This window comes from Lycium barbarum, chromosome 6, assembly GCF_019175385.1.
Source record: "Lycium barbarum isolate Lr01 chromosome 6, ASM1917538v2, whole genome shotgun sequence".
Taxonomy (NCBI): Eukaryota; Viridiplantae; Streptophyta; class Magnoliopsida; order Solanales; family Solanaceae; genus Lycium; species Lycium barbarum.
In genome coordinates, this window is record NC_083342.1 from 6,695,255 (window position 1) to 6,767,343 (window position 72,089).

The following is a 72,089-nucleotide window of genomic DNA, read 5'->3' on the forward strand; positions in this document are numbered from 1 at the left end:
GCCGAACAAAAAGGACTAGTATTATAACGACGGAGTAGCATTGCCTACTAGCTAACTAGCTTTCAATATATTCTACCGATAAGGGTCAAATATACCCTTTGTTATACATTGGATTCAAATATACCCCTACTGTTATAATATTGGTTAAAATATACCCCTCCTCCGTTAAATTTGTCCAAGGTGGACATCCAATCATACGTGACACTATCATATGATAAGGTGGATGCCACGTGGCATGCCAACTTAGCGCCCCTAACCCATTTTACCCCTTTCCTCTATTTCTTCTTCCACCACTAAAATTTTCTTCCCTTCCACCACCATTGCCACTGTAACCATTCAATTCACGTACAGACACCTAAATTCATTCTAAATCTGCTTTTCAACGTGTTAATTAACCTGCTATGATACAAAAAATAAAAAATAAAAAATTGTTCGTAGCGAGTAATATGCGTCCATACCCATTTTTCTGTCTTTAACTTTCTTTGTTTTACCGTTTCCCTTCGAGATAAAAAAAGAAATTAAATTGATCATTGCTGGATTCAACAGCCAAGTTTCTTCAAAAATTATCCGCCATGGCTGGCTTCAATAAGCTCGCAATATTTCAATCAAACACATTGTTAGAGTAACTAATCAATCTTGAAATTGAAAATCAATTCATTATTGAAAGAATTAGCTAATACTGACTAACTTTAATTTTACATTTTTGATATATGCAGACAGGAGAACCCAATTCATTATTGGTAGCGAAAACGGTGACAATGGTGGTGGATAGGAAGGAAATTTTAGTGGTGGAAGAATAAATAGAGGGGGAGGGGTAAAATGGGTTAGGGGCGCTAAAGCGACAGGCCACGTGGCATCTACCTCATCATATGGCAGTGTCACGTATGATTGGATGTCTACCTTAGACAAACTTATCAGAGGAGTGATATATTTGAACTAATAGTATAATGATACGGGTATATTTAGGTCAAAGTATAATAAAGGATATATTTGACCCTTTTCAGATAGTACGGGGTATATTCCGTATATTCTATGTCATTGGTTTGATTAAAGGAAATGCAAAGAGACAAATAGGAATAGCTTAACCATATCTACCACTAACGAGTGAATGAATGAAAATTGATCTGACAACATTAGGACAAAATCCATCAATTTTTGGTCTTTTGACATTATTATTACTGTTACTATTAAAAGGAGGAGAGAAGCCTCTAATCCAACAAATTGTCTATTTCTTTTAATTATCTGATGCCTAAAATTTCTTGACCAAATAAATTCGGGATTTTATTGGATATGTCAACTAAAGAGGTAAAATGGTCCGTACCAGATTTCTTACATAATTTTTATTTTTACGGCTTAATTTTTATTTTTACGGCTTGAATCCGAGATCTCTAAATAAGAGTCAGGGATCTCAATTATTCCCTTTCAACTTGATGGTAATAAATTGTCTACCAAATCTTGAAACTGATTGATTGTTGCCGGTCTATTTATTTCCAAGATGAGATAAAAGCCTAAAAACCTGGTTTTTGGCCCACAAAGGTTTTCCATCAATACAAAGGGACAAACTAATATGGCAAAAGCACAATCTTTCATATGATCAATTGAGTAGACAAATTTGAAACCAACTCCAAGCAAGTCAATACTGTTGTTGCAAATTGGATATGCACTAAAAATTAAGCATGTGGCAAAAAACAAAAAAAAACTTATATGGGGCCCTTAGAATAGGATTCTTATAGTGTTATATGAAATTAAAGTGAATCAAAATATAAAGAAGTAAAGATATGAATAAATTATAAGGACTCAACATATAATATATAAAGACACGAAGAAACTAAAAGGGCCCGACATATAGTATATATACATTAAAACAAATTTACCAAATTACATAGTGTAATTTTTCAGCAAAAGGGTGTCAATTGATATTGCTTAGACAAGGATAGCTCCATGTGTTAGTGAAGGTGTATATATAAACTCAAGTACACCACATATATGAAAACCAAGTTGCAAATCCTTGTCAAAAATACAAATGAGATCAACGCAAATAGTTACTAAATCATGTTCCTTTTCGTGCCATCCGTAGTGTTCCTTATCCTAACATATTTATTGGTCTCGTCTCAATCTCTTAAGTTATTGGGGCTACATGTAATTGAGTACACCCACAAATAAGAGCATATCGTTTTTGATTTTTTGTTTTCCACAAGTCTTTTCTTGTACATTTCTTTGCTGACATGTTGAAATTTGAATTCTTCATTTTAGTTTTATCCTCTTTTTGGCTACTTTAATTTTTGGACATTCTTTTCTCTTTCTTATCAACTAGTTTTGTTAAAGCTCTCTAAACCTCTCCATAATGGACCCTCATCTTAGCAGAACATGTATGATACGGTCATGGATAGTTCATGTTATTACCTGGAGTTGATCATAATAACAAATAGATATATATTAAACATTGTAAGACATGTAAATAAAGGCATAAATATATACTCCCTCCGTTTCAATTTATATGAACCCATTTGACTGGGCACGACATTTAAGAAAAAAGGAAGACTTTTGAAACTTGTGGTTCAAAATAAGCCTTGAAAATTTGTATGGCTGTAAATCATTCATAAAGTGAATTTGTTTTCAAATTAGGAAAAAGGTCATTTATTTTGGCACGGACTAAAAAGGAAATAGGTTCAAATAAATTGAACAGAGGGAGTATATACTTATGTAGTTTCTACTTTAATAAAATATCAAACTTTACCTTATCAAAATTCAAAGGAATTAAGTTCAAGAAGATGAAAGAAAAATGAAAACTCAGAGCAGATTCGAGAAGATAAACGAAATATCATCTATTTTCATTTAGAATTCAAGTTATATATAAAGGTAATGTAAATATTTTATACTCCTACTCTCTTTCTATTTAACTGACTATAACATGTTACTGTTATTCTATTTTTTTTTTAATTATCGTTTTGAAGAGGATCTAATTGTTTAAAGAAATGAAGACTAGGTGGAATTACCCCTTGAAAAAAGAATTAAGGCTCCTAGAAAGAGTCAACCAGTCCTTGTAGAAGATCAATGTTTTTCCCAATCAAGAAAGCAATCTTGGAATCTCTAAATTAGACTTGTTACACAAAGTTATCTATTATTGTAAGTTAATTTACCTCCTGATAATAATAATTAAAAAAAAAACACCATCAGTATTCAAAATTTAAACTCCTTTTTTAACATGGAATCTATTGCAATAATTTTTTCCGGTCTGACATGTACAAATTAAGAGACCGGTACTTATTTATGCCATCACAAAGTAAAAGGCAGAAATATATAGTATATGATTGTGCTCCATCAGTCCATCTTCCTTCCTGTAGGCATTGATGTAAAAAGGAAATGGGCTGTTACACAGGACATGATTTGGTCTTATGGCATGCAATGGATCATGGCCTACCAATATTTATAGTGACAAACATCCATCATTCTTCATATATTTTTTGGACTTTTGGAGTTTTTTGAATTTTCTGGACTATACCCCTTTCATAAACATCAAGCATATATAGAGGAGCATTTATAGATTTTACAAGTATATGTAACAGATTGAGAGAGTGGTGGTCTCATGTGGTTTTCATATGACGTGTGTAAGAGGTTAAACCTACTCACTTAGTCTCATTTTACGTGACATGCTTTTCTTTTAGTCAATTTCGAAAAGAATAACAGATTTTTATATTAAAAAATATTTTGATTTTAAATTTTTCAATCTATCTTCACTAATATGATTTTATGACCACATGTCATGAGAGTGACAAAGGAGCCGTTTGGACATGGTTTGAAACCATGGTTTGAAAATCATGAGATGAAACTATGATTTGAAACCTTGTTTGGACATTCAATTTGAATTTCTTAAGTTGTATTTTTTCTTATAGACATAAAAACCCCACAAGTTGTGAAAACTATCAAAACATTATCAATTCTTATACAATCTTACCAAATGAGCAAGTCATAGTTCATTCATAACAAAATTAATACGCTGCTAGAAGGCCTTTCTAAAAAATACAACATCAATTGATCAAACTTTAGTTCAATAAAAAAGAAAATTTAACATGAATAGTAATGTAACTACTCGTTAATATAATGCTCGCACATGGTAGACATAAATAAGGGCCTTTTTGGAAAGCCACCTGGTAATTGGAATTAGTGTAATTACTAGGGTAGCAATTACACAACCTAGTAATTACACAGTAGTGTAATTATAACGACCTCTTTGTTTGTCATAACATAATTACAGTGTAATTACAAACGTGTTGTTTGGTTGCACAAGTGTAATTACACAGTTAGTTTAATTAAAAAAAAAAATTTAATTATAAAAAAAATAAAATTAATATTTAAAAAATATTTGCCTTTATAAATGATATTAAATTAGTTATTTAACAACACATTGTTTCTTAAAAATATATTAATAAATAATCATATATTTGTAACTAATATTGTAAAAAATAATTCATATATATTTTTCAATTTAATAATATTTAATTTTAATTAATTATAAAACTTAAAAGAAGACTTTTTTTTGTGAGAATGTCATGGATTGGATGTTTGATAAAAAAAATATTTATAAATATAATGCCATAACATTATTCAAAAGTTGACCCAAAAAATCCATCAAATGTAAGTGAAAAATAAATAATATGCAATGTGAAAGCAAATAACTTAAAATTGAAAATATAACCTAAATTCAAAATCCAAAAGAAAAAGTTTAACATAATACTCTTATGTCAAATTCCAACATTATATAAGCAAGTTCCAATGTAACTTAAGTAAATAATTCAAAAGAAAGCGAAAATATAAGTCTATAACCTCATTCACAATAAAATTCTACTTTAATAACGTCACTTGTTATATGTCAAGTTTGTTAATGATTCATACTTTCCAATATTAAGAGGCGTAGTTTCAAAAATTAGAATAATAACACGATTATGCTAAATGAATAAAATAAAAAAATAAAAAATACGAGCAATTACATGTAACCACAAGAAGTAAAGATTGTGAATGAGAAGAAAGGAAATGAAAAACAAATAATATAAAAAGAAAAATACACTTTAAAAAATAAACATAGTTAAAAGGTAAAAATAAAAAAGAAATTAAAATTATAGAAATTAAAAATAAATTAAAAATCAAAAGAAATTAAAATAATAGAAATAAAACATAAATAAAAAGAAATTAAAATAAACAAAAAAGTAACCCTGTAATTACACCCCATTATCAACCCTCTCTTGAAATTGGAGAGTGTAATTACACCCTCTCAATTACACACAATTATTACCTAACAGTGTAATTACTTGGTCAAACAAACAGATCAAACTGTGTAATTACACCCAATTCCAATTACATGGGTGGCTTTCTAAACAGGCCCTAAAGGTTGGTAAATGATTGGTGGGAGTAATTGTTAAAAATATCTACCAACTTATGGGTCATTTTTTTTACAAAATTTAAACTTATGAGTCAAGTTTTATAGTTAAATTTTTTGAAACCATGGTTTGAAACCCCAAATCATGCTTTTTTGGATGATTTCGGATTTAATCATGTGATGAAATGCATGTCCAAACGTTGATTCCATCACATGGTTTCAAATCGGCATGTAGACTACAAAGATTCATCATTCTTCCTTTTTTTTTGGGGGGGGGGGGGGGGGCCAATGAGATTGGTTTAGAAATTTTGGAATACCCTTTAATACACATCAAACATATATATAGAGTGGAGGCTAAATTTACAGATTTTCCAAAGTATATAACAGATTGAGAGAGTGATGGTTTCACGTGATTTTCATATGGCATGTAAGAAACCTACTTCCACATTCTCATTTATGCATTTATGCGATATGTTTTCCTTTTTAATATTTTTTTTTCTTTTTAATCAGTTAAAAAAAGGAATGTTATTTTTTAAAATTTTGAAACACAGAGGATTTTAGATTTTCCAAGTATGATAACAAATTGAGAGAGTGATGGTTTCATGTGGTTTTCATATGACATGTAAGAAATCAAACTTAGTCCTTCACTGGCGTTTTATGTGACTGCATTTTTTAGCCCTTTTCAAAGGAATGACAGTTTCCTAAATTAAGAAATATTTTACTTGTAAACTTTTCAATTTATCCTTTATAACATATGATATAACAATCACATAATATCATGGCAGTTTGACTACCATAAAAACATGAATTTTCATTATACATTTGAAGGAAATTAGTTAGTCAGAAACGTTTCCGCAGAAATCCCACATCTCCGGCGGATTTCCAGCGGAAATGTCCGTTCGAAATTCTCTTTTTTTTTTTTTTTTTTATTTTATAAATATTTTAAGATAACAAGTTTCAAAATTCTTTCTTTGTTTCTTAATGTTTTTTTCTTTGTCTAGTTAAACATCTTCACATAGACTGAAGCGACGAGAGTAATATTTTTCTTCAAATAATGTTATTATGCAAAGATTTGTCTCTGTCCATATAGGAAGATCTTCTTTTTAGCTACTAATGAACTTGTGTAACCCTATCTACCAGCATCCGGTGGAAAAAGGTGAGATGATCATAGAAAAACTCTTTTTGTGTTCTAAAAAGACTATGCCCAATGTCGATGCTCTAGATCTCAATGTCTAGTAATGAAGGGGGGGAAATTATCTTTTTCCACACACACAAAAAAAGACCCATATTTGGACATGAACATCAAAGAAAATACTTAGTGCTACCCATGCTTAATTATGTTCATAGAATTAACAAGTAATAATAATTAGCCGATTAGTCATTTAACAGAATATGACACTCATAGTATGACAAAAACTAGAATAATTAAAAAAGATGTTACGATTCAGTAATTTTCTTATAGGACAGTGAAATAGAGAGGTAATATTGCTCGAATATAAACTAGTAATAGTTCATTTCCCGGACAAAAGTTTTAATTTTTTTTTTTTCATTCTTACACTACACATCAGCCCAACAAAGATACAACAGAAAGTAATCCTAATATTTACATATCTTTACAAATTTAAGCCAGTATAATCATTATATGCATTGAGTATACATCGACAATGGCTACAACCTATTATGGCTAGGAGGTGAAATATTTTTAGACGACTGACTAAAAATGTTAAGATTCTTTTTTTTTTTTGTTTAACCATCTACTATCGGTCAGAATTGCTAGCAGCTCACTTAATCCATGTTTACACCGCATGGGGCGTAGGTTTGGAAGCAGCAATCCATAAAGGCTTTCAGATGGTATTTCTTTTGAACTGAAATGGGAAGCTTTTCATATTAGAAATTTCTTTATTCTCAGAATTCATACTCAAAATCAGAGGCGGGTCTAGGATTTAAATTCTACGGATTCAACTTCTTAAATTTTTAGCACTAAACCATAATATTTTTAAAGTTATGGATTCATATCTACTATTTATTATAATTTTAGTAAATTTTTATACATAAATTTATACCCCGCATCGAAAGTTTGGAGTTCAATTAAACTCCAAATTATAGTGCTGCATCCGCCTCCGAGTCAAAATCACTAATTAAAACGAAAAAATTCTATCCAATCTCATTTTGTCCCGCGGTGATATTGGGAAGAAGTTAAAAGCATTGAGTGAATAAGAAAAGATTGCTTGCACTTAGATGTGAAAGGCTTATGATATAGTCTTTGTGGTGTGAAATCAGTTATAAGTTGATATTATCCGAAATTTGGAGAACACAAAATTAAATAGAATTAAGATTGCAAAATCTGAAGAGGATTTAGAAGATAATAAATTGGAATATTTGATATCACAATAGTCAAGATTGTCAAGCTTTTTGTCTACTGAAAATATACCGTGGATCTTTAAGCCTTTAGCCGTTGTTCTGACTTTCCGTCATATCTTTTAACTTCTATGAAACACATAGAAATCCAAATGGTGCGCTCTTCCCCACTCTCTGAACATTTCCACTAATATTTACATTTTTATAACGATAGTATTCGGGCTAATTTGCACACACATTGACTAGTTATTATATCAAATACTTTGTATCTATCTATTACTAACGCAGACAATAGATAACTCTGCCCATCTAAATTTAGCTTACAGAAAAAATTATCTAATATTTTTTGTCTCAAGTTTGAACCCTAGGCTCTAATATCAACCATTTAATAATTGGTTGATCTTTTTGTTTTATAACGGTGTTATCCGTAATAGCTTGCGCGCATTTCGCTATTTTATCTGGTACCTGCTATTTAGACAAATGAAAATAAATCACCTAATTTTTTTATCGCAACTGAATTTAAACCCTGATCTCCAATATCAATCAAATAATAATTTTTTATTTGACCCTTTTTTTTTTTGGCTATGTGTTATCCTTATCAGTTTGCACGCACACGGTCTCTATCGGGTACTTGCTGTGTACCTCCCATAACACGTCCAGGTAACGGGTAGCTTGTCATCAAGGTTTAGATAGATGAGAAGAAATCATATGATATTTCTTTCTCACGATTGACATTTGAATCATAATCTCAAAACTTTTCATCTATTTTATTAATCACTAGATCACAATCATTGTTGCATTCGTTGATAGTTGAAGTACATATGGATCCACACTTTTTTATGCTAAACTGCGTTTTATACCGCGAAGTTGTAAGGTTTTAACCTTTTTTTGTTACGTAAGGTCAAAAACTTTTAAACATGGTACGGAATCTTTTATCTTAGGTTGTAACAAAATCCATACATCCCCTCTTAATGTTTTTCCTCTCTTAATTTGTACATTCAAATTATTAAAACAAAAAAGATAGCTTTATAACTTTATGGAGTAGTTGAGATCGATGCCTTTCCACAAAGGTCAATATTAACCAATGGTTTCGTTATTATTTGGGAATAATCATTAGTTCCTTTGAGATTTAGATCTGGCAATTACTCCCAATCAAAAAAGAATGTATATCTGTCAATTACTGAGATAAAGTTTAATTTGAAGCCTGATCACTTCGCACTTGTCACCATAGAGTTCTAGAAGTTGAGCCTTTGGGTATCTAAATCGATGAGAACTTTTTTATTAATTCTTCAATTATTTTTCATAGAGAATATAGTTTTATAAGTTTTTCTATATATAACAGTAATGAGTGTATGACCATCAAAAGTTAACAACGGGTGGTAAGTATTTCTTCATCCTAAATAGGACGCCTCGAGTTCAAATCCTGAGAATTGAATCGCCTTTGATAAAGAGTGCATTACCCCCAACGTGAAATTTTATGGCACGGATCCAAATTAATCGGATCCAAAGCTGGTACCATATTAAAAAGGTAATTTAGAGTTTACGACTTAGCTACACCAAATATTTTGGTTTGTTGTCCCTTTATGGGATATATGTTTAGTAAATACCATCTTTTTGTTTCTCTTGCCCTTTCTCTTACAACTTATTGACCTTTTAGACCATGATATACAGATTTCTTTTGAGGAAATTGAAGCTTTTATGAAAAAATGTTAGACCACGATTTAAAATTTTATAAGTTATTGCATGCGAGCAATATATGAGCAAACATTAAACTCAAGTCTGACATTGTCCGAAAGAGTAGCTTCTCACTGATTATATTTGCACAATTTTAAATAATAAGAAAAATAGTCACCTAAAAAGCTACATTTGCATAAATCGGCCGTTTTACAAGTTATTGGGTCATACTTGGATCATGACAATAACAGGAACAAAATGTGAATTTACAAAAGTTACCTTCATTAACTCATATAAAGACCAAATTAAAACGTAGACCTCGGGATTTTGTAAAACTTGTATACTTGTGGAAGTTATTCAATGATAGTATTGCATAATTGAAGAAGATTATGAATGTTGCCAAGTTTGGAACATCTTATGATGCCAACTCTAAGGTTATAATCAAACAAATACCACAAAATGATTAAATGTCCTAATAGGAAAAACCAACATAATGGCAAGATTGCACTAAAAATTCTTTAATTATGTTTCTACTCATAATACTGTATATCCTCAATTATTTTGTTTCTTTCCTTCAAATCAATCTGGCATTTTGCATTGCCCATTAGACCTTCATGTAAAAGAAAGCCAGCAAATTGACTTTCATAACTCATGTCTAATTATTACAAGTAAAAAAGAGACTTTATAATTCTGTGGGCCACTTGTGTCTAATTTCAGGATTTGTACACCAATGCTGATACCTTTCTATGTTTATACAACTCCCTTTTCCCTTCTTCTTTTCCCCCCTTTTGTTTCCACTTTTTAAATTATAATCAGCTTACTTCAGCCTATTGCAACACGTTGTTTTTATTTGAATTTGAGATCGATAATGTGAGCAACCTCACAGAAATGAAAACAAGACAATGTGAGAGGAGTTTTCATGAGGTATTCTATTTGTTGATATATTGTGCTTATTGACGAAACCAACGGAGATGTCAACCAAAGCTTGAGCTATGAGAAGCAAATTAGAGAGTAAGAGTTTTAGGATAAGTAGAAAATAGAAAAGTTCTATCAATTATTATATGATAAAAGGATGCTTACTAAAATTAAGTTCTATAGAATGGTTATAAAATCATACGTTACATGAGAGTACATGTTGAACCACTAAAGTCAAGTTGATCTACAAGATGAGTGTCATAGATATTCAGATAATAAAATTGATGTGCAAAATAGAAGATTAGAAAAAATCACATTTATGAGAAGGTTCAAGTAGCACGCTCAGGGATAAAATGAGAGAATGCCACTTGAGATGGTTTGGTCGTGTCTTGTGTCGATTGTTGACCTCCAAATACACTTATTTGTAGGTGTGAAACTATGATGAGTGAAGGTATTAGAAGGGGACAAGATAACTTGAGAATCATATGGAATGAAGTTATTTTGAAAATCCTACGATCTCTTTGGATTCAAGCAAAAAATAATTATCCCGCCATTCTTTTAATTGACCAGTAAAATCAGCGATAATCATATCTGCGATATTTCGCTCATTATTCTTATTAGCCTTACATATCGTACTATACATCAACATTCTATGTATGGTACAATAAATCTATCTTTCATTATAATCATCTATGTTCCATTCATAGATTTCTTTACCACTATAACTATTGGTAATAACATGCTCATGTTCTTCTAATAAGATATCTTGAGGAGTAGGTCTAGGATAGTAGTACATCCTTTGCATAGGTTTGTTAGCATTATATTCATCAATTTTATTAATATCTGCTGCAACTTTGACCTTGTAATCAGTATTAGGAAAATTTTCATCATCCTCTGCTATTAAAGGACGAATATGTAAACCTTTGAATTTCTCATCAAGCATTTGAGCTAATTCTGAAAAAGGTTTTAATTTAAAATCTTTGATTTTAGGCGGAGGCTGTATACTTGGAGTAGCAACAACTTCCACTTTTTCCCTTATTAAGGGTAGAATCATGTAATTTCTCTATCTGAGAAAATAGTTTGTCAATTTTATCATGAAGTGAAAGAATTTGTTCACCCAAAATATTCATGTAAATACTGGCATAATTTTGTTGTTTCAGCATATTAATATGCTTGGCAGTAACTTGTAAAGTATCATTTTCAAATAATTTTGAAAAAGCTGCAAAATAAAGAACTTTATCATGCTTTCCAATTTGAAAAGATTGTTGTGGAGGAAATATAGTATTAATAATCTCTCCATTAGTCAATCTATATTCAGGTTCTAAAACAGAAATATAATTTCCTACGTATTTAGTCATAAACCAAGGGATAAAAAATATAATCTTGTTGACTTTTGAAAGATCTTTATAAAAGTATTCTTGAAAAAATGTTTTCTCGTCATCATTAAAATTTTCAAAAAACCACTTTCTAAATGGTTCCCATCTAGGTTTCAAAAATTCTTCACTAATCTTTTTTCTTGCGGGTGATCCCCGACTAAAATCAATTGTGTGGTCCTCATCCATTAAATGGTATCAGAGCCATGATACAGGAGTAGTAATAGGTGATATAAGTTCAACACACATTTCTTAATGAATATCACTAGGAGTAAAAATACTATTAAAAATTGTAAAAAAGAGGAATATGATATGCCTCAGCAATTAGATCTGCTTAGTAAGTGGACTTTCCCTAAAATTCTGTCTCCATCTAGAGCTTCCACTTCTCAAATTAGAGAAACTGAAAATAATAGAATCAGTAGTCTTAAAATTGATCAAGATAATATTGTCAGTGGTATTCAAGACGGAATTGACCGAGTCAGACATGGATTTTCCAACCATGTAATGGATCAGGACCACACAATTGATTTTAGTTGGGGATCATCCGCAAGAAAAAAGATCAGTGAAGAATTTTTCAAACCCAGGTAGGAACCATTTAGAAAGTGATTTTTTTGAAAATTTTAATGATGCTGAGAAAATATTTTTTCAAGAAGACTTTTATAAAGATCTTTCCAAAGTCAATAAGATTATATCTTTTGTCCCTTGGTTTATGGCTAAATACGTAGGAAATTACATTTCTGTTTTAGAACGTGAATATAGATTGACTAATGGAGAGATTATTAATACTATATTTCCTTCACAACAATCCTTTCAAATTGGAAAGGATGATAAAGTTCTTTATTTTACAGCTTTTTCAAAATTATTTGAAAATGATAATTTACAAGTTACTGCCAAGCGTATTAATAATATGCTGAAACAACAAAATTATGCCAGTATTTACATGAATATTTTGGGTGAACAAATTCTTTCACTTCATGATAAAATTGACAAACTATTTTCTCAAATAACACAATGAGTTGAAATTTATATAGTGGATCACAATTGGATTTAGACATAATAATTATAGTTGGTATATTATGGTTGCTTGCTAGGAGCATCGGCTAACTCATAAGTCATAATTATACCTATTATGTGGATTAACTAAAACTTCTAATGCAATTAAAGACAATTATTTGCAAATTGCAACTAAATAAAATGATGTGTAAAGGAAAAGGAAGATCTTACAAATTATTTAAAACACAAAAAAACATAACGTGGTCAGCAAATTCAGTCAACAAATCGAAAAGACTATATGATGGATATTATTTTAAGACACAAAAACATTTTGTTGTCAGGAAAAATCAGTCAACAATTCAATAGAATAAACCTGTTAAAATATAAACTGTACATTAGATAACAGAGGTTCAAGAAATCATATAAATAAAAGATAAATTGTACATAAGATAAAAAGAGGTTAAGTGAAGACCTCAAATGGGAACTTGTACCAATTTGGTTTTGATACCAAAGAAGAAAGAAATTAATACATTTTCTGATATGAGGCCAATCAGCTTGAGTAACATCACTAGCAAAGTTATTTCAAGAATCATTCATGAAAGACTGATATATCTGCTGCCTGAGATCATTTCACCTCAGCAATCAGGATTTGTTAAAGGCAGGAGTATTGTAGAAAACATTCTGTTGGCTCAGGAAATTGTACATGATATTAGGATTAGAGGAAAGCCTGCAAATGTTGTCATTAAGCTTGACATGGAAAAGGCTTATGACAGAGTATCATGGTTATTTCTAACTAAAGTCCTGTGGAGAATGGGGTTCGGTGAATTTACTATTGATCTGGTGTTTAGAGTTATCTCAAATAATTGGTATTCCATTCTGATTAATGGGCAACCTCATGGATTCTTCAAATCATCTAGAGGAGTAAAGCAAGGAGATCCATTGTCCCCTACTTTATTCATTTTGGCTGCAGAATGTTTGTCTAGGGCTCTCAATACACTGCATACTGAGGATGAGTACAAGGAATATGGGATGCCAAAATGGAGTCCATATGTCAATCATTTGGCATATGCAGATGATACTATCATTTTCACCTCTGCTAATGAACAGTCTATGAGATTAGTGATGAAGACTTTGAGTAATTATGAGAAGGTGAGTGGTCAGAAGATCAACAAGCAGAAAAGTGCTGTTTATATGCATCATTTGACATCTCATAACATTAAGGAGCTGGTATTTTCTGTCACCCAGATTCCTAAAAAGGATTTTCCATTCACTTATTTGGGTGTACCAATCTACTATGGGAGAAGAAGGAACATTCACTACAAGGAGATAATAGAAAAGATTCAGAATAGACTGAGCTCATGGACTGGTAAGTTGTTATCTATTGGAGGAAGGACAACACTGATTAAACATGTTTTACAGAGCATGCCTATACACCTACTATCCGCTTGTGACCCTCCTAGTGCTATACTTGCTCAGATTCATAGATTGTTTGCTAAGTTCTTTTGGAGCAACTCTGTGGGAAATTCAAGTAAGCACTGGGCAACTTGGACAACCTTATGTCACCCACAAGAAGAAGGTGGCATGGGGTTTAGAAGCCTACAAGATATATCTAAAGCCCTCTTTGCTAAACTGTGGTGGAACATGAGAACCAAACAATCCTTATGGAGAACTTTCATGAGTAATAAGTACTTAAAGAAGTTTCATGCTGTGATAGCCCCTACCGGATCAGGTACTTATGTGTGGAAGAAGATGATTAAATACCGAGATGAGATGGAACATGAGATATGGTGGAAGCTTCAACAAGGTAATTCTTATTTTTGGTTTGATAATTGGACAGGACTGGGAGCCCTATACCATATTACTCCACCAGATTTTGAGTGTGATCCCACAATCATCCTTGTAAAAGAAACTGCAGAAGTGGGGCAATGGGATGAACAGTTGCTAAGAAGAATCCTTCCTGAGGATCTAGCAGACCATATTGTGCAGCACATTAATCCACCAAATGAAAATGGCCAAGCAGATAAGGCTTTCTGGAAATTAGATTCGAGGGGGAAATTCACAGTTGGGTCTGCATTTCAATTGCTCAGACAAAGAAAAGACCCCAGTAATTTGTATAAGCAGATGTGGATCAAAGGACTACCAATAAAGATATCTTTTTTTATGTGGAGATTTTGGAAGTTCAAGCTACCACTGGATGATAAGTTGAAGAAATGGGGACACCAATTCCCTTCCAGATGCTATTGTTGTCAACATCCAAAAGTGGAAGATACCTCCCATGTCTTTTTACACTCACCAACAGCTCAAGCCATCTGGAAGTATTTTTGTGGACCAGTGGGAATAAATACTGAGAATTTGCAAGTTACCCAAATAATTAACAGAGGGTGGGATATGCCTAGTAGACTACATGCCAAATGCATCAACCAAGCTGTCCCTGCTATTATTATTTGGGAACTCTGGAAGAGGAGAAACACTATGAGACATGAAGGGAAGGTGTCAATCACAAAACTCATTTACCAGGTGATGCATACTTTGATTCAATTCATGAAGGTGAGAAGGAGAAATTTTAGGTATGCACCATATAATTGGAGTGTGATTGTTGAGGCATTACAGAGATATTCTCCAAAGATAAGAGTAACACCAGTGACTTGGAGAACTCCAGATATTGGATGGATAAAAGTCAATACTGATGGAGCCTCAGGAGGAAACCCAGGTAGGAGTTCATGGGCCTTTTGTGTAAGGGATGAAAGGGGAGATGTGATACAAGCACAGGCCAGAGAAATAGAGGATCTTCAAAGCACCAACACCGAGGCAGAGGCCCTAGCCATTTTACAGGCTCTCAGGTATTTAAAAGACAGTCAATGGGATCAAATAAGGATAGAGACAGATTCACTTTTGCTGAAGAACTCTATTCAAAGGACATGGGAAATTCCTTGGCAAATCATTACTATGGTGGAAGAAATTTGGAGAATAAGTGAGGAAAAAGTGGTGGTGATAGAGCATATTTATAGGGAAGGAAACAAATTAGCAGATCACTTAGCTAATTTAGCTTTGGACACAGGGGACATACAATTCAATTCCTTTCATGACATGGAGAGCCACTGTAAAAGAATTGTGAACAGTGACAAATTACAGCTGCCCTGTCTAAGAATTAGATCATGTTAAGGAGACTGAATATAGGGGGAAGGTGGGAGAAAATGAGGTCCTCACACTCAAATCCTTTGGGAGGAGAATGTGAAGGATTTGGTTTACACTAACTGTTTGCTAATGGTTGCAGGTACACAAACTAACATAAATGGAGGATTTTAATTCAGCAGGTACCACAGAACAACCACACTGAAGGAATACCAACAAGCAGCGAAACACAGTGTAATCAGGATGTTGAGAAGTTTTACCAGCATAAATTGCAACTGGTTGGAGGCACTTTTGACAAATGACATGAAGTGGAATTACTGCTCCTAATGATTGAGCACATGGAACACAACAGACCTCTTGAGTACACATGGGCATACAGTTTCTATTTAGTGGTTGTTTCTTAGTTGGTGGTATTAGCACCCCGGGATGCTCATCCTACTGAGAACTGGTCATTAGTTAGAAAATGTACTGCCTTGGTGCATATAGAGGGCCAAATATAGAGCATGTGAGATATAGAAACAAAAGTTCTTTATGGAGCAATTATTTCAAATTTCAAAAAAAAAAAAAAAAAAAAAAAATGGGACATAAAGGACACACATTCATATTTGATAGAGTTCATATCTTTGTATATAGGAATCTTTTACCCATTTCCCCACAAAAAAAACTAAAACTACAGTCAGCTTCTTGTATAAACAATAAAGTACAATAGTAACAAATATAAAAAGTTAACACTAACTCATGTGCTTCCAACTATTGATCCATCTTTTCATGCCATCAACCCGCACCCCAACCCCAACCCAACTTGAAGGAATTCTCTCTATTTTTCGCTGGTTGGGCACTCGCTATGGGATTCGATAATTTGAATTCGCACCACGCAAAGCTAATCAAAGGGGAACCACTTCCTACAGATATTTTCCCATTACCAAACACTATTGAAAAGAATAGGAATTTTTTGCCAGGTGTTTCTAATGAAATCGGTCTGAAATTCATCAAAAACATTATCGACGAATCAAATTTCGATAAATTTTCAACTGACATCAATCTGTCAGAAATTTTCATTTTGTAATGATGATGATGAACTTGAGACCTCTAATTAAGTGCGAAGAAATTCTATCGGTTCAAATGCGACAATTGGTGGTCACTTGGAGGTATCGTCATAAACAATCCTTGTCATTGATCAAGTGGGACCATAAAATAAAATGGTATTATTTTTAACCAATGGTTAGAGTGATGTTTTAGGGGAAAATCCAAGATAGACTAGCTAATCCTCAAACCATGTGAAAAAGTGGAGTTACTCAATCAGATGCAATACTTCATAATTATTGAAGGATAGAGGTATGATATGATGGAATAGAAGCATGAATAGCTCACAAAACCCGAAAAAGTTTGTTTTGTTTATTTTTTTTCATGGATATAAATAGTTAAGTACTAGTACCATGTAAGTGACTACTATACCATTAGAGGTTATTTGTTACATGGTATAAGCTGGAATATTTTAGAATTAGTTTTGATATTAATTTTATACCATATTTGGTAGACGATAATTTATTCTGTGATAAATTTATACCTTCTGTCAAACAATATATAAAATGAAGCACAATCTTAAGAATGAAATATACCACCTTATCACATTAACTTTGAGATTATTATTATTATTATTATTATTGTAAAGAATGTTTTCACTATCAGGTGACGTACAAAATATGCATAGCAATTGCATAGCCAGTATTTCAATTGGATGATTTTGGATTTACTTAGACGACTTCAAGGGTTAATAAGTAGGTTTTAAATTTAATATGTGTACATATTAATTGAATACACTAGATCATTTGAACAAAAGCTATTAGGTTCGGCCGAATTCGCATTTGGACTTCTACCTCCGCCATTGTCTATAGGTTACCTGCTAAGTAAAGGTAAGCTGATTATGTAAAAATTTTCTACACTGACATTATATATAACTTAAACCCCTAATTAATATTAAGAAAAAAAGAGATAAAGTTTTAATCTAAATATTCAATAAAATCTAATTGTTTTTTAGCAAAAGAACAAACAAAGAGTCCAAAAGAGATAAAGGGAAAAGATAAAACTATTTTTTATTAATAAAAAAAATTAGGACAATTTTTTTACTAGCAGTTGTACCACCTGTCCAAATCCCCCACTCTATATTCTAGGGTTTTATGGGGTAATGCACATAACATGTAAAAACAAGAATGTTAGCCACAAAGGCAAAATCAAGAGTCTTGAAAGGGGAAAAAATATCATCATACCCTTACTGGGACACAACAAAGAGAAAATTGGACCACAAAAGACCAATGGAATAAAGTGCAAATACATATAAATTATAATCAATTTTTTGGCTACAACACCCCCGCCCCCCCCCCCCCCACACACCCTCACGCCCCACGCACCCACCCCACACACACCCCAAAAAATAAAGTGCCTTAGAACTTAGGGAATTAGGCATTACATTCCAAAGGAGTAGCATATATGTGTGACATTTAGGGGCTCAAAGCAAATATGTGACTCTCCCAAGAAGGAATTATCCCTTAAATACATAGAAAAAACAGTTAAATTTGTGTGCCATTTTTGGGAATTGGTATCAAGAACCAAAAAAAATAATGCGTTGTCGCCAATTCTTTGGGTAAGTGAAACTTTTTGTACCACTAGTGAAAATCACTGTTCATGTTTGTAGAGGATATCATTTGGATTTGAAAATTAAGGTGGAGAAATATATTCACGTAATTATAAGTTAATTATTCAATAAAAAAATTGATATCGCGGTTACAAGCTAAGCAAAGGGATGATCTTAACATTTTTAGTCAATCAGCTAAAAATATTTCACCCGCTTAGCTGTAATTGTATGTAACTATCGGTAGTATATACTCCGTGTATACCAAGATATAATAATACTAATCACACACAAATTATGCAATTAATGATACATCGATTATAAACTGCATATTGGCTAAATTTTAAAAATAAAAATAACTAATAGTGTAATAATTCCATAAACGAACAAACTCAATGGTCAACAGAGTAAAAGACTAGGAGGGATATTGTGGGAAATGTCAATTTAAGTTTATGTTTACATAAATAAGTTAAAATGATTTGTATTTTGGAATAATTAGTTGGTTTTAGTGAGCATCGTTACCTGTCAAAATACCTATTGGTGGAAGGTAATAAATAAATAAATAAATGGTGAAATAGCAAGGTGATTTGGGCACTGTCGTTTTAAGAAAAATTACTAATAGATATTTTAAAATCAAATACAAGTTAAATCATCGTGAAAAGTATTTAAATACAAGAAAACAACAAAAACAAAATTCAATTTCTTCATAAAGTACTAGTGTTTATCATTCGTAGTAAGTTATCATTTAGTTGTCTACTTCAATATAATTTTTTTTTAATTGTAATTAAACTTGGAGAAACCTTAGACCTAATTTTTAATGACGGAGGGGCATTCGATTTCTTTTTAATTGATATAAGAACTTGCCTATTCATTACATCAAAGAGGTAAGATTGAAAAATAAGATCTTCATGGACTAATTAAAAAGTCATATTTATGTGTTCTTCTTGATTTCTTTTGAAGAAAGGAGAGACATTTCAAACATAAGATATATTTAATTAATTCGAAAATATATGAATACTGAGTTCATATATGTATCTTCAAGTAGCCTCTTCTTAGTTTCTTTTGAAGAAAAGAGAGACATTTCGATATTTCAGACAAATATATTTAATTAATTTGAAAATATATGAATACTAAGCTCACCTAAGCTTCTTCGTATCCTCAAATATCATCCTCACCCAAGTGATTTCTCAAAATTTTCTTCATCGAGGCGATTTCTTTAGAACGCAACTTTCTTACTCGTCCATTAGTATAAACATCGAGCTACTAATATCTCCTAGGAAAGGTTCTCATCCATTTTTTGTATGATTTGAGACGAAAATACTTGAGATAGCTCGTTCATATACTTTTATAGCATAGACAAACTGTACGCTAAACGTAAACAAAGTGGGTGGAAACGCCGATCATAATATGATATTGTACTAAGCCGCTAATAAATTTCAGAAAAAAAATATATCATGGGCTCGACTTCTCTAGCTTGTCAAATTTTCATAAAAATCTTCGTAGGCGAAACTCGTAAGAATATATAATCTCCAGTAATCATAATCTCTAAGTCTTGTTGTCTCTAGATGATATATTAATGTCTTCAGCCTACTCAATATTGTCAATAATCGTGTTCTAATCAACGCCTTATCCATAGATACCGCCACTATGTCTATACCCAAAAGTTTAACTCGTTGGTGTCTCAACCGATAGGAGATCGACACTGCCTACTACAAGGCCTCATAAAGCATTATACGTCAGAATTTGTCTCATTGTAACGTTTTCGACTAATTTTTTGTCTGAAGTCCCTTACCGACGAGTCAAATTCCAACATGAAGTCTGTCGAAAGTTAGCGAATACTTTGAACCTATCCCAATTATAAACGACCATTTTTGTTTTTTCCCTCACAAATAAGTAAATGATATTTAAGTGAGATGCATAGACCTACTAATGAATCTCACACTTGCAAAAAAACATAATTATAACTTCAAAGTAGCTAGGCATTTAATTCTATATTTTTCTTCATTGTTAGGTAACCATGATTTGCTTAGTAAACAATTAAAAAACATAATTACTGTTTCTAAGTAAACTGGGAAAATGTCTATACGTATACAAGTACAACTTCCCATATAAACAATTATTTTGTAATACGTAGATAAATACAACTTCCTACCTAAACCTTAGAATAGTGTTATAGTGGCACAAGCATGCTTATGCTATAGTCAATACCATAATTATTCAATTTGATAGATTGCAAATCTACCAAATCAATAGTTTTAAATAAGTATTTATTGAGTTTTATACTATACCCAGTAGCTCATCACTACAAAATAAATTTAATTCAGTTGACTTGAATATTTAAAAACTTATAGAAAAGTGCATATCTAGACAAATATGCTTACATTGGTTCAAATTAGTTAGACCCTTGTTTTCTCTGGTCTCAAGTTTTCAATAAAAATAATGTATTCAATCAAACTATAGGGGAATATTAGTTGCAGCTCAAAAGTTTATTCTTCTTTGAAAAAAAAAAAGTTTATTCTTTTAATTACCCTGGCTGCAAGTAAATAGTATATTTGTATAAGTTGAAGGTGTACAATAGTTAGAGATTTCAAAATTTAATATCCCAAGAATATAGGATTTAATCAAAAGCTATCGTATTTGACACTATGAGGACTGAAATTGAGTTTACATTTGAAACTTATAAATACAAAAGAATTTGAGTCAAAGTTGACCACAATCAACCTTTTCTCAAACAAATATATTATATTTCAATATACTTCGACCATTAATGAAAAATAAGATTTAGATGATATTGATATTGTCACTGAATATCAGAAGAGACTTCAAATAAAACAAATGCAATAACAAATGGAGAAACTCAATAAATACTTCACATGACTTATATCAAGTGTGGGGGTGGCCTGCAAAGAATACGTTTACTACTTTCTAATGATCCAAGATGGGATATATTTTGCATGTATTGATAAACATGACTCACCGAAAAAAGATCTATTATCATGTGACAATCACGTATTGTAAGAAGATTCATACAATGCTTCGATATAGTGATGAATATCAAATGTTCCACCATTTTTAATTATCTGTATCGTGTTATTAGTTCAAGAACGAGAAGACTTTCGATCTATCTTATATTATAATTTCTGCATAACTTGTTTATGAATCAAACGACCTCTAAAACATTTTTAAAAGAGAAAGATATTGAAATATTTGCTTTTAAAGCATATGTAATCTCATGTTCTTACTGTTCAACTTTTGTTTTAACCACTTTTCCGCTCAATTTTTTCTTTTTACCTTTAAATTCAATTTTACCCTTAAATAACTAAATGAAATGATCATTACCAAGAAATTCAAAAACTTAAAAGTGACACATAATTTGCGTCATGACCAGTGGCAATAGGTGAAAAACTAGTCAACTTGAAGGGTAAATATGGAATACGTCATCCTGACAGCAATTCCCACTATGGGCAACACCCTTTGCTGACTACAATTTCTGAATAATCTCTGACTTTACCATTTAAAATTAAAAACAAAATAAAAATAAAGAAATAAATAATTAAAAGTAAAGAGACAAAGTACAAAACTTAGAGGTCCCAAGATATATTGCCCCCACTGAAAAGTAGGTTGCTTTACAAATAATCCACCTCTTTCCACCAAAAATAAAAAAAGAGAGAAGTTTGTACTTTAACAATATTTTTCCAATAAAAAAAGCTAAATAAATAAAAGGTTAAGAGAGTATCAAGATCTTACTTTTCTTGTTTAGCAAAAAGAATGGACTTTATACTACTATGTGGTTATGCAGTAGCATGTAAAAGTTTTAGCCTCTTTCGTCTTCATGTGTAAAATAATATTCTATAGAAATTAGACCAAAATATTTTTTTGGATAAGACATTAGAAAAAGCAACATAATTGCCATTACATTTTATTGCACATGTAAAAGTTAAATACTATGATGATAGTTATTCTTAATATTCTAATTTTGACATTAAATTATGACAATATTACTTGAACAAATTTAGTCAAGTAATCTGAACACAACACAAAGTTAATGTGCGAATAATAATCTTTCAATTTTCTTTGAGATTCTATGAGTACAATTGAATTATACTTATTAATTTACATCCTTTATTTCACTTTAAGAACTGAAAATATTTTGCATAGTCACTTAATAAATATTGTGGATACCTATTTGCTTGTGCTTTTATTACTTAGTTAAACCATATAATGAAAATCTGATCAGAGTTTGTTTTATTATTCTCCTGTCCGATCATTGACGTGTCTTATTTTAATTTTCCATTGAACTCGTGTCCTAGAAAAAGCTAATCTCCCAAAATCTATCCACTCCTTATAAATAGATAAACTTTTCAATTCCATTACTTCTTCCTTCCATTTCATTTTACATGAACCAATTTGATTGAGTACAAAATCTAAACAAAAAAGAAAACTAATTTGTTCATATATTAAAAAGAATATTTGAAACTTATTATAAATAATTATTTATTGGGAAAAGGGTCAAATTTACCCTCCGTCAAAGTTTGAGATCAAATTTGTCCTCTCCGTCAAAGTTTGAGATCAAATTTGCCCTCCCCGTTAGGATACTTGATAAATTTGCCCTTATATGGATGGAAGTCTCGACTCCACAGCACAAAAAAAGTAGCCACGTCGGATCCACATAGGCTCCACGTAGATTCCCAAACCCAATTCTCTTTTTAGCCCGTTTTCCAATCCCAATTCTCTTAACCCGTCTAGACTATTACTAACAGTAAGGCACCATGTAGTAATGTGAAAAGCCAGAGTTTTAATCGCATCAAGGTACGCACGTAATGCATGTGATAAAACAGGAGGCATGTAAGAAAAATTCTGCTACAACAACAACATCAAATGTTTAATACGACCAAGGATTCATTGTTCTCTCCAGAAACATAGAATCATACAAGTAAAGAGATCTATTCATTGATAAAAAAAAAAAAAAAAACAAACGTGAACGGGGATTGTACCCGAAACCGACACAGGTGGGTAGGTAGAGAATACCTAGGGGCGCGAGATAACTAATCTAAGGAACTCGACAAAATAGCCCGATAACTTCGGGTGAAGGGGTGCCTCCTCACAATTTTATCTGACCAGCAAAGCTTTCTTGAACATAATATCTATCTTAGGTGAACTTCAACGGAGCTAACTTAACTCATTATTATCGCCTCCTTGTCAGAACCTCTCAAAAAGTATTCAAGAGAACTGACAATGAATTTTCAAAGCTGAACTGCATAAATTATTTTGTTGTCTTGTTATCACTTTTGCAGGATCATAGCTTTTCTTATCTTACTTTCGGTATACGTTTAGGAATGTATTATGAGAAAAAATGTTTTCCTCTGTTCAGAAATGCTCTGAAGAGTTCATGAAGAAACCTTCACTATGACAAAACAAATGTTGCAGGGGCATTTTTTTCTTTCAAAAGAGAATTGGGATTGGGAGTCGTGGAGCCTATTTGGATCCGACGTGGCTAATTTTTTTGTGCTGTAGAGTCCAAGTCAGACTTCCATCCATATAAGGGCAAATTTATCAAGTATCCTAACTGGGAGGGCAAATTTGATTCCAAACTTTGACGGAGAGGGCAAATTTGATCCCAAACTTTGACGGAGGGCAAATTTAAACTATAAACCATACTTGAAGGGTAAATTTGACCCTTTTCCCATTATTTATTTACCAGATTAGCCTATTATTTCAACTTCAAACTTAAAATGTGAAATTTAAAAATCGAGTTTTAAATGTTTTTTAAGTTTTTAATCTTAAAACTTCAACTGTGCTTTTATGTTCAAACACAACTTCAATTTTGAAGTAATCTTTTTCCAACTTAGCTTCAAAATGATACTGTTCCCACCTGAAAATATGACATTCAAGATTCAAACAATACAAACTTTGACTAATATTTTAAGATGTATTTTTAAAAATACTGATATGAGAAGAATTACAACCTATAGTACTTTTCGTAAAGTTTTTGAATATTTAAATTATAATTTCAAAATGTTAAATTAATATAATCCAATTTAGACTGGTTTTGGAAAGGGTTGAAGAGAATGTAGTTCATTCAAGCTAACCTCAATTGCCGTACCGAGACGCCGATCTCTAGAAACCTATGGAATGTTAATGTCTATGACCTCGGTGATGAGAATATTTTTCAATATATTCTGAACAAAGAAAGTAATTTTTTTTCTTCAAAATATCCATCGATTCGTGTCCAAATGCCTACTTAAGATTTAGGGCTCGTTTGGTATGATGGATAAACAAAAATAGTTCTGAGATAAAAATTTAGTATTATCTTATCTCACGTTTGGTTGTACTAAAATCTCGAGATAACTAATCTCGAAATTAGTTATCCCAGAATAATAGTGTTAGTTTATCTCACATTGAGGATGGAATAACAATCTCGGAATAACTAATCCCTGAATTAGTTACCCTGAAATAACTTGTTTTCTAACCAAACGAGCCCTTACCGTTTAAAATATGTGATAGAATATATGTGGCTACAAAAATTTAATAAATTTAAAATATGAAATGTCAAGTACATTAGAGATTAATGATTGGTCGTAAGGTTTCATTTATGTGTAGTCCCAATGCACAAAACACAAGAGCACCCAGCCTCTCCTTAATTGGAAAGAGACCAGAAAGCCGACAAGAAACTCCAACAATGGCAATTTACCCGTAATTCTCTACTATTTCCAAGCCTATTTCTATCCACCCCACGCACCAAACCCTAGGCCAAAAAAAAAAAGAAAAAGAAAAATTAAACTAAAAATTTTCTTAGTAATTACTCCCCATCTATTTTTACTTATCTTGTGTTAAATTGACACATTTTTTAAAGAGTCATAAATGAAATGATAATTTTATTATATAATTTCTAATTATTATTAAGTTATTTAATAATTGAAATCGATCAAACATGCTTTAAAAGTTGTGCAGTCATTAACAATTCATTAAATTTTTTAATTTTATGATTAATGACTTCATCTGTCCAATTTAAGTGTGTTACTTTTCTTTTTAGTCTGTCTCAAAAAGAGCGTCTCTTTCTATATTTAATAAGTTTTTCAATTCTGATATTCACGTAATAAGTTTATGACCACAAGATTTAAAAGACTATACACATTTTAATTTAAGACCATAAGATTCAAAAATCTCCTTTTCATTCTTAAACTCTGTGCCCAGTCAAACTAAGACACTTAAATTGAGACACAAGGAGTAGTAATTGTAAAACAAATACGAAATGTTAAATTATTTCTCAATTTCTAAATTGGACAATTAAAAATGAACATTTATTTTAAGCATAGAGGATGAATAATCATCAAAGAATGTGGTGTAACCCATGAGACTGTTCCTCCCTTAGTTAGAGACCTCAGGTTCGAATTCTGGGTATGAAAATTTTTTTGGTGGGTAGCGATTTTTCACGAATGGGACCTATACAGCGCAAATCTCGATATAATTCGACTTTAATGCGAATATCTGACACCGGCTGAGATAAAAAAAAAAAGAAGGATTAATCATTAGTGCAATTTAGGAAATCCCAATCGGACATAAGCGCATGTTAGCACACTCACCCCACACTATTTTTACCCCTTCCTCCCTCTGCTTCTTCTTCTGATGAAAAAACCAGAGAGCAAAAAAAAAACACCTACCTACTTCACAAAAACACACAATACACACAGTGATTACACTTTAAAACACCAAAAAAAAATTCCATTTCTACAATCCCAGCAAATCAAGAACACTCTTAAAGCTGAAAAATCTCCAATCTTTACTCTCTTTAGTCACTGAATATTCATATGTTTGTTGGGTTTTTGTCAAACTTCACAAAAACACACAATACACGCAGTGATTACACTTCAAAACACCAAAAGATCCTATTTTTACAACCCCAAAAAAATCAAGAACTTTAGTCACTGAGTATCCAAAATGGAGAAAATTATTGTTGTTGTTAAGTATCCACTTCAAAAAAACACACAATACACACAGTGATTACACTTCAAAACACCAAAAAGATTCAATTTTTTACAACCCCAAAGAATCAAGAACACTTTTTAGTCACTAAAAATCCATTTTTTTTTGACAAAAAAAATGGAGAAAATTATAGTTGTTGTTAACTGTGAACTTAAAGCTTGTGGTATAGTGTAGTTTTCTACAAAGGGTCTATTTTTAGCTAAGAAAAAAAATCATCTTTTTTTTTTCTTTTTTAATTTTACTTTTTCTTTTTACTATGGGTTGGAGGCTAAAAATAATAGAAAATTTGGATCCTGTAAGAAAAAGAAGTGGTGGATTAAGAACTAAACAGGCTGGACGTGGTTCTTGTAGGGGAAGTTAGTTTTATTTTTTAGTTGAAAAAAAAAATTGAAAGAGAAAAAAAACAAAGAATTGTTTTTTTTTTCTTTGGAAAAGATTGTGTAAAAAATGGGATATTTGTTGAAAGAGGTTTTAAAGACTCTTTGTGGTGTTAATCAATGGTCTTATGCTGTTTATTGGAAGATTGGTTGCCAAAATACCAAGTGAGTTTTTTTTTTAATATTTTTTTTTAGTTTTCAATGAATGAAGTACTTGTTTTATCTTTTTCTTGTTCATGTAGGGTGTAGTTTTTTTTTTTTTTAGGAAAAAATAAATTAAAAGTTGAATGGAAGTGGAGAAAATGTAATAATATTGGCTTGTTGCTTGAGTTGAGATTTTATGTGAAAATTTGTTTGATGGAAGTGAAAAAACAAATGAACTTGGCTTTTGTGTTGATTTTAGATTTCATGTGAATTCTTGTTTTAGTCTTTTCAAGTGGCTGTATTTGTTTTTTCCTTAAAAAAAAATTGAAAAATGTAATCTTTGCATGTGGATTTAGACACGGAGTTCATTTTTTTGTGAAGTTCCTTTTTTTTTTTCTAATTTTTTTCTTCATGTTGGGTAATAGCTTTATACTTTTCTTTAAAACAAGAAAAGAAAATGAGATACTCTTATAATCTTGCTTATGGTTTGAGTTCAGATTTATATGAATTCTTTTCTTTTTGATGCAAACTGGAGAAAAGAAAACTGTTTTGGAATTTTGTGCTGACAACTGTTTTCTCTTTGTTGAGAAAATGGAGGGCAAGTGAAAGTAAGAAAACTGAAAAAGTATTTTAAAGTCTGATGGTCCTTTAGTTGTTCAGTACTGTGAACTGAGTTTCACTGATTCTATTGTGTTCAGTTCCTTTTTTTTTCTTTATTTTGACCAAACAATGTTTTGCATAATACTGTGTTAATTGAGCTAGGAAATTAGAAGCTGTTTAAATTTTTGTATTGTTTATTATGCTATGTATATGATTTGACGTGCTATATAGATTTACAAGGACATTGTTGTGTTTTTCCTTTTCCTTTTGTAATCTGGAAAACTGTCATTTTCTGCTTTTGGAATGTTGTGGTTTGTTCCAGTCCATTTTTGTCTTGAAGAATCTATTGGAAGGAGTGAAAAAAAAAAGAAATGAAAGTGATTTGTTTTAATCTGATGAAAACCTTTATACTGTTATGCTTTTCCTGTAGAGAAACATACTCATTACAGGTTTCTTCATTCTTGTTTGATTCTATGTGTTGTTATTCTGCAATTTCTTGTTTGTTCTTCTTTATTTTATATACACTTCTCCAGTAATATTGCTAATAGAAACACAGAACTGTCACCTTCTATTAATGACACTGAATCTTGGCTTATCTGCTGATATTTTTTCAAGTGATTCTTTAACAATTTTTTTTTATTGGCAGGCTTTTAATTTGGGAAGAATCCTATTGTGAACCTTTAACATTCTCCGGAATTAATGGAATTTCCGGGGTTGAGAATCCGGAACTATCGTTCCATGATTGGGAGGTCTTTAATTCTCGGCTTATGAATCAAGCAGGGGAGAGAATGCATTTGCTCGTAAACAAAATGATGATGGATAGTCAAATCAGTCTTGTAGGAGAAGGGTATAAATATCTTAATTTCAGTTTATTGAAAAGATTTTGTTTATTTGTACCATGTCATTGATATTCATAAGTTTTTCTTCTCAGACTAGTCGGCCGGGCTGCAGTTACCGGGAGTCATCAGTGGTTTCATTCAGAGGGTTTTAGTAGAGTAGCTCATCCACCAGAGGTACATGTTGATATAATTCTTAGCACACTGAGGTTAATTAATTGATAATTACTTACATCTGTGAAATGTTAAAGATAAATCTTTTAGGGTAAAGGGTCAAATTTGCCCCTGAACTATGCGAAAGGTTCAAATCTGCCCTCCGTTTAAAAAAAATAATCCTTAATTTGATAAACGTGGCATCACCGCGTGCTAAGCTTCCACCTTTTAAAAATAAGGGGAAATTTATTCTATTTCACATAGTTCAGGTTCAAATTTGACCCCAACTATTTACGGAGGGCAAATCAGTTTCATTTCGCATAGTTCAGGGGCAAATTTGAACCTTTACCTTACTCTTTTTTTTTTTTTTTTTTTTTTTTGGGTTTTTTTCCCCGAAAGGTTAAAAACAAACTTAAGCTAGGTTAAGTCTGAATCATGTATTTTTTTAATGATATGATGTAATGATATTCGTCTCTCATTGTATCTGCTGGATGGATTAACTGATACTTAATGGTGTATACATATGTTGTGGTTCTTTTAGGTCCTGAAAGAGCTCACACAACAATTTTCTGCTGGCATCCAGGTACAATGTGTTTGAGTTAACGTAAATGCTATGTGTGTTTTTCTTTTGCTGCTCACTGATTCTTTATATTGTTGATATGTAGACAATTGCAGTTGTTCCTGTTCTTCCTCATGGTGTTGTCCAATTTGGATCATGCTTGCCCGTAAGTCTAAATTTCTTTCCCATTTTAAGATTTTCCTTGGTGACAGATAAGACTCTGGTACTAAGTCGCTCGAATAATATCTACCATCATTGTGTACGATTACTTGTTCTTACTGGTTCTGTTTGTTTGTTTAAATTTTTCTCTCGTTTTTTTAATTCTATTTTAACCTTCTTTGCCTTAAAACACAAATTACATGCTGATGGATGGGACTGAATAGATAATAGTATATAGGGGATTTATATTGCTTAACCCAACTAGTTTGAGATTTAGGCTAATTAATTAATTTTTCCCCCATTTTTAACTATCATAAACTATGTCAAGTAAGATGGTCATTTTTGTTGCCTCAGATAATGGAGAACATGAGGTTTGTGGAGGATGTGAGAGTGCTGATAAGTCAATTAGGATGCGTCCCTGGTGTCTTGTTATCCGATGAAAATGCAACAAAAGATCCGACAGTGAATACCGGAACGCCAGTTTATCCGGAAAGTTCAGATTTTGTAGATGCTTGCAGGCGCCCCAATGTAATGAACTCTGCTCCAGCTATTGCTAGCTGCAGTTATCAGAGCAACTCAAGTCAAACTGATGGTTTTATTTGTCAAACCGATGCAACATTTCAAGCCTCGAATGTGACCCCACGTTTTGTCGAATCTCATGATCGACAGTTCCACCAGAAAATTGTTCCAGCGGTGAAAGCACACCTGTCTCCTAATAGTAGCCGGCTAATAAGTAATAACATGATTAAAGCGGAGGTAATTTCTCCAAGCTCCAACACGTGGACGAGTCAACAAGCTCCTTTACACATTCCGAGGCCTCCCTTTCATCAGCAATCTTTGAATGCATCTTCTTCATCTTATGTTGGAAATGATTTGATTACTAGTCATATTTATGATGGTCAGAGTAGTGCACAATTTATGTGGGATGATGAGAGTAATGGAATAGTTGAAAATGATTTGTTTCAAGCACTCAGTATTATGCTAACACAGAACGAGCAGCAACAGTGTAGTACAAGCAAGTCTGTGCAAGAGGAGGTTTATGGTGAAAAACACGAATACGTTGGGCAGAATGCATTACTTGAAAATATCAAGTATGAAGATTCCTTCGTCCAACGTCACTCGGGGGATGACTTGTTTGATGTTCTTGGTTCTGATTTTAAAAGTAAACTACTCAACGGAAACAGGAACAGTCACCAAAGTAACGGACAAGACTTGAACACAAAGGATTGGGTTAATAATAACTCTACTTCTTCGACAGTCAATCAAGGAAAATCAGATAGTGGATCATTCTCCATAGCTGGTTTTGAGCATCTTCTGGATTCTATAGCATCCAAGCCTTCTGCCAAGCAGAATTTGGATGATGATGTTTCTTGTCGGACAACATTGACAAATTTGAGTGCTTCATCTTCCTATGGCCAAGCTGGTTTTTCGAGTCAAATTCAAGGTGAGGTATTTGGGCAACCAAAGATTCTTGCAAAATCAGGAGCAACGGGTTCTCGTTCATTTAAATCCGAGTGCTCAAAAGAAAAAACTGGAGCCTATTCGCAGAGTAGTTCAATTTACGGGTCACAAATAAGTTCATGGGGGGAACAAGGTCATGACACAAAGCCAACTAGCAGTGTTTCTACTGGATATTCTAAAAAGCCTGATGAGACGAGCAAAACCAGTCGCAAAAGGCTTAAACCAGGAGAGAATCCTAGACCCAGGCCAAAAGACCGGCAAATGATCCAAGATCGTGTGAAAGAACTCCGAGAAATTGTTCCAAATGGGGCAAAGGTAATACCTAAGTTAGAAGTATTTACCATTTCCTTTCTAGTTTTCATTGATGTATTATCATTATTATGTTGTACATCTTTCTTTTCTATTTTATAGGTAGAGGCAGATGTTGTGCTTTTGTTACACTTACGGGTTCTGTGTGTTAAAATATTCACTAAATAAGTACAAATAATAGATTTCAAATGGGTTCGAATTTTTTGAATATTTTCTCTAACAAAATGTTTTTTCCTTGTTGATTTTGTGATTTCAGTGTAGCATTGATGCACTACTGGAACGCACGATCAAGCACATGCTTTTCTTGCAGAGCGTCACGAAACATTCAGACAAATTAAAACAAACTGGAGAGTCAAAGGTTTGTTCATAACCGTTTAACCTTGTTATAATCCCATTGTCAAATATGCAGAGAGAAATGTGTCTACAGAATGTTCGAATAATGTGTTAAGCAAGTGATGCAAGAAACCTGAATGTAAACTTGCAGATTATCAGCAAGGAAGGAGGGTTGCTTTTGAAGGATAATTATGAAGGAGGAGCAACCTGGGCGTATGAAGTCGGTTCACAGTCTATGGTCTGCCCAATTATAGTTGAGGATCTGAATCAACCTCGTCAAATGCTCGTGGAGGTTTGACCATCTATAAATTACCAAGTTTTGACTCTTCGGTGGGCTCATTTATTGTTGAGAAATACATATCTGATTTTCATCTATTTGTTTGTTTTCTGCAGATGCTTTGTGAAGAACGAGGTCTATTTTTGGAAATAGCTGACATAATTAGAGGATTAGGCTTGACCATCTTAAAAGGCGTTATGGAAACGAGGAACGACAAAATATGGGCGAGGTTCTCTGTAGAGGTACGTACTTATCAAGAAATGGTTGGAATTTTTTTTTTATGTGCTTCACTCAACTGACACTAGTTGTGTGAGGTTGTCTTTATCTCTCAAAAAAGTGGACCAAAATCTTTTAAAAAAAAAAAATTGGACCTAATGGGCCACACACTTTACTTTGGTCCCACTTTTTTGTGAGACAAAATGAAACCTCACTCAACTAATGTCAGTTGTATGAGTCGCATAATAATTTTTTTCGTCTGTTGGCAGTTGCTTTCTACAATAGACCAAATCGTTGCTTGTATTTCTGTTTCATCTTCGACACTAGAATCTTGATGTTTTTAATACAGGCTAATAGAGACGTGACGAGGATGGAGATATTCATCTCACTCGTTCGACTCTTGGAGCAAACATCAAAAGGCGGAGAGGAACCTACTGCTAACGCCATTGATAATGACACGAAGATGGTGCATTCGTATCATCAAGCAGCTTCAATACCAGCAACAGGTAGACCTTGTAATTAACAATGGTCAACGGGGTTATGATCTTCCGTCTTGGATGTGTTAAGAGCGAGCAAGCAAGCAAGCAAGCAACCATGCTTGCCATGACTAACATGTACACTTAGGCAGACTGTTTTAAAGCTAATCCTCATTTTTTCGTCTCCCGTGAGTCAGAAGTACCCATATACCCAATGTGCCAAACGGTGTATCTAAGTCTACTTTTAATTACTTTCACAATCCATCGTTTGAGCTTTTTAGTTGTTTCTGTAGAATGGCAATTCATCGTTCGTGTTAGTTGCTTATTTTTGCTCTTTCCTTTAAAAGCACTATAATTTTCATTAGGGAGAAGGGAGATGGATGCTTGGTTTTTACTTTTTACTGTTGTATAGAAAAAAGGTGGAGGTGATAGGAAGGGAGATTAGGGATGTTTATTTAGCTAATGCTGTGTACCTATTGTTCCATTTGTGAACTTTTTTTTTTCTGGCTTTAATTATGTTTTTTTGCCTGTTGAAGTGTTCTCGTTTGCCTTATTATTGCCCTCTCTTCTTCCCTTTCCACTTCATTCTAGGGTGGGCATTCGGTTCTTCCGTTCGGTTATTTTGATTTCGGTTTTCTGAAGATGGACACTGAACACCGAACTAAACTAGTTCGGTTCGATTCTTTTGGTTCGATTTTTTGAAGTTCGGTTTGGTTTGATTTTGACTTTTTCAATTTAATTTTTTTGATATGATATTAGAAGCGATTCGATTTATACTAATTCATGTTCTCAAAGGCAATATAACATAAAATTGATAAATTGAAATTTAAATCAAACAAGTAGGATACACAAGAACAGAAAATCATAACTATGATATAGGATTAATAGATGTTGTATACATACCGTAATACTTAAGAAAATATATAAAGGATATATATTAATCGTAAAGATACATATTAGTCACCTTTTTTTGTTAAGGGTATTTGATTTTCTCAATCGAAATTAGGGATACAAAAGCAAAAGAGAGTTTGTTACAATTGGTTTTTTTTTTTTGGCTTAAACTGTAACACCCCGTATCTTAGAACTAAGTTTAGACTCATATCATTAGAGTTTTAGCGGAAAAACTGAAGGTTTGAAAGTTTTGCGAAAATGGTTGATAGGCTTAGTTCGGAATTTGGGAAAGCACTCTTAATGAAAGTTGTAGTATGTAGAAATAGTTTTCTAACGATATAAGGACCAAGCCAATCAGAGATCGGAGCAAGGAGATATGATCGTCTCAATATGGTAATAGTAAGGCATTTAAAATTCTATAGAATCGGCTAAATTTTCGATACGTCTGCCTTACAGTCAAATTTCGTGAAAATCCATTGGGAATTTGAGGAAACTTAAATCATAAAAGTTGTAGCCCATTGAAATAGCTTTCCAACGGTATATTATGGAGCCCAAACAAGCCGTGTACAAGAAGTTATGTCCATTTTACCGAACACTGTGCGGAACCGACACACGTCGCTTTTTCAGGCGCGTGGGGGCGCGTGCCATGGCCCCGCGTCGCTGGTCAATCTCACAAAAACACCCTCTCTGAATATCGACCTGCAGGGGGTCGCGCGATGCACATGCGTCGAGGACCCAACGCATAAAAGGGTCGGGTTTCGGGTCAAAAGTCGGGTTTACGCGTTTTAAGTTATATTTAAGCTTGAGGTTTATTTCCCTAACACCCCTAGTCACGAAAAATTACCCTAAAGTCAGGAAGAACAAGTCGCAAGTCTCAAGAACCCTACAAGGTAAGTTTTATCATGATTCTAGGTTGAATTCAAGTCACTAATCTCTTTCTAACTTAAGTAAACCTTTCTAATCATTCCATGTCAATTCTAATATATATCCTTGTAATCTAAGCAAGAAATCATTGTTGCTAAACTAGGGTTTTCAAGAAAACCCATCACAAGGTTCAAGAATTCAAGACTTTGGAATTCTTCTTCAAAGATTCAGACTTTTCTTCAAGTTTTGGAGCGATTAAGGTATGTAGAGTTACTATCTACGTGTGGGAACATCATTGTTCTTCCCCACGCCTCATAATCCATAAATTATGATTCTTTACGAAAACTAGGGTTTCTATACCATGCTCATGATAACCCTAGGTCCATGTTCATGATTATATTATCTATGAATTGTTATAATTCGATCGTTGAGTTCTTAATATTTCTTTATGATTATTAAGAATCTGTTCGTAATCTATGAAAAACCCATATATCCCATTCCATGGGTTCATGCATGCTAGTTTATGATATATATGCTATTTCAAGAAAATACTATACATGTTTTACAAGTTCATGCAAGCAAGCTATAATTCATGATATGCATGTACAAGCAAGTTATATTCATGAAAACCATGGGCAGCAAGTGCCACTTATTTTACATGTTCATGTTTTTGGGAGTTGCTTTAATTACCAAGGAGGGCTTCAGATAGCCTGAAACTACGTAGTCACCGTAGGATGAGGATCGCTCCACCCATGTCTCGGACGATCTCTCATAATGACTGGATCCTTTCATATTTTATTAAATCTCATGTTCCCTGGCAAGGACTGAGTGTTCTGCTGGCGGGACGCAAGCACCAGACCATGGATCGGTTACAAGTTATTGCTCTCCCTACTTATGATATTTTTACCATGTTTTATATATATGTATGTATTCATGTTCATGACCAGTTTTCAGTTCTTATCATGTTATTCCATGTCCCATGTTATTTCTTTCAGTTGCTTTACATACCAGCACATTCAATGTGCTGACGTCCCCTTTTATTGCCCGGGGGCCTGCATTTCACGATGCAGGTACTGATATACAGGACGACACATCGGCTCAGTAGGACAGCATTCGTATCAGCTTATTGGTGAGCCCCATCTAATTCGGGGTTTAGTCAACTTTTGTTTTATGATTAGTTATGCATCTAAGGTACGCTGGGAGCCTTGTCCTAGTAAGTATGTTTTCCAGTCAGACTCATGATAGAGGTTTCATAGACTAGACAAGTCAGTTATGTTATGTCAGACATTCGGAGTCGTATAGCCATTTTGGCTCATTCATGTTATTTCCGCACTTATGTTTAAATAAGTATTTTTATTAAGTATTATGACTTACTACGTTTTATAAAGGCTCATCATGCATTCACGTTATATTCTGCTCATTTTATGCCTCATGATGATTCAGCAAGCCATGTGGTTCGCTCGGTCACATGCAGTAAGGCACCGAGTGCCGTGTTTCGCCCAGACTATGGTTCGGGACGTGACATAAACTTAATGGGCCTGGACTATTTTAATTTTTTTGGATGATGTATTAAATTTCGGTGGGCGTTCGGTTCTTCGGTTCGGTTTTATCAAACTTTGATTCGGCTATTTCGGTTTCAGTTTTTTGAAGGTAGACACCGTACACCGAACCAAACCAGTTCGGATTGGCTCTTTTGATTTCTGTTTTTTTAAGTTCGGTCCGGTTTTCGGTATTTATGTCCAGCCCTATTTCATTCTCATTGAAATTGCCCAAAAATAAGTTAAATATTTCTATATTTGAGAATTATTTCACTTTAAACTTATATTGTATTATAAATATTACAAATAGTTCATGAGTTCCATTTATCAAGGTTTCGTACTAAAACATCGTGTACTGGAGTTGTTTCATGTAATGGCTATGCGTATTTTAATTGAAATTTTATTTTTGCATTAAAAATTAGCAACTTTCTAATTACAGTTAAAATGGTCGCCAAATTTTGATTGTCAGCTCAAAAACCGACCTTTCACACCTACTTGTGCTAACGATCATTTGCACAACATTTTGGAATGGTTCACTAGGTAATTATAGCAATTGACCTTTTGCAAGTCCTAATTATTTTTTGGAAGGGTATTCAGAATTTTAACTCTTGTTTGAAACATAATTGAAAAATAGCCACTTTTTAATGCGATCTTTTTTTTTTTTTTTGGAAAATTCTAGGATTTTTTTTTTGATATTTGAATTGCACATTTTAAATTTCAAGAAAAAATTTGTGGTGTTTGACTCTGATCGTTCAAAACTCTATGAGAAAAATAGAATTGCACATTTTAAATTACTAGAAAAATATCATGGAGGTCAAATTTCATAAATTTCTCGTGGAATTTTGAACTTCCAATGAAAGAAACATTTACACATTAGCTTCATTTAATTTCTAATCTGCTGTAAAATAAATACCTTATTTTCTTAGTAGTCCACTTTGATGGGTATTTATTAGATTTCGTATAGAAATCCTGTGAGGAATTAAGTTGGGAAATTTTCTGTATATTTTCTTCTGTGTAAACATTGTACATCCAGGTGTTCCTTTATACAAAAGTCCTGAGGACTAAATTGCAATTGTAAGGACTAAAGTGCTAATAATAAAAATGTGCAACAAGAAAACTAACTACCTGTTATGTACAACTCATCAAAATTCTAGAATAGTCTGAAAAGGAATCCTATCTACAAAGTGCCATTTATAGTGTGTGATGCTATACATTGTTAATAAGGTGAGTAGGCAAATTTTGGGCTTCAGAAATATGCAGGCCCAACAAGGAAGTGAAAGTGTTGATTTAACCATCTTCAATACCCAAATAGTGTAACCCAATAATTCATCAGCCCATCCGTGTCATATTCAGACCAAACAAAACACTTATCCTAAGTCTTTTGTTCCTTGTTGACTCCGAAAATGTTTTCCATTTGTTCTCTTTTCTTCTTCAAGCTCATCAGCAATGGAGGCTGTGGAAAAACAGTTGCCAATATCCCCCCTCAAGTGGGAGTCTGGGGATCGGACTCCTAACTTGCCCAGGAAGTGTCGATGTAAGGGTCCAGCTAAAGCCTTAGTAAATAGATCTGCAATTTGAGAAGATGAAGGGGTAAAATTCAGAGAAATAAGGCCATCGACGAGTTTTTTGCGAACGAAGTGGCAATCTAATTCGATATGCTTCTTACGTTCGTGAAAAACTGGGTTTTTGGCTATATGTAGGGCTGCTTGGTTGTCACATAGTATAGAGATCGGGAGAGTTAGAGAGACGGATAGATCGAAAAAAAGACGAACGATCCAAGCAATTTCTGCTACAAGACGCCGCATGGAACGATATTCCGCCTCTACAGAGGATAAAGCTACCACTGCTTGTTTCTTGGATTTCTAAGAAACAGGACAACCACCAAGACTGAGGTAAAAACCACTTACGGAACGACGAGAGTCTGAACAAGACGCCCAATCGGCGTCACAGAACCCCGTAATTGTCAAAGAAGGGTAGAAGTTCATGAACAATCCAAGACTGGGAACTTTCTTGAGGTAACGAAGGGTATGGTAGGCTGCGTGAAGATGTGCAGATCGAGGGTTTTGCATAAATTGGCTTAAAGTTTGAACAGTGTAGGAGAGATCGGGACGGGTATGTGTTAAGTAGTTTAATTGACCTAGGAGACGACGATAGACGATGGGATTGGGTAGAAGGGAACCATATTCTGCAGTAACCTTGATTGTGGGATCCATGGGAGTGGAAGCGGACCTTGTGCTGATATCTGGATATTCTGAGAGGAGATCCAAAGTAAACTTGCGTTGAGTAACAAGAATTCCATTAGGTAAATGAATAAGTTCCATTCCCAAAAAATGATTTGCAGTGCCAAAATCCTTGATGCGAAACTCTGTATTCTAAAAATTCTTTAAATCATCAATTTCCTGTTGATTGTTTCCAGTTAACAAGATGTCGTCGACATACACTGCCAGCAAAGTGATGAGGGAGCCTGAAGACTTGAAGAAGAGTGAGTAATCATTCAGAGAACATGTGAAACCACGAGTACCAAGAGCAGCTGAAAGACGGGCATACCATTGCCTCGACGCCTGCTTAAGGCCATAAAGCGACTTACGCAATCTGCAAACATGGGAAGGAGAAGGGGGAGACAACACCGGTGGAAAACGCATATACACTTCTTCATCCAAATCGCCATGAAGAAAGGTGTTATTGACGTCAAGCTGGAAGAGGGTCCAGTTCCTTTTGACTGCAACTGAAATAATGCAACGAATGGTAGTTATTTTTACCACCGGAGAGTAAGTTTCATTGTAATCGATCCCCTCTTTTTGTATATCCCCCCTCACCACTAGACGAGCCTTTAATCTTTCTAAAGTTCCATCGGATTTCAGCTTAACTTTATAAATCCATTTGCAGGGCAGGGGTTTCTTCCCTGAGGGCAAAGATACGACATCCCACGTGAAGTTTGATTCCAGAGCCTGGATTTCCTGATCCATGGCATGTTTCTGTTACGTCCCGTATTTTTATACATTGGAACAACCCGGATTAACTATGATAATTTAAGGTCAAGATTATTCCGGGATTTGAAGTCGGGACTTTTGACCATTTGATTTTATTTTGAGACACAAATTATATATGAAATTGATGGCATTGAACACTTAGGGAAAATTGGGACCACAATTCATAAAATTGGGATTAAAAATCTTGTGCAAAAAGGGCCATGTGGCCGTGTGAATTTAAAGGGGTCCCCACATTGTGTGGCCAAATTTAATTGGTCCAACACATGTGTGGACCATAGGGACATGGAGATATTTTAGTGGGAACTTAAAAATATGACCTCTAAGTCATTTCTCTTCATTTCTACACTTAGAATAAAAATTAAGAAGGAGGAGAACAACAACTCCAACCTCACGGCTAAGAGGAGAGAAAAACAAGATCATTTTTTTGCTTTCCAAAAATCAATTCCTTGGTGTTAACCCACTATATTGAAGTCCCTAAGTAGCGTGGAAGAGTTGTTTGGGCCATCCAACCACTAGTTGTGCCCAGTTGCAAACCCTAACTATTGAAGGAAGTGAAGAACAAAGGTAAGATTTCATCTTGTTTATGTATTGTGAACCTCGTATGCCTATTGTAGTGTGCTAAAATGGATAGAAATCATGAAATATAGAATGTTGAAGTTAGGTTGTGTGTTTGGCATGTTGGCCATGTAAGTGGGGGTGTGTTGGGTGGTATTGGATTGATGAATTTATTCTTGTATCATGTTAAATTGTTGTAGGATGGAGAACTTTGTGCATTGAACGAAATTCGTATATATAGGAATCTTTAACATATGTATATATGTGTGTTGGGGACGAATGTGAGTTTTATAAGGTGCCGAAGATCTCATTACTACCGCTTAGTATGTTAGTTGTCGTCGTCATGAATTCTAGTCTTGAAATGAACATTTAATGACTTATGATTGATGGGAGATTGTGCGGGCTGTTTTGAGGCTTATCGTGCGTTAATGTAATTGGTATATTATATGAGGATAACATCGTTATATTGTGGATTGTTGAGACAAGACATGACTTGAAAATGAGGAAAATTAAAAAGAGAGCTGCTCTCGGCCAAAGGGCTGTTTTCGGCCAATTGGGAGAAAAATTGTGAACTGTTTAGAATGTCCTAGAATATTGTGGTAAAGACTCGGGTTGATAAGTAAATGTGTGAGCGATGTGGTGGCTTGAATGTGAGCCGTTGAATTGAATATTTGGAAAGTTGTCGAATGATGAAAAAGAGAGCTATTAATGTTATTTTGCCTTCCGAATTTATTATTGATGTTGCTAGATTGGTTATTGTGGTTGTTGTTGTTGATTGTTTTAAGCGAGATAAATTCTCGGGGATGGCCTATTTACAGGGGAAGTGCTGCCGATTTTTTTTGTAGAATTTAGAGTTAGTTGAGGGTCGGGTTCCACTTATGTTTGGTGATGTGTTGTATATGGCGTTATGTTGTGATGTGATATGTGACGGGGATACGGAGATTTGAAATCTTTCTGGTGTTATGCTGTGTTTATGGCGCCATCGACAGGCGGGCGACCATATTCTTCTGTACCCTATGCATGACTTACATATTTGAAACTAAATAATTTGATAAGATTGGATTTGCACTTATGTTTGATACTCCCATTTCGTTATGTCTCAGATTTGCTTTCTGTACATTCTGCTTTGCACACTCAGTACATATTTCGTACTGACCCCCTTTCTTCGGGGGCTGCGTTTCATGCCCGCAGGTACAGACGCATAGTTCGGTGATCCCCCAGTTTAGGATATCCCCTTCAGCTGTTTGGAGTGCTCTTCTCATTTCAGAGCATACACTTTTGGTATATACTTTTTTTCGTTATGTATGTATATATATTTGTTCCGGGTACGGCGGGGCCCTGTTCCGCCATATGATTCGTTTGGTCTGTTTAGAGGTTTGTAGAGTTATTTGTGGGTGTGTGTGCCTACTACTGTACAGTTGTGTCCATATGATCTCTTTCGTTATGGCAGCCTTATCGGCTCGCACATGTATATGTTGTTCTGTTGGCCCTGTGTGGCCTTTGTTGGTATTTGTTGTGTACAGGGTTATTTTGGATAATCCGAAAAACAAAGGAAACTCTGCCGAAATTTTCTTTGAAAATCTTATAAATTTGAAACACCGCCTTGTCGGCTTCTGTTATATACCTGGATGTGTTTGATATAATCTGAGGCAGCGTTTGATATTTGTTTCGGTATAAGTCATCTGTTTGCCGCTCGGATTTGTGATTGTGTTCGGGTGCCCAATTCGGGCACTAGTCACGGCCCACGGGGTTGGGTCGTGACAGAAGTGGTATCAGAGCGCGGTTTGTCCTCGGAATGTCTACAGACCGTGTCTAGTAGAGTCTTGTTTATCGGTGTGTTGTGCACCACATCTATAAACAGGAAGCTACGGGACATTTAGGGAGTCTCCTTTCTTTGAATCTTAGATCGTGCGATAGAGCTGTGCTATTAGGATGATTCTGTTCTGATCCGTTATTATTTTTCTTTCTGTGATGCCTCCGAAAAAGGCGACGGTCGCCCAGAAGAAAAAGGGCGTGGCAGGAGAGACCAACCGGGCTCGGAAGAGTACTCGGACCCTTGCTCAGATGATGCGTGATATTGCGTCCCGGCCAGCAGACTCTGCTACGTCTTCATCATCAGAGGAGTCTGGAGCAGCTCCACCATTAGCTCCAGAGGCTCCAGCTCCCGCGCCTCCAGCACCCCAGCCAGGGGCGGAGGATAGGACATTGAGGGAGGCAGTACAGTCATTGACTACCTTGGTAGCGGGACAGGTTAGCAGGCGTGGGCAGAGAGATGATTATGATGATGACAGGCGTGATAGCCTGAGGGTTCGTGATTTTCTGACATGCCGTCCCCCAGAGTTTAACGGGTCTAGGCCCGAGGAGGACCCCCACGACTTCATTCGGGGGATTCGACGTTCATTAGATTTGGTCAGGGCTTCAGAGACCGAGTCTGTTAAGTTGGCCTCGCACAGATTACGAGATGTTGCTGCCAACTGGTATGAGTCTTGGGAGCTATCCAGGGGCGAGAGTGCTTCCCCAGCTACATGGGATGAGTTCGTGGCTGCTTTTACCCGTCACTTTTTTCCCCCGGAGTTACGGCGGGCACGGGTTGATAGATTTTTACAGTTGCGGCAGAACGGCCGGAGTGTTCGCGAGTATAACCTGGAGTTTGATTCTTTGGCTCGATATGCCCCTGCTATAGTAGCGGATATGGCTGACCGTATGCATCGGTATGTGATAGGATTGGATCGCTACTTAATTGACAGTTGCATGACGATGGCGTCACAGACAGATATGGATATCGCCTGGTTACAGGCCCATGCCCAGGGTATGGAGGACCGACATAGGGCCGATTATGCCGGTAGGGATCGAGACAGGAGGCCGCCCAAGAGGGCCAGGTCCGCGGGGTATTCTGGAGATTCTCGAGGCGGACAGCCTCAGCAGCAGTCGTCGGGCAGATATTTTCCTCCGCCAGGCCGGGGTACACAGTCAGCCGGCAGACGATTTGACAGTGCAGGACCATCTGGGGCCGGTCAGAGTTCTAGAGCATCAGGTTCCCAGACAGCCAGAGGTTCTAGCCAGTCCAGACCACCCAGGCCCCGTTGTACTTATTGCGGTAAATCACACCCAGGGGAGTGCTACCGAGCTACGGGAGCCTGTTTTTCTTGCGGCCGTCAGGGCCATATTATGCGTGACTGTCCGATGGCGGGTGGTTCTGGCAGTACAGTTCAGCCGACGGGATCAGCCGCAGGTTCATCTTCTACTCCCTCAGCTGTGCGCCCTGCGGGGCGAGGTATGCCGGTACAAGCAGGTCGCGGTCGAGGCCATGGCGGTGCTTCAGGTTCCAGCGGTCCTTCGAACCGCATATATGCATTGGCTAGCCGCCAGGATCAGGAGGCTTCGCCAAACGTTGTTGCAGGTACTGTACTGGTTTTCTCTCGATCTGTGTATGCATTGATTGATCCTGGTTCGACTTTATCATATATTGCCCCACTTGTTGCTAATGAGACTGGGATAGAATCCGAGCCGATATAGCCTTTTGAGGTAGCTACACCTGTAGGGGATTCTGTTATAGCCAGACAGGTTTATCGGGATTGTTCTGTTATCATATCTGATCGTTGTACTAAAGCTGATTTGATAGAGTTAGACATGCTAGAATTTGACGTTATTATGGGCATGGACTGGTTAGCGTCCTGTTATGCTAATGTTGACTGCCAGCAAAAGGTAGTTCGTTTCCAGTTCCCAGGGGAACCAGTTATAGAGTGGTCCGGGAGTACGGCATCGTCGAGAGGTAAGTTTATTTCATACCTCAAGGCTAAGAAGATGATTCAGAAGGGTTATATTTATCACCTGGTCCGTGTACACGATACTACAGCCGAGGCACCTACTTTGCAGTCAGTTCCGGTTGTCAATAAATTTTCAGATGTATTCCCAGATGAGCTTTCGGGTCTTCCGCCTGAGCGAGAGATAAACTTTGCTATTGATTTGTTGCCAGATACGCAGCCCATATCTATTCCTCCATACAGGATGGCACCGGCAGAATTAAAAGAATTGAAGGAACAGTTGAAAGATTTATTAGAAAAAGGTTTCATCAGACCTAGTACATCGCCTTGGGGAGCGCCGGTATTATTTGTCAGAAAGAAAGATAGGTCACTACGGATGTGTATTGATTACAGGCAATTAAATAAGGTGACTATCAAGAACAAATATCCCCTTCCCCGGATTGACGATTTGTTTGATCAGTTGCAGGGTGCCAAATATTTCTCGAAGATAGATCTGCGTTCGGGTTATCACCAGGTACGGGTACGAGAGTCTGATATTCCGAAGACTGCTTTCAAGACCCGGTACGGGCATTATGAATTCAGAGTTATGTCTTTCGGGCTGACTAATGCTCCAGCGGTATTCATGGATTTGATGAATCGGGTATTTCGACCTTTCCTTGATATGTTCGTGATTGTGTTTATCGATGAATATATTGGTTTATTCACGATCAGCAGAGGAGCATTCTGATCATCTGAGAACAGTGCTTGGCACTCTTCGGCAGCAGCAATTATATGCTAAATTTTCGAAATATGAATTCTGGTTAACTTCTGTGGCATTCTTGGGGCATATAGTCGGAGCAGATGGTATCCAGGTTGATACGCAGAAAATTGAAGCTGTACAGAATTGGCCCAGGCCTACTACACCTACAGAGGTACGCAGTTTTCTGGGGTTGGCCGGTTATTACAGAAGGTTTGTAGAGAATGTTTCTTCTATTGCGGCACCGTTGACAAAGTTAACTCAGAAGGCAGCGAAATTTCAGTGGACTGATGCCTGTGAGCGCGACTTTCACATGTTGAAGCAGAAATTAATTACAGCTCCAGTTTTGGCTCTTCCAGAAGGACCAGACGGGTATGTGGTTTATTGTGATGCTTCTGGTACGGGTTTGGGTTGTGTGTTGATGCAGCACGGTCAAGTCATAGCCTATGCTTCCCGGCAGCTCAGACCTCACGAGAAGAATTATCCCACACATGATTTGGAGTTAGCCGCGGTTATTCATGCTTTGAAGATTTGGCGGCATTACTTATATGGGGTCCACGTTGATATTTATACGGACCATAAGAGCCTCCAATATATTTTCAGACAGAAAGAATTGAATTTGCGACAGAGACGGTGGTTAGAGTTGCTGAAAGATTATGATGTTGATATTCTATACCATCCAGGGAAAGCTAATGTTGTAGCAGATGCGCTTAGCCGCAAGTCCATGGGCAGTTTGATTGGTGTGCAGTCTGATAAGAAAGAAATGGTTCGTGATATTCATCAGTTAGCCAGTCTTGGAGTCCGCTTAGCCGATTCTGGAGATGCTGGGATTTCTGTTCGAGGAGTGGCCGACTCCTCTATTCTGGGTGAGATAAAGCGACGTCAGTATGAAGATCCTGTTCTGATTCAGTATAGAGATGCAGTCCGTGGAAAAGAGCAGACCCCGTTTGAGATTACATCTGATGGAGTACTATTATTCAGGGGCAGATTATGTGTACCTGACGTTGCGGGACTGCGACGACAGGTTATGGGTGAGGCACATCATACCAGGTATTCTGTTTACCCAGGGTCGACGAAAATGTATCATGATCTTCGATGTTTGTATTGGTGGGACGGTATGAAAAAGGATATAACAGAGTTCGTTGCCCAGTGCCCAAATTGTCAGCAGGTGAAAATTGAGCATCAGAAGCCCGGTGGGTTATTGCAGGAAATGGAAATACCAGCGTGGAAGTGGGAAGTAATTAATATAGATTTAATTGTAGGCTTGCCTCGCACTCCACGGAGGTACGACTCCATTTGGGTTATCGTTGATCGGCTGACAAGATCAGCCCATTTTCTGCCAGTTCAGACTACGTACTCAGTTGAAGATTATGCCAGGCTATATATTAAGGAGATTGTGAGACTGTACGGAGTTTCTGTGTCTGTTATTTCCGATAGAGGTGCCCAGTTTACAGCTAAGTTCTGGAGATCATTTCAGGAGGGATTGGGGACCCAGGTGAGCCTGAGTACAGCATTTCATCCTCAGTCCGACGGATAGGCCGAGCGCACTATTCAGACATTGGAAGATATGTTGCGGGCCTGTGTTATTGATTTCAGGGGTAGCTGGGACGATCATTTGCCACTTGTTGAGTTTGCTTATAATAACAGCTACCACTCCAGTATTCAGATGGCGCCATATGAGGCTTTGTATGGCAGGAAATGCAGATCTCCGATCGGTTGGTTTGACTTGGGTGATACTCAATTAATTGGTCCAGATGTAGTCCAGCAGGCGGTTGATAAAGTAAAATTGATTCGAGAGCGATTATTAGCGGCCCAGAGTCGACAGAAATCTTATGCTGACAAACGACGTCGACCGTTAGAGTTTTAGATTGGCGATTGGGTTTTCCTGAAAGTGTCACCTATGAAAGGGGTTATGAGATTTGGCAAGAAGGGAAAGCTCAGTCCGAGATATATTGGGCCGTATCAAATTATTCGTACAATAGGCAAGGTGGCCTATGAATTGGATTTGCCAGCTGACTTGGGAGCGGTTCACCCGGTATTTCATGTCTCTATGCTTCGTAAGTGTATTGGTGACCCTTCCAGAATCTTTCCTTCAGATGATATGCAGGTCACAGAGGATCTATCTTACGAGGAGCAGCCTATAGCCATATTGGATCGTCAGGTGAGAAAGTTGCGGAATAAAGATGTGGCTTCTGTTAAAGTGCTGTGGCGGAATAATAACCGCGAGGAAATGACTTGGGAGGCTGAGGAGCAGATGAAGAAAAAGTATCCTCACCTATTTCCGGCACCTTCAGGTAATCCAAATTCTTTGTTTGCTTATGTTGATCTGTGAATGATTTGGACATGTTAGCTATAAAAGAAACTCCCCCGAATTTGAGTAAGATCCCTAGAACTAATCTAACATTCGAGGACGAATGTTCTTAAGGGGGGGAGTTGTGTTACGTCCCGTATTTTTATACATTGGAACAACCCGGATTAACTATGATAATTTAAGGCCAAGATTATTCCGGGATTTGAAGTCGGGACTTTGACCATTTGATTTTATTTTGAGACACAAATTATATATGAAATTGATGGCATTGAACACTTAGGGAAAATTAGGACCACAATTCATAAAATTGGGATTAAAAATCTTGTGCAAAAAGGGCCATGTGGCCGTGTGAATTTAAAGGGGTCCCCACATTGTGTGGCCAAATTTAATTGGTCCAACACATGTGTGGACCATAGGGACATGGAGATATTTTAGTGGTAACTTAAAAATATGACCTCTAAGTCATTTCTCTTCATTTCTACACTTAGAATAAAAATTAAGAAAGAGGAGAACAACAACTCCAACCTCACGGCTAAGAGGAGAGAAAAACAAGATCATTTTTTTGCTTTCCAAAAATCAATTCCTTGGTGTTAACCCACTATATTGAAGTCCCTAAGTAGCGTAGAAGAGTTGTTTGGGCCATCCAACCACTAGTTGTGCCCAATTGCAAACCCTAACTATTGAAGGAAGTGAAGAACAAAGGTAAGATTTCATCTTGTTTATGTATTGTGAAACTCGTATGCCTATTGTAGTGTGCTAAAATGGATAGAAATCATGAAATATAGAATGTTGAAGTTAGGTTGTGTGTTTGGCATGTTGGCCATGTAAGTGGGGGTGTGTTGGGTGGTATTGGATTGATGAATTTATTCTTGTATCATGTTAAATTGTTGTAGGATGGAGAACTTTGTGCATTGAACGAAATTCGTATATATAGGAATCTTTAACATATGTATATATGTGTGTTGGGGACGAATGTGAGTTTTATAAGGTGTCGAAGATCTCATTACTACCGCTTAGTATGTTAGTTGTCGTCGTCATGAATTCTAGTCTTGAAATGAACATTTAATGACTTATGATTGATGGGAGATTGTGCGGGCTGTTTTGAGGCTTATCGTGCGTTAATGTAATTGGTATATTATATGAGGATAACATCGTTATATTGTGGATTGTTGAGACGAGACATGACTTGAAAATGAGGAAAATTAAAAAGAGAGCTGCTCTCGGCCAAAGGGCTGTTTTCGGCCAATTGGGAGAAAAATTGTGAACTGTTTAGAATGTCCTAGAATATTGTGGTAAAGACTCGGGTTGATAATTAAATGTGTGAGCGATGTGGTGGCTTGAATGTGAGCCGTTGAATTGAATATTTGGAAAGTTGTCGAATGATGAAAAAGAGAGCTATTAATGTTATTTTGCCTTCCGAATTTATTATTGATGTTGCTAGATTGGTTATTGTGGTTGTTGTTGTTGATTTTTTTAAGCGAGATAAATTCTCGGGATGGCCTATTTACAGGGGAAGTGCTGCCGAATTCTTTTGTAGAATTTAGAGTTAGTTGGAATGAAAATTTTCTTAATATGCCTATGGTCAATATTGGATATTCATTGGCACATTTTGTAGACCCTGGGGAGCCCGAGAGGTAAATTTGGAGTAGCTTTAGATTGGCTAGCTTGGGAGTGCGTTCGAGGTATGTAAAGCAACCTCCTTTCGCTTTGGCATGTCTTAGTTTTACATAGGCTAGATTAAAGCCTTAAGGAAATTCCTATGATTCGAAATCCGAGCATGATATGATCCATATGTATTCATTGGCACTCTTATGCATGATTTGATAAAAGTATGAACCTTCACGTCTTTGAAACAATCGTATTTTGAACTTTGTATAGAAAGGGTTCACTTTAAGGATTTTTCGTAATTCTTGAATGCCATTTCTTGCACATAAATGCTCGGATTACCTCAATACTTTTGTAGGAGCCTATATGGCATGTGATATGTATGTTTTCTATAGGCGGGCCCGACTCGGGTAAATAACCATCCGTGGGCCCCGCGACTTTCCTTTATGAAATTCGGAAACTTTTGAAAGAATTTGTTAAGACTATTATTTCGATTTCCAAATATGATCATTTTACTTATGTTTGAGTTATGATAATGATTTTATGCATATGACTACTCACGACTCTATTCGTGCATTCTGTTATTCGTTTCGCCGAGTCCCGGGCCGGTTCTGTTATCGTGCGCATTTTGATATACTCCGGAGTTATGCTGTGTTATGGTTCTCCGAGCTACTCGCTAATGAGGGTCGGGTTCCACTTATGTTTGGTGATGTGTTGTATATGGCGTTATGTTGTGATGTGATATGTGACGAGGATACGGAGATTTGAAATCTTTCTGGTGTTATGCTGTGTTTATGGCGCCATCGACAGGAGGGCGACCATATTCTTCTGTACCCTATGCATGACTCACATATTTGAAACTAAATAATTTGATAAGATTGGATTTGCACTTATGTTTGATACTCCCATTTCGTTATGTCTCAGATTTGCTTTCTGTACATTCTGCTTTGCATACTCAGTACATATTTCGTACTGACCCCCTTTCTTCGGGGGCTGCGTTTCATGCCCGCAGGTACAAACGCACAGTTCGGTGATCCCCCAGTTTAGGATATCCCCTTCAGCTGTTTGGAGTGCTCTTCTCATTTCAGAGCATACACTTTTGGTATATACTTTTGTTCGTTATGTATGTATATATATTTGTTCCGGGTACGGCGGGGCCCTGTTCTGCCATATGATTCGTTTGGTCTCTTTAGAGGTCTGTAGACTTATTTGTGGGTGTGTGTGCCTACTACTGTACAGTTGTGTCCATATGATCTCTTTCGTTATGGCAGCCTTGTCGGCTCGCACATGTATATGTTGTTCTGTTGGCCCTGTGTGGCCTTTGTTGGTATTGTTGACACCCAATTTTGTCCCGTCTCTCTGCCAAAATACCTATTTTTAAGCTTCTAATATTTTGAAAAAAAATAAAAAAAATACATTCTGGTTACTATAATTATTAGCCTCTTATCAATACCGACATTTTATTATTCTATTATAATTATTATTATTATTATTATTATTATTATTATTATCATTATTATTATTATTATTATTATTATTATTTATTAATATTATTATAATTCACAATTCTTATCATTTCGGCATTTTACCAGCTTACGCATTTATCTTTGCATAAATAAATAATAGTATTTATTTAGTGCGGATTTTCAAAGAAAAGTAACATATATTATTACACGGCTATTATAACACCATATGATTTTATTACCCGAGTCTAGTAATCACATATTTTTTGGTATTAAGTAATATTTTGTCACCCTCGGTATGTTCATTAATTAAAATGGGTCTCTTATTCAAATTTAGAAGTCAAACTGTTTCTTGCACTCAGTCCGTGTTTTGACTTACCGGGCTCCAAATCAAATCCCGATTGACTCCTAATATTTTTTGGACTAGTCCATATCTCTTATCTCAATTTTTAGAATAATTCGTGTTTTAATTTATTAGCCTATTCTCTTAATACCCGGTCTAAAAAATTGACCCAGTCCACAAATGGACCGGGTCTGACTCGTTTACTCAAAATAAGGGGAACCCTTTTAGGGTTTCCCCTCATTTTTCTCTTCCGCCTCATCATCGCCTCTTCTCCACCATCCTCCGCCTCTCCACCTCTCCACCTTCCCGTCAATTATCACCACCATCACCACCATCGTCACCTCTACACCACCATCTCCCCATCGTTCTCTTCCTCCCCTTCATCCTAAAACCTAGCCGCCGGGCACACACACCCCACTGCCACTAATTGTCACACCCATACCTCCATTACCTCCACCGTCCCACGCCTCCCTGTTCCCCATTACGACTGACACCCCTCTGTCACACCATTTCGCTTTGTCCCCCACTTCGTCACACCACCCGCTCCTCTCGTTCATCGTCATCTTCCTCTGACACCCACGTTACCCCGACACCCCCACGTATCTGTCACCTCCACCCTTCGTTGTTCCCCGCTCCTCTCAAACTCAAAATCAGTCTATAAATATTGATTTCATCATCTATTAAGGAAAGAGGAAAAAACGGAAAAAACCGGAGAAAGCAGAGGAGAGGTAGCTTAACCGTAGAAATCCCCTAGTAATCAAGTGTCAAATTTAGGATAATCGCAGGAATTCCCATAGACAACATCATTTCTTTTAGCCTTATTGTTCGATATCGAGTCAAAAATCCACACCATTTTTTGTTCTGTTTTTTTTTGCTCTTGGCATCTGTTTGAACTCGAGTGTATAAGATTCGGGTTTTTCTTAGTACTTCGAAGTGGATTTGAAGTGTTCGCGGTTAAATCGAAACCTTCGCCTCGCTTCGCTGCACCTGGAGAAGCAGCAGTTCAGTGTATCCCCTTTAGACTGGTATTTGTCGATCAATCTAGTACATGTTGGTATGGTGGTTTGCATACACTAGCTGTCTCTTATTTATTCAGTCTCTAAGCGAATTGTTGTCCAAATTTACCCTGAAGATGTGCCTTATATTAGTAATGTGTTCAACTCTCAAGGCCTGATTGGAATGAGTTGTTCTTTTCGTATATCGCTTGGATTCATGTGAAATTTTCAACTTGACTATCAAAACAATAGGTATAACAAGATTAGTTTTTTTTTCGGATCGTAGCCTATCGTATCTAAGTCGACGAAGAATAAAGCTTGTTTATACAGTCAGTTTTTGAATCCTACCAGAGATTTCATAGCTTTTTTTTTTTTGTTAAAAGGGATTGAGGCATTATGGATGTTTCTAATTGAATAGTGGATATGTTTTAAGGTAATTCAGCATTTGTTAGTCCCATTATAAGTTGGTGGTTCGTTGATAGCATCAACAGGTTTGGCATGTCCCTGTTCAGTATTTGTTTAATAGTAGTTTAATATCCTTCACTTATTATTGAAACTTGCTTTAAAACAAAATGGGATTGATGTCTCTCTTACTGATCAAATCGTGTTGCTGATAATATTTTAAATGATCCTGTTCGGGTTCTGCATTCCATGGAGATCTGTTCAGTCCCTTGTCTTACAATTTGATTTATTGTTAAGGTGCCCCTCTTTTTTTTTAGATGTCTATCTGTTGCATGAGGTCTACTGTTAGTTTAATCTCAGTTCATCCCATCTAAAATATGAACTTATATTCAGTATGCTTTAGGTGATTAATAACTTCAAATGATGAAAGGTGCCCCAAACTGGCCTAATGTGGTAATGTAGTGCCCCCCTGCTAATGTACAAACTGGTCCTCAAATCCCTTTTGGTATTAGCATGAACCTGCCTATTTCAGCTAGTTCCCAGTTTTGAATAAAGTAAAGGTAAAGGTGAGTCCATATAAGGCTAATAAAATCTGAAAATCATGGGGGAGCTTTTCTATTTGGTTGAGATGCTAAGAATATAAGGACATACCAAGTATACTGCCCCACATATTCTGATATATCACAGGCTTATATATCGAATATGCATTTGGTATATCATTCATCATTAAGTGTGCATGATCTGTTAAAAGAATAAGAGCATTGTTTCTGTCACTGTTTCTCCTTGGTTGACCTTTTGGTTTCTTTGTTTAAGCGTGAAGGGTCGTATATCCGAGTTGATAGGATTTGTTTTGATCTAGCCTGTCGTTTGTCCCCAAACTGTATACACATGTATATACATGAGATATACTTGCGATATGCATAGTATATATATATGATCTGTTGGTGTTCTGAATTTATGTATTTTGTGTCTGACATCATTCATTAAGTAGATACTGATCTCCCTTTTCTTCTGTTTATGCATGGCTATCGCATACGAGTCCAAGGGACTCGTTTTTCTTCCGCATTTGGCGTTGGGCTAAAAGCCCAACATGATCTCTCCCGTGTCAGCCCAATCCGTGACCTGCAGAAGAAGAAAAAAAAAACATTGGGCCAAGGCCCACTAGACAAGAACAATCCCCAACAACAGCAAACATATCCGCAGCAGCACATAAATCTGCTGGGCTTCGGCCCAGCAGTGGCCCAAATAGCAAACAGCAACAACACGAAAATGGGCCCGAGCCCATTTAAATCATTTTACTTCTTTATTTTATTTTCTATGTGCATTTAATTTGTGATTACCTGATTAACATTCTGCTTGTTTTATTTGCTTAGATTAGGCGAACCTTAGCAAATTAGTGGGTTAGATTAGTGCAATGGGTAGTTAATATATAAAAAAAAAAAACTAATAATCAATTCCATAAGTCTCATTTTCTTTCTTTTATATTAACGATATTTTATAATATCTATAATACTTATTTTTAGAATAATTAATCTTTCAATAGCTTAAATTCCTATTTTGGAGTTGAAGGAATCATGTTCTACTCTTGTTATCTTGAAAATTTTAAACGCCACTAACATGCAAATAGGAATTAAAGAACTTTGTAAACACCTTTAAGATTATCTGAATTATGCATACTTCTAGCCGAATTAATAAAAACATAATTTCGTTCATACGTCTAAAAAAAAAAACAAAAAAACGCAAAGTCAGTTAATACCTCATCGTTTAGTTTGTTTGAAACATTTATTAAGACATATCATATTTCGTAAATCTAATCTTGCATAGCATTATTCTACTTCCATTTAAACTATTAGCAACATTTATAAACTTTATCTCAAAAAGTATTCTAAAATCTCTTTTAATGCAGATTATTGATCTCATTTTAGATAGTATTATTATTTGAAGTCATTTATAAGTCTTATTATAAATAACATTTAAATTCTTCTTTTACGCAAATTATTATACCTTTTTACGAGTCTTATTTTAAAATAGCATTACTATTCTCATTCAAAGTTTAACCACATTCATAAAATCATATTTTTCATCTCCTTATACAAAACGCTTTATTTCTCTACAAGTTAGTTTAAATAGTATTATTATATTTTCTTTAAAACTTTAATAATATGTACAAGCTATTTTCTTAAAATTTAAGCACTTCATTAAATTTTAATTAATCAACCTAAGTTTGGTCGGATAACCGTAAGTTAACGGATTCTAAAGGATGCCTAATCCCTTCCCTTTAGGATAATATAGAGCCCTTACCTAGAATCACACTGGTTAAGCAGACTATTAATTAAGGTTTAGTTTTAACTCTGCCTTAGCTCAACTCTAGGTGTCCTAATTCACCGTTAAACTAATTAGGTGGCGACTCCTTAAAACAAACAATTTAGGAATCCCCAATATGTCATACTCTTAAATCTAACCCGGTTAAAATGGGGTGTGACAGGTATTTGTTGTGTACAGGGTTATTTTGGATAATCCGAAAAACAAAGGAAACTCTGCCGAAATTTTCTTTGAAAATCTTATAAATTTGAAACACCGCCTTGTCGGCTTCTGTTATATACCTAGATGTGTTTGATATAATCTGAGGCAGCGTTTGATATTTGTATCGGTATAAGTCATCTGTTTGCCGCTCGGATTTGTGATTGTGTTCGGGTGCCCAATTCGGGCACTAGTCACGACCCACGGGGTTGGGTCGTGACAGTTTCCATCCAGAGTGTTCAACTGCTTGAAGGTAAGATGTTGGTTCTTTGATCTCATGAATATAATTAGTTATGACTTGATTATGTGAGCTCAAAAAAGAATAAGGAACACAAATAAGAGGAAAAAGAGAAGGGTTGGGTGACATCACTGAATAAGCAGTATTGCAAATGAAATCATTTAGATGTCTAGGAAAAACAGTACCTCTGGTTGATCTGCACAGACCTTCAGGCTGAGATAACACTGGTACAGTAAGATGGTGCTGTGTAGAAATATGAGGGGAGGACAAAGTGGTAGGAGAGGATGGAGAAGATGGAGGAAAATCTAAACTGGTGAATATAGGTGTAGGAGATGGGGCTGAATTATGTGGAATAGGAGGATCATCATGTGGATGTGTAAAAGGTATAAGAGCATCAGTTTCTGTGTGTAAAGTGTCATGGGATTGAAAAGATCCTGGGAATAACTTGGATAAAGGTTCTGATTTAGTAAAAGGAAAAATAGACTAAAAAAACTTATCATTTCTACTGATCACAACCCGTCTAGTTTGTAAGTTTAAAACCTTGTAACCCTTCTTCCCAAATGGAAAGCCCAAAAGGATACCAGGAAAAGCTCTAGGTGCAAGCTTGTCACTGTTAGCCGATAGGGTAGAGACAAAGCATAAAACAACCAAAAGGCTTGAGATGAGTGTAAAAAGGAACTTTATGAAATAATTTTTCATGTGGACTGATGTTGCCTAGAACTTTGGAAGGAAAAAGGTTTATCAGGTGAGTAGCAGTGAGGAGAGCCTCTCCCCAGTATTTAGAAGGTAGTTTTGATTGATATAAGAGTGCTCTACAAACCTCCAAAAGGTGTTTATGTTTTCTCTCTGCTACCCCATTTTGTTGTGGGGTAGCTACACATGTGGTTTGGTGCACAATGCCTTGTGAGGCAAAACAAAACAGAGGGTAACACTCCTGTACCTAACTCATAGGCATTATCTGATCGGATCATTTTTACCTTCTTGTCAAATTGTCTTTCTACATAAGCTAGAAATGCCTGTAAAACTGGAAATGCATTAGACTTGGTGGAGAGTAAAAAAGTCCATGTATTTCTTGAATGGTCATCAACAATAGTTAAAAAATATTTCTCTCCTTTATAAGTTTGGGTTTTGTAGGGTCCCCAAGTGTCTATATGGATAAGGTCAAAACTATGTGTGGAAAAGTTTTGGCTATGTGGAAAAGGTAACTTGTTTTGTCCGGCCAAAGGGCAAATATCGCAAGGGAATTCACATTTCTATGTGGTAAAAGTAGGAATGCCTTTAAAGTGTTTCATTGAATTGTAAGGTAAATGACCCAATCTGTAATGCCAAAGTTTTTGTGAATTAAAATTCTCAAAAGTAACATTCATTTCATTAACAAAAAGATCATTACAGTTTTTAGGACTCTCAACTGACTTCGAACAAAAAGACTCAATACTAGACACTGCATGTTTGGACTGAACATGACATTTAGGTAAAAGTAAAGAAGACTGTAAACTACTAGACTCAAAGGACTTGACAGGCTTGAAAGAGGGATTGACAGTGTTATCCTTCAGCATATAAAGGCCTGCATCAGCTTCACCAAAAATCTGTCTCTGGTTGGATGAAAGGTCCTGAAGAAAATAACCAAATTTAGTAAATAGAACACCTAGTCCACTTTGTACACAAAATTGGCTCACTGAAAACAGGTTGTGCTTAAAAGAAGGAATATAAAACACATTGTAGAGAGTAAGAGAATTGGTCAAGTGAACTGTCCCAACATAGTTAACAGAGACTTTATATGAATTGGGAAGTGTTACAGAAATAGGACTAGGAAGTATTTTGATGTCTTTTAGCATTGACTTATCATAGGTCATATGTTGAGAGGCCCCTCTGTCTATGATCCAAGGGTTAGAGGTTAGGGTAGAAAAATAGGAAGAATAGACATGAAAAGTAGATGCAATACCAGTCATATTAGCAGAATGAACCTCAGAACCTGATGCTTGTAATTTCCCATTATGGATAGATTGAAACATGTGGATCATTTCTTCACACTGACTCTTTGAAAAACCTTGTGAATTGATAATGGCAGACATGTTCCCTTTCATGAGATGCTGATTTTGTTTCTCCAAAAACCTATTTGGTTCTTCAGTTTCCATGCTCAGAGTGTTGTCCACTGTTCCAACAGCATTAGCCCTTGCAGTGGCAACATTCTTCTTTGGCTTGTTTGTAAAATAATCATCAGGGTACCCAATCAGCCTGTAACACTTAGCTCTCACATGATTTGTTTTCTTGCAATAAGTGCAGTATAGGTTGTTCCTTTGTGCAGTACTTTGGAAATTTGCTCCTGCATTATGTGTACTGCCTCTAGACTGATTGTTTCCCCTGTGTCCATATCACTTTGTTGCATTAAAGGCTGCTGAGTCTGGGATTGCCATGTTTCCAGACCTTACTTCTCTCTGTGATTCTTCATGTAATATTAAAGAGTATGCCTGACTTATAGAAGGAAGAGGTTTCATCATTAAAATGTTCCCCCTACATGCTGAGTACATCTCATTTAGACCCATAAGAAATTGCATTAGTTTAATATCTTCATTCATCTTATGGTTGTGTGTTTTAGCTCCACACTTACAATCACAACCACAAGTCATAAAAGTATTCAATACCTTCATCTGATCCCATAATTTCTTTAATTTGTTGAAATAACTGGCTATGTCATTAGTCCCTTGAACAATATTGTTCAGATCCCTCTGTACCTGAAACAGCTTTGCTCCATCAAGTTGTCCATACCTTTCTTGCAGTTCATTCCACAGTTCTGAAGCTGTCAGGCAATAGATGACACTTTCTAAAATTTCCTTGGTTAAGGAATTCAATAGCCAAGCAAGTACCATGTCATTACATCTACTCCACTGTTCAAAGAGAGGTGAGTTTTCCTCTCGTATTTCAGCTTTTTCATTGATAAAACACAGCTTGTTTTTGGCTGATAAAGAAATTAAAACACCCCTTTTCCAATTTCCATAACTGGAACCATCAAAAGTGACGTTAATGAGGTTGTTTCCAGGTGAATCTGAGGGGCTCAAGTAATAAGCATGAGAGCAAGGAACTGTATCAATATTTTTTTAATTTGAAGATGAAGATTTCTCAACTGGAGTATCAAGATCAGTAGCCATTTTTGCCACTGGAAGAAAGAAAAAAAAGACAATACTATTTAGAAGAAAGAAAACGAGAGAAGAACCAGAAATTCCCTTAAGAATGCTCTGATACCATATTGGATTTCGTATAGAAATCCTGTGAAGAATTAAGTTGGGAAATTTTCTGTATATTTTCTTCTGTGTAAACACTGTACATCCAGGTGTTCCTTTATACAAAAGTCCTGAGGACTAAATTGCAAATTGTAAGGATTAAAGTGCTAATAATAAAAATGTGCAACAAGAAACTAACTACATGTTATGTACAACTCATCAAAATTCTAGAATAGTCTGAAAAGGAATTCTATCTACAAAGTGCCATTTATATTGTGTGATGCTATACATTGTTAATAAGGCGAGTAGGCAAATTTTGGGCTTCAGAAATATGCAGGCCCAACAAGGAAGTGAAAGTGTTGATTTAACCATCTTCAATACCCAAATAGTGTAGCCCAATAATTCATCAGCCCATCCTTGTCATATTCAGACCAAACAAAACACTTATCCTAAGTCTTTTGTTCCTTGTTGACTCCGAAAATGTTTTCCATTTGTTCTCTTTTCTTCTTCAAGTTCATCGGCAATGGAGGCCGTGGAAACACAGTTGCCAATAGTATTTAATTACATGAACTTATCGTTTATGTTATTGGATAGTGTAAAAATTCTACGACGTATCTAATTAAACTCAATAATTAATCACCCACTTGCAAATAGTGCATGTTCAATTTCACATTTTTGCTCAAGTAAAAATATGTGCTTCTGGGATGAAGTTGGGTCGATTCCTCAAAGTGTAAAGATACGTCTATTAAAAATAATATTCCTTCATTTCAAAGTCATATTTCTGATTTTTTTTTTATACCAACATGCATGACTAAACTGGAAGCAGAAAGAACCAAATATTTGATGTCAGTACTAAATTTTTTCATTAGAAAAGAACGAATTTATGAAGTGAATATACATAAGTTTCCTCATCTCAAAAGAACATATTCTATGCTGCATGTCTGATGTAAGGGTAATGATATCTTGATCCCTCAGTTATCGACAAACTAATTTTAGTCCTTGTGATATTTGACTAATAAATATATATATATAACTTTCAATTTAGTTAAAATGTGATCTCTTTGCTCGTGAATATTGCTAAATTTACTGTAATTATTTATCGTATCACCACTTAATTTCTCATGTGTTGTATTAATCTTGTGTAATTATTCTATATTTAGACGGTAACATACTTAAAGAGACCTAAAACGTACATTTACATTAAATGAAAGTTAAATATACTTTCTTAGATATCAAAACGATATCAATAATTGCGAGACCAAAAAGTGTTTTTACACATATTTTGTCCAAGCTATAAAAAAGGGGTCAATTGATTTTGGTGGTCCATTGCAAATTCTTTTTTATATAGTTTTACATCAATTAATTTAAAGAGATTTTATTTTACACGTAAAAGATCTGAAAATAAAATACAAGAGATTTTTTACAGGTCATTTTCCTTTTAAATTGTAGTAAAGGGCAGGAGTGGATCCACTATAGAAATTACAAGGTCGGCAGAATCTAGTAGCTTTAGCCCACACTTATATATTTGTATTAAGAATTTCACTTAATATGATAAATAATCTATCAAATAAGTAAAAACGATTATATATAGAACCCATAAACTTAGGACCCATTTGAACATGGGTTTTTCTTCCTTCTTTTCAAAACATTGTTTGGTTATACATTAGAATGATTTTTTGGTTAGTTTTTCAAGTGAATTTTTTCATACACTTCCAAAAATTCAACTTTTTATCAAATGAAATGCATGTCCAAATTTTCATGTCCAAACGCCTATTTAAAATACCACTTTTACTTCAAATACTAACTTTTTTTCCAATGTTAACTCATGTCCAAACGCCTATTTAAAATCTCGAATTCGACTCTAATAAACAGTTATGTTAAGTATGATCATTTTCTCACCAAATTAAAAAGCAATACGTGGGGTTGTCATTACATTGGTCTCAAATCAGTACAACAACATCTAATCAGAAAAAGCTACCATTTTATTATGAGAAATAAAAATCTTTTACTAAGACAAGATTGGGTCTCAACCATTGACAAGATTCATGGATAGGGAGGGACAAATAAAAGGCACTAAAAAGTTTAGTAATGTTCTTACGAAAACATTAATGTTTTCCACTGATTTTGGTTTGCTTTTATATATTTTGTTCCAGCACTGATTCTTCTGTCTATTCAAATGCTCATTTTCATGATGACTCTTTTGTTTTAGTTATCAGGATGGTAAAATGAAATAAAACTGTACTCCAAAATGGAATGTCTGGATTCTATTCTCTAGCTGGATCACTTCACAGCTATACTAGCACAGCTTAAATATTTGTGTCTATATATATGTACTCAAAGGATTTAATTTATATATACGGACAATATAAAAAATTCACACTAGCGATACATTTTACCTGTTGTAGCAAATTAGTTATCATTTTTATCAGGTCGCTGATTAATGCTTCTCATAAAGATTTGCCTATAATAACAATATTATAATTGATCACATTTGCGAGAATGTTCAAATATCACACGTTGAGATGGTTGGATATGTCCTGCATCGATGATTATATGTACCGAACCCAAGATTTGAAACCGAGGTGAGTGAAGTTGATTAAAGTGGATGATATATAGTGTGCCTAAAGTTACTTGGAAGAAGATTCTCTGGAAGACCTACTTATAATATCTTAGGATGAATATATGCATTTTTATACATGTGGTACCAATTAGTTGAGAATATGCTGTAGTCATATCAATACTTTTGCTTTTTTTCCTATGCTTTTCTAGGAGTTCTTTAGTTTTCCACAAATTTATACATCAGAAAAAAATATAATGAACTTGTTTTACTTTTTGTTTTAATTTTAATATTATTGCATACTTTTTATTTTTTATAATATTATTGGCCCGAGATTAGTTTACATAGAGTACCATGATAAGTGAAAATTTCTATAATTAACCGATCCCAATTTGTTACGATTGGAGCATAACTCTTGTCATCGTTGTTGTTTTTGAGGCATGTAGTATTCCTACTTTTATCTAACAACTGTAGCGACATGTTAGTGACGTATGACGCATGTCACTAGCTCGTGTATGTATATTCGTGTAGGAAACTTCAAACACAGTAGCAGATTCACGATTTTCATTCAGGGTGTTCGAAAAAAAATAAAAAAAAATATACACTGTAATTTTTTACCGAGGGTGTTCAAAAGTTAATATATGCACATAAACACAAAAAATTTACCCTATATATACACTGTAATTTTTTACCGAGAGTGTTCGAGCGGGTAAAACCCTGGCCCCCAGGTAGATCCGCACATGTTCAAACACATGCAATATTCTTTTTAGGATTAAATAAAATATTGGCATTCTCAATCTTCCAATTTTTTTTTTTTTATTTGAATTTTCATCCGGTATCTGATATTCTTTTTGATGGTTCGATTAATTCGATTTTATGCTGCCTAAGGCCCATATTAAAGGGGCCGGAAGTGCTCCCTATTAGGATTTTTTTTTAAATTCCAAAGTTCAAAACCCAAAACCTCTAATTAATGAAAGAGATTTTTTATCCATCTCACCACAATCTTTAACGTTATCTTTCAACTCTTTTTGTTGGCCATGAAGAATTTAATTTGAACTATCTCCACTGCTTTATTGACATTTCAAAAAGACTGACGAAAGGTTCGTCCATAGGGTAATTTATGGCTATGCTAATGAAATGCATGCAACTTGGTATGGCAAAGCAAATGTGAACCATTTATTTTTTCCCTCTCCAAAAATAAACATTCTAGTATGTGCGCTTCACATCCTACCTAAATATAGGACTTCCTTAGGGAAAAGACCAATACCAAAAAAGAAGACCAATATCCACTAAGAACAAAATTTATGATCTCTTGTCTGTGGTGATCTGTAATTTTATTGGGCAACTTAAAAGAATTTGGTTAAAAGTTGAAGTGACTTTACAAAGATTTTGAATATTTACAGAACACTAAGAATAAATTCAAATTCGCATGATATGTCTTGCAATCAAATCGTTTGTGAAAATCAGTTACTCCATTCGTTCCACTTCACGTCACATGATCCATAGTACGAGGGTTAAAGTGTTTTATTTTCTGCGTGATTTAGATATAGAATTTTCAAATCTCTTAAAATAAAATAGACATATTCGAAAACTATATAAAAAGTACTCTAAGTCACAGTAGTTAATAATTCAAAATATTTTTAAAAACCGTGATAAAACACTCATTTAACTCTTCGAATTATAATAACTATGTCGCGTCCCTACGTTACTTTTTGTAGAAGAGAGAGAGAGTGCATATTTAAGCTTATTTAATTGGTGGAGTATTAATTTTACTACCATATATACTTCAAAGAAGAAATCCATGTAAATTGTCTAAGCAACAATTTTGATAAAAGTATAAAAGTGTTACTCATTTAATTTACAATTTAAACTAATAAAGTGTCAAAAGATTAATGTCATCTCAATAATGCAGTGATTATACCTTTTCTGTCCCAAAGAGAGGGACAGAAAACATATAAAGGAGAAACTAAGTATTATTATGCTAATGAGAATCAAATTAAAAGACGTGATAAAATTCATCCCAAGATACCCTAAAATAGAGGCAGTACATGAAAAGTTGAGGCTTTGATGAACTAAATAATAAACCAGAATATGCTTCAATATGCATGCTCCTAAAGGACTGCCCAATATTGTGTTTTGTCATATTAATTGTGAGGTGTGGTATAATAGTTAGATTATTCATTCAACTATCATATGTAATTTTTTTTGTTTCCCACGATGTTCGGTGTTTTTTCAGGCTCGACTAATCCGAATTCGCTTCGTGAAAGAATTTTTAAATGGTCGATTCAAACTTTATGCGAGACAACTGTTGTTTGGATAGTCAGCTTTTCTTTGACTATGTTTTTTAAAATATTTTTTGAAATGTTAACTATATATCGTAAAGATTATGTGGTTGGTATATTGGCCATGGGTTTCAGAGGTGAGAAATGCATTGTCCTCATGGAAGAATTGCTATACCTAGATTGAAAGCTCGACAGAGTTTGCAGTGGATAAAAAACACACATTAGAGGCAATTTAAAAAGGAAATAGTAGCTGCTATGTGGTGCTATTATTTACTATACTTGACAAGTTAGGAACTGGAAAATGTTTAGGCATATAAATAAACTAGTGTACTTGCCCGAGCTTCGCGCTGTCGGAAAAGAATTTCCTTATAAATGCAAAACCATAAATATAATGGAAGAAAAATGAAAAATTCCAAAAAAAAAAGAAGAAAAAAGAAAAGAAAAAATTGAGGTAGATAAGTAAAATAAAGATATAGACTTTATTAATCCTCACATTTAGTTTATTGAAATATTTGTTTCTTCCGAGGAATGAAAATTTTATAATATAAATTCACAAAAAGCAAAAGCATGTATTCCAATAAACATAATAATCTCAAATTTACTGAAAAATAAGAAGGAAATATGGAGAAAAAAGGGGATAAGAGGGTACTAACACATACATTTGTTAGTGACTGAGGGTATCGACTTGATAAAAAAACTAAGAAAATCAAAATTCCAAAAAAATTAATACCAAAAGTACAAAGTAAAGAAATTTAAGAAATATAATAAAAATCACATGCGATTAAAAAAAACAAAGGCACGCTATGAAAATAGTTCTTTTCTCACTAATGACTAAGGTAAAAAATTTAAAGCCTGCCAATTCTTGAAGATTCGCATGTTGATTATAAACATAGAAAGACATTGAGTAGAAGAGACGACTTAGTGGTCTTTGAGCATCATGGTAAATTTCATCTTCGTCATTCTTTCTTCTTTAGTCACAAGAAACTTCAATTTTTGTAGATGGATTGGAACTTCGTTTGCAATATCATAATGAATAATGGAGAAGAATAGTGGTCAATTCCTTTCCTCAATAACAATACCAACTGCCAAAAGTAAAGGGAACATCAGAAATAAAAATACTTATATTTTTACCGATGAAAAATTTGATTTAGCACAAGACTACAAAACGTAGCATTGGTAGTGACAAAAAATCTCCTGCGAAAGCCTCTTCTTTCCTTGTCACTTCCTGTGCGAAACCAAGAAAATTGAGAATTAATAATTTATAAGATAGAATGGTTAAATTACAAAACACATTCTTTGCACCAATTATACACCAAAAACATTAATCTTTTACCCTTAAACAAACCTTCTACGTAAACCAACTATTGAATTAGTAATAGCATAAAGGAATGCAAAAAAAGAAATAGATAGAGAGTACATTGTATACGATCTTTAACGAAATACTTTTCTGTTTGCAAGAGAGAATTGCTCATTGATAAATTGAATTTTGGACAAAAGTCTACAACATGACGTCAAACCATTGAACTATCTAAAAGTAGAAAGGATCTTTGTATATTTACCTTGTCAAAAAAAGCAACGAAAAATAGACTTTTAGCCATTTCTTTTTCACTTCGCAACCTTTGACACTAAGATAATGCAAACCATAGTAAGCAGAATGATGTTGTTGTAAGAGTAAGGCGCTTCAGTGCCTTCATAAAGTTTTCAAGAACATCCTTAGATCTCACCTTGCACTCATGCCTTAAGCCCATGGATCAATTGCTACATCAAGTCATTTGATTTGATTAGATGATAAATAATAACTTTCTACCGTTACAATTTTAGGGAAGAGGATGAAGTGGACTGAAGTTTTGTGATCTTTAATTTTCTAAATGTCTTTTGCATAAGGAAATACATTTGCAGCTTAATGTTTGCATCCGTAAAGGCGCGTTTGCAGCTTAATGACCCATTATTTCAATTCAATCCTCGCAACTCTAATGGCCACATGTCAACTAAATGGCTGTAACCGTATGTTTAATTTCATTAGTTCAATTGTTACAACAGTTGTATTTATGTTGGGAATTGAAAGAGGAAATTAAATAGATATGTAATAGAAAAATAAGTTAAAAAGTCAAAAAAATGAGAAAAAAATAAATAAAAAAGGTAATCATAGAGAGGTGTCACATAATCTCGTATATGCTTAGCTTTATATTATATATAGGTGTAAATAGTGAGTTTATAATTGAGCAGATACAAAAGGGAACTGAGGGAAAAATTAAGTACAGTTGTTAATTCTAGGAAAGCTGGGCACTGCCAAAGTTTGATCCATAGGTGGAGGAGTATGGATTTTTTTTTTTTTTTTGGTCTTCTGAGGTCTGGTTGCTCTCTGCACTTTCCTGGAAGGCGGTGGAGACACTGGATGCTCTTAGTTCATATTCGATATTTTGTGGTTGGTATGATAATATTCACAATTTATTACAAAAAAAACTATAAATTGTAACATTTAGATAGTTTCTAAACATGTAATTTTATTATAAAAAGATTTAAAATTTTAATGTCGGAATTCACACCACAATAAAACAGTCTGATCCTTTTGCACCAACTATGTCATATTTCATGAACGTCTTTGTCTGCTATTATTGTATTGATAAATTCATTGAATTTAAGTTACATACGTTGATAATTACAAACCACTACATTATTAGGAACATGTGTTTTAATTGATTCTAGCGGATCACTACTGAAATTATGCAATATCCCTGGCCAAATTAATTGGAAGACGAAGAATTCCGATGATTCATCGGCAGAAAAAGGGCCATCAGAAAATGCACTACTAATTAGTTTTATTGCGAAGATGAGTTTTTATCAATGAAGAATTAATCCAAACACATAGTTTGCAGGATCATTGAATCTCACTACTGTAGTGCATTCACATGTTTATGAAACACGAACTACAATAAAATAGCCACAATCTATAATCGTGTACAGTTACAGAAGTTCGGGGAAGAATCTTTAGATGAACTTTGCAGGATTGGAGAAGCAAGAAGGAGAAGTTTCTAATCTGTTGTTTAGGATGAAAAGAGCAGGAGTTGCCTTCCTCTTATTTAACTGACACAAGAGTCCTAACTATTGTGTCTTTTCATCCTTTAATTTAAATTAAATATATAAAGTATATATTTAGATATTAACTTATTATCATGACAGGAATCCGGATTAACCCACATGGGTGGCCCTATCTAATTTCCTTTGGGGTGAGAATCCACATAATTCATATATAACATGGTTAATCGATTTTATTATATTAATTTGATTGTGCTTCTTATTTTACAGATGACATCAAGTGATGGTGATCAATCGTACCTGTTAGCCTTTGCTCCTAGACTATAATGGATGAACATGTACATTTGACAATTTTTGAGTTTTTGAACTATATTACGATTGTTAGATTTACAATAATTTAAGTTATTTGTATTTTTTTCACTATTATTTTGTTGTTACTACTTACTGGGCACTAGTTGTGCCTTTTGATTGTTATTTGGGCGTATCTAGTGTAGGCATATTGAATTGTGTAGACGTTGCTACTAAAAAATATTGCACTCTCTCTAAAACCAGATGTGTATTTGAAAAAAGAAAACATATTAGGAACTAGATTACTAAGAAAATAGAAATTGGTGACGAACACATTCTATAGCTAAACAATAAAATATGTCGATGATCCCATTATCGATAAATTATCAAAAAAAAATAAAAAAATGTTAGATACGAGCAACAACAGATTAGTAACAAAGTTCGTAGCTAATTCCAATTTTTCTATAGTGATATAATTCGTGATAATCAATGAAAGATTATAACTATTCGTTATCGTAATCAAGTTTTGCTTGCCTTCTTGTGAGAGATTGTAGGCATCATAACTATTGTGTCCATCTTAATGTTGTTTTCTCTAGCTTTTTGTGTCCTAACTCCTAAATAGTGCATTTGTGATCACAACATGAGTGCTCTTTGTGATTCTTCAAGATCTTATACTTTTTTGGTATTGAGAGGTATCTAACTTTCCAAACTAGTCTGAAATTTTTTTACCCTTACATTTCGGATCAACTTCAAGTCAATAACTAGTCAGCCACCACTATATGAACAGTCAAATACCAAGAACTAGGGGAAAATGCAACTATTACAACAAATTTTAAAGCCATGGATACCGTGTCTGAAAATATTTCTCACGATTGTATCTATCAAATGCATAACAGTTCATGACAACACTTGTATAAAGCTATCAACTTGATCATATATCAGTACAATCATCACAACCAATATTGCTATATGACCACTGTCAAATCTTGTAGTGAAGTGGTAAATACCCCTTTTATTTTTAATCAGAGGTCTTGAGTTTGATTCAGAAAATGAAATCGTTTTTGGTAGGGAGCGCCTTACCGCTAAAGTAATATTTTCAGGCACGAATCTAAATTAGTGAGACCCCAAAAACAGTACTAGATATCGTATGAGAAACGGGAAAAAAAAAATACTACATGGCCAACCAATGTCAAATCCACTATGGTAAGTACTTCTTCATCCTTAATTAAAAGGTCTTGTTTTCGTGCTCTAACTATTGAATCCTCTTTTGGTTGAGAGCGTTTTACATTCAAAATGAAATCTTTCGATGCAAATCCAAATTAATCGACCTTCAAAACAAATTGTACAATGGACACTAGGTGAGAAAACAAAAACAAATGCTATATGGCCAACCAATTCCAATTTTGTCAAGTTCTTGGAAAGATCCCAAGAAATGGATTGCCCTGTTCTAAACACAACTTATAACTTTTACTTTTACCCGTTAGGCTCAAAGTGGATAACAGATGGATAATTAAAATATTAAAATAAAATAAAAACATAGACGCATTCACTTGCATCATTTTTCAACCTCTCTTTTTGATGCACTTTCCTTGTACTTCCATCGTACAAAAAAGTAGCACCAAACATATTCACTAAAAAACAAAAAAAAAAAACTTACAAAATTTAAAATATTTTCTTGTTTTGTCACCATCCATTATTCTTTATTCCTCTCTTCTTATAAATATGAGGCTATTCAGACACAACATATCTTAGCAATCCCATAAACTTCTGTCTTTTTCTTGTCTCCCACCTTCTATTTTTGGATTTATTTGCATTTTTATGCAAATTTTGCTCCAATTTTTTAAACTATGGAGATAACTTCTATGAACAATGAGAAGCCTAGTAATTTTTTCACCAATGGATTATTGTGGTTTAAGTCCTTGCCTGAAAAATTATTTGCTAAGATTGTTGGAATTGCTAAGCAATTCAAGAAAATTGGCAAAGATGATCCAAGAAGAGTGATTCACTCACTTAAAGTTGGATTAGCACTCACTTTGGTTTCATTATTCTACTATTTCCAACCCCTTTACAATAGTTTTGGTGTTTCGGCAATGTGGGCTATCATGACTGTTGTGGTGGTCTTCGAGTTTTCTGTTGGTACTTTATATACTCCTTCTGTCTCATATTATATGACCGTATTTGACTGCACATGTATATCCTTTGAACTTTGGTCTCATAAGAGTTAGTTGTAAAATTTGTCGCTGATCGAACAAAGATCAAATAGGATTAGCTATGAAAGTTATATGTTGTTAGTGCTGGTTGACGTACCATGATATTTTTGGCATATGAAAATTTAACAAATTAATGACGGCAATAATCATTACTTAGTAGTAACTATTTTTCTATAAAAATATTTTCAGGTGCAACACTTGGAAAAGGATTAAATAGGGGAATGGCAACCTTGCTTGCTGGTGCACTAGGGGTTGGTGCACATTATTTGGCTAGCGCAACTGGTAAAGTTGTGGAGCCAATACTACTTGGGCTGTTTGTCTTTCTACAAGGTATAGATATTTGTTTATCTAGTACTTACTTTTTTAGCTTACCTAACTATCAATATTTATCATCATGCATACTACAAAGCAAAAACAAAGAACAGGAATTAACTCCGTTTATACATCGCTAATCTGTCATGATATAGCTCATAGCTAACATGATAATTTGATAATCCATCGTTAAATAGATTTTTGGTGTTTTGGTACTGATGGTTCCAAGAATTCTCTTTTCAATCTCTTGCGTATGCAGCATTTTCAACATGCACTATCAAAGCTATCATGATTTTTTGATAATCCGTCGTTAAATAGTATTAGTGGCGAAGTTTTGCTGTCGTCGGTCGCTAGCTAATTCCTTATTCTAAGAACTCTTAGGGATGGTTTGGTATGATGGATAAGCAAAAATAGTAATGAGATAAAAATTTAGCACCATCTTATCCTTTGTTTGGTTATTAATCATGGGATAAGGTATTCCAGGACTAAAAATAGTGTTGCGATAACTTATACCCATCAGAGGGTGGAATAGTAATCTTGGGATAACTTATCCCAGGATAAAACAGTGAAATTGACTAAAATAGCCCCGAGGTTCTCAAAACCTTTTTTCTACTACATAAGGTGGAGGCTATTTTTGTAAACAAACAATTTTTTCTTAAAAGTTATGCAATGCATGCTACTTTTAATACAACAAACCAAACAATCAATAAGAAATAATATCAGGATAACTAATCCCAACATAAATAATCCCAGTATAACTCATCTCAACATAATTAATCCCATCATAACTTGTGTTCAAACCAAACGACCCCTTACTAACATGACAATTTCACCCTTCTTTTTCATGCAGCATTTGCATCAACTTTCATAAGATTCTTTCCGCACGTGAAGGCCAGATATGATTATGGGATGTTGATTTTCATCTTGACATTTTGTTTGGTTTCAATATCTGGATTTAGAGTGGATGAAATAATTGACATGGCACATAAAAGGTTGTCCACAATACTCCTTGGTGCATCTGTTTGTGTTATTGTCTCAATATTTGTTTGCCCTGTGTGGGCTGGTGAAGATCTGCACAAGTTAGTGGCTCAAAATATGGAGAAGCTTGGCAAGTTCTTAGAAGGTAAAAAAATAAATTATCCGTACATTGTTTTTTAGTTGTTGGTAGATCATAGAACTGATAATATTATACATAAATAAATATATTATGCATCATGACGAAACACCTGGTCTTTTGAATTGATCGTGAGTCAAAAGAGCGATACTTATTATCCGAAAGACTCTTAGGGCTAGTTTGGTACAAGGGATAAGAATAAATAATCGTGGAATTAAATTTGAGATGAGTTTATCCTACGTTTGGTGGAACAAAATCACGGTATAAATAACTAATCTCGGGATTAGTTATCCCAAAATTGTAATGTTATTTCATCCTTGTGGAAGGATGGAATAACTAATCCCCAACCAAACGACCCCTTACTGAACTATTGAACTATAAGCCATGACGATTGTCGAATGAATTTTAATAAGCTATTGCTTACATACATAAAAGTGGAATTTGTATCTCTCGTATTTTTTATTTTTTTTTGGTGAAGAAAAAACTTTTATTAATCCTCACGAACCAACATTTACATTGTATCTTCCAGTTTAGTCCCTATTTAGAGTATGCAAATAAAACTTTTCATGTACAAGTGTATTTTCTATCTTAGTAGCTCCTCTATCCATTCCTTGTGTTTCTGCTTTTGTCTTCTACTGAGAAAGTAGTCTTTGCGGTCCCTGCATTCCTGTTGAACTTGAGTCAATAGGATGTGAGGTCTTGGGACTTTGGAGTCCCATACGGCTGAGTTCCTTGCCTTCCATATTCTGTATGTTAGAGCTGCTAGGGCCCCCAATACCAGTTCCCTTCACCCTTTTCCATGTGTTGTCCTGTCTAGTCTTCTCCATATACCGTTGAAATGTCTAGTCTTCTCCATATACCGTTGAAATCCAGTATCTGGGGTCTTTTCTGAAGCCATTGTAATAATTCCCCTAGGCATCTGTTGGAAAATTCACATCCATAGAATAAATGCTCGATGGTTTCTCTCTCGGTTCCACAAAGTACACACCTGTATCTCTCGTATTTGCCTATGAAACGTATCTGGCAGACATGTTAGGAATTACTTTTGAAAGAAACGTCCGGATACGTGACACAATGATAACAAATTATGTTTTTTTTGAAAAAGAAAAAAGAAAAATTAAGAAGTGCACTTTTTAAATATACATTTTGCATGATATTGACTTGGTACTTTTCCTTTGCTTCTATAAAATTCACAATTTCAATTTTATTTGGGTTGATATTTGACAAGTAGATTTTTCTCACAAACATAAAAACGAAAATTAGAATCCTCTTTTATATGTTACTCTATAACTTTATATACATTTTAATGAAAATTTCAGGATTTGGAGATGAGATTTTTAAATCATCAGAGGTTGAAGAGTCAAAAGACGCTAAAAAATCCTTGGTAGACTACAAAAGTGTTCTCAATTCAAAGAATACTGAAGAAACTTTGGTGAGTGACACGTGTTTTTTCCTTTCCAAAATGTGATTCTTTTTTTCATTTTCTTGAACAAGTATCTTTTTTTTTTCTTTTTCTTTTTGTTAAACAAGTATCAGTATTTATTTTCTAATTAACTCAATTATTTAATTTTATCTTACATTATTCTTAATATATTTTTTTCAGGCTAATTTTGCAAGATGGGAGCCAGGGCATGGGCAATTTAAATATAGACATCCGTGGAAACAATACTTGAAAATTGGAGGTCTCATTAGGCAATGTGCATGCAGGATTGATGCACTCAATGGCTATATCAACTCTGAAATCAAAGTAATTATTTATTAACTTCTTTTATATATATATATATATATATAAAGATGAAGATTTCTTTTAGCTATGCTAGTTCTAGATACATATAAAAAGGTGATCTGCTCTAAATTATTCACCAAGTTTGAAGAACCAAAATTAAATATAAATTAATAAAATGGATTTAAGTTATATACACGGATAGTTTAGCATGTAAATTATTATTTTTATCAATTTATTAGCTAATACCTTTTATGTTTATTCACTTGTAATTGCCTTATAAGTAATATCATTTTATAAATATATTTTGTATCGTCAAATCATAGAAATTAAACTCTTAAAAAAAATTATTTATCCTTATTTTGAAGCAAGTCTAGTTTAACATATTATAGTTGATTCATTACCATTTCTTTCAAATTAATATTTATCTTTTTTCCACCCGATAAGGAAAGCACTTTTGGGGTTTGACGATCATTGGTACTCCTTTGAATGGTTTACAAAATTTCCTATAATTACCTTTTAAGTCACCTGATCATACAAAATATCTCAACTTCATAAATGCATAGTACTTAATTAAACTGCTCAATATTCCTATTTTAAATTAAGTTGTAAATACACTGATTAACAGTTTAAAGATTTTTTTATACTATCAGTAAATTTCGATAGCATGTCAGTCATAACATGTTTACCATGTAACTAATTAATAATACAACAACAAAAAACAGCATACCCAATGTAATTCCACAAGTTGGATATGGGAGTGGGGAAGGTATGATGTATGCAGACCTTATCCTACCTCTAGTGGGTAGAGAGGCTGCTTCTGATAGACCCTCGATTACCAATTAATAATAATCATCCATTCTGAGGAAAGATTCTTGAATAACATGCTAAGAATAGTCTTATAAGTCCTTGTCCGTTATGTATGCTCCAGTAAGAAATATCAAAAAATTAACCTCCTCTCTCTCTCTCTCTATATATATATAGTTGACTTATAAGTTAGCTGACCTGATCATATATATAGCTAATTTCTTATACCATCAGTGCATAGAACTCAAACTTTTTCTATTTCAGGCACCAGAAGAGATCAAAGGAATGATCAAAGAAACATCAAAGAAAATGAGCATAGAATGTGGGAAAGCACTAAAAGAATTATCCCAAGCTGTGAGGAAAATGAATTTGCCAATTTCAGCTGATCAACATGTCACAAATGCCAAAAATTCAGCCAAGAATTTAAATTCACTTCTCAAATCAGGCATTAATTGGGAAGAAATTAATTTACTAGAAGTGATTCCAGTGGCTGCAATTGCATCAATATTAACAGATATTGTGATTTGTGTTGAAGAAATTGGACAAGGGGTTAATGAGCTTGCTTCATTAGCAAATTTTAAGAGGAGCAAAAATAAAGAAATAATTAATACAAAGGTGGTGGTGGAGAAAATAGAGTCAAACAATAATATTGAAGGGGCAACAACACAAGGAAGCAGAAAAGTCCATGCTTGTTCTTCTCAACATGATGATCATCATGTTGTTATTACTATTAATGAGCAAAATATGAAATTGTGATGTGTTAAATTTATTGGTTAATACTTCTACATGATGCACTACTATTTATTTTTTCTTTGAAAAAAAAAAAAAGTTTGGATGTCAGATAGAAGTTTCACCATTTGTGTGATATATAGAGAGATGGTTAATTAAAAAATTCTAGTATTATAAAAATGAAATATATGGATTTTTCTAACCTTTCATCATCTTAATTGCTACTTTTTTGTTGGATACGTTTTTATGCCACGAATAGTCAGGTGG

At 34.6% G+C, this 72,089-nt stretch overlaps 3 protein-coding genes across 3 annotated transcripts in view; all 3 read left to right on the plus strand.

The window, feature by feature from the left end:
* Nucleotides 1–800, plus strand: part of LOC132643738 (uncharacterized) — a 2,957-nt gene extending 2,157 nt beyond the window's left edge. The window contains exon 2 of the mRNA XM_060360269.1: nucleotides 717–800. Within this exon, the coding sequence (XP_060216252.1) occupies nucleotides 717–800 (84 nt within the window). The remainder of the gene's footprint in view (nucleotides 1–716) is intronic.
* A 25,247-nt stretch (nucleotides 801–26,047) lies between these two features.
* On the plus strand, nucleotides 26,048–32,866 carry LOC132600641 (transcription factor LHW-like). The gene is made up of 10 exons (XM_060313943.1): nucleotides 26,048–26,973; nucleotides 28,199–28,399; nucleotides 28,484–28,565; nucleotides 29,083–29,124; nucleotides 29,207–29,266; nucleotides 29,614–31,035; nucleotides 31,286–31,387; nucleotides 31,514–31,654; nucleotides 31,756–31,881; nucleotides 32,205–32,866. The coding sequence occupies exons 1-10, from the start codon at nucleotides 26,879–26,881 to the stop codon at nucleotides 32,376–32,378; spliced, it is 2,445 nt and encodes an 814-aa protein (XP_060169926.1). The 5' UTR covers nucleotides 26,048–26,878; the 3' UTR covers nucleotides 32,379–32,866.
* A 33,508-nt stretch (nucleotides 32,867–66,374) lies between these two features.
* Nucleotides 66,375–72,001, plus strand: LOC132599503 (aluminum-activated malate transporter 2-like). The gene is made up of 6 exons (XM_060312861.1): nucleotides 66,375–67,063; nucleotides 67,327–67,467; nucleotides 68,300–68,572; nucleotides 69,883–69,995; nucleotides 70,167–70,310; nucleotides 71,358–72,001. Exons 1-6 carry the CDS (start codon nucleotides 66,775–66,777, stop codon nucleotides 71,847–71,849), a joined length of 1,452 nt encoding a protein of 483 aa, XP_060168844.1. The 5' UTR covers nucleotides 66,375–66,774; the 3' UTR covers nucleotides 71,850–72,001.
* Nucleotides 72,002–72,089: the final 88 nt, after the last annotated feature.

Coding starts and splice junctions, on each gene's coding strand:
- LOC132599503 (XM_060312861.1), top strand. CDS start 66,775: ATGGAGATAACTTCTATGAACAATGAGAAGCCTAGTAATTTTTTCACC. Junction 68,573..69,882: donor GCTTGGCAAGTTCTTAGAAG/GTAAAAAAATAA, acceptor TGAAAATTTCAG/GATTTGGAGATGAGATTTTT. Junction 69,996..70,166: donor AGAATACTGAAGAAACTTTG/GTGAGTGACACG, acceptor TATTTTTTTCAG/GCTAATTTTGCAAGATGGGA.
- LOC132600641 (XM_060313943.1), top strand. CDS start 26,879: ATGGGATATTTGTTGAAAGAGGTTTTAAAGACTCTTTGTGGTGTTAAT. Junction 28,400..28,483: donor ATCAGTCTTGTAGGAGAAGG/GTATAAATATCT, acceptor TTTTCTTCTCAG/ACTAGTCGGCCGGGCTGCAG. Junction 31,655..31,755: donor CTCGTCAAATGCTCGTGGAG/GTTTGACCATCT, acceptor TGTTTTCTGCAG/ATGCTTTGTGAAGAACGAGG.